We start from the raw sequence: 66,928 nt of genomic DNA on the forward strand, positions 1-66,928 counted from the left end.
TGGGAACATGACACTTCAGCTCCCAGAAAAGCCTTGTAGCAACAGTCAGGTCTGCAGGGAGCCAAAGGAGCAGGACTGGTGTGGGGAAAGCAGGGCCGAGACCTGCTCAGGCCTGGGTGGTGCGTGGGAAGTCACCCCAGCACAGGGTGTCTGTGAGCAGGGATGGACCTGGTGTCCCCTCGCTGCCCTCCCTGCCCTGCAGAGGAGGTGCCACGAGCGTGTCTGTGTGTCCCGGGCAGGTGTCCCCCGAAATGCAGCAACACATCCTCAGGAGGCTCTTCCAGACAGACCCCGACATCATCAAGTACCTGCTGCGCCGGAGGCTCCGTACTGCGCCGTGAGTCCCTGCCCAGCTGCAGGGGCACAAACCCTGCCCGTGCTGGCACCCACCGCTGAGACGCAACCACAGAACCACAGCCTGGCTTGGGCTGGAGGAGCTTTAGATCTCCTCCAGCTCCAACCCCTGCCATGGGCAGGGACCCCTTCCGCTAGAGCAGCTTGCTCCAAGCCCTTGTGTCCAACCTGACCTTGAACACTGCCAGGGATGGGGCAGCCACAGCTTCTCTGGGCACCCTGTGCCAGCGCCTCAGCACCTTCACATCCCAGCTTTTCCATCCCTTGGAGCTTCTTATTCTCCTTTCTTCCTGCCCAGTCTGTCCTATGCTCCCTCCTTCACCCAAACCTACTCTGCACCAGTGCTCCCCCACTGCACACATCTTCATGGGCCTCCACTGCTCCAGCCTCTCAGGACCACGCACTGATGCTCGCTCCATTATTGGCTCCATCAACAGCCTTCTCCAGGTTTTCCTCACCCTTGGTGCTGTCTGAACTCCTGTACACTTTCTGCCTGTCTTGTGAGCACGGATCTGTGTGTGACTGCCAGCTGGGTCTGTACCTCTGCTTTTTGGCTGTGAGGGAAGTCCCAGAGAGGCTCAGAGTTTGAGCTCATGCCCTTCCCTGTGAGTAAAGAAGGTGGAGTAAAAGGGTCTCATGTCCCATGATCTGAGCCCATGATCATGGCATGTAACAGAGGAGGTGTTTTGCTCCCCTATGGCGTGAAGCAGGGCAGCTTAGCAGTCTTGAGTCTCCTTGTAGAGCTGGTGACTCCTTCAGCTGACATGGACTGTCCTGTACAAAGTGGGTTCCCAGAGCACAGACCTTAAGAACTGTAAGGTTACCTTATGCTCCTGCTGCTTGTCTGTCCTCACATCCCTTTTGGGACTGTCCGAAGAGATGGCAAATCTTTGGAGTCACTGCTAGAGGCTGTGTGGGTGTGAAACTGGCAATGGAAGCAGTCTGCAAATAGCACATCTCTCTCTTTTCACTTTTAGGAGCACAGAGAGTGAGGATTCAAGAGAGGAGCACGCTCCATCCCTGCTGCCAGAGTGCACCCGCAGCCTGGAGAGCAGCTCTCTCTCAGCGGAGCTGTACAGCAGCATCTCATTCCTAAACCTGGATGTTGGCATCTAGCAGTGCTGGGCCAGCCCCTCTGCACTGCGGACAGGACTGGGGAGCTTGGCAACCCTTCTGCACGAGCCACGTCCTCTGTGCCATGTCAGAGCAGTGGAGCTGTGACAGGAGCATGAGCACCTGCTGGAGCCCCTTTGCCACCAGCGGACAATCCGATGGCATGCAGGCTGGAGAGCAGCAGGCTGGTGTCTGACAGACTGGGGGATGCGACCTGGAGGTCCAGAACTGATCCCATCTGGTGTAGTTCCAGGCACTGGTCAGGCTGGCGGCTTACAGAGATGGGGGAGCAATACCTTGGGGCCGAGCCCCGCTGTGCAGAGGAGGAGGATACTGTCCTGACGCCGAGTGGATGGGGAATGTTAGCAGGGCAGTGAGGATGGAAAATGCAGCTGGGGTTTGGGATATCACTTACCACGTGCTGTTGTGTGGAGAGAAAGCTCTCCTGGAGCTGGAGGAATGCCCATGGAGCTACAGGAACAGCAACCCCGGTGCAAAGACACCCCAGCCTGCTCCGTTCAGACTGAATCACAGGTTTCTTCTTTGTTTTAACCCTGTTTAAGATTGCTAATGTTACAGATAGTAAAACACTGTATCAACCCCAAAATACATGGCTGGTGTAGCAGGAGAGCACAGTATGCTCTGAGGACTATAAACTTCAATTTTGCTTAAATTCATATTCAGTAGGTTAGACCTTCTGATGTATTTTACACATTATGGTGTCATTTCATGATCTTTGGCTGTGAAATGGCTGGTTTGGTTTGTTCCTGCTTCTCAGGCACTGGAATTCTTGGCTGGTTATGTGCAAATGTACATTTGTAGCTGATCTGGCGGAATCACAGAGATGGAATGGTTTGGGTTAGAAAGTGTCATGTTCAGTTGAGATCTTGCCTCCAAAGAAATGCAGTTGAAGAGAGGGCAGGCAGGTAGGATGATGGTGAGGGAGGGTGGGAGGGTGAGAGGAGGATCAATGCCTGGAGGAGCCTTATGGCTTTGGCCACATTTGTAACATCAGGAAGGTTGGTGGTGGATGCGGGAGCATTCCTGTGCCACTCATGAGAGGAGGAGGATGAGTCCCACCACAGCCTCAGCAGCATCTGCGATGGGTGGTCCCTCTCTCAGGGTACAGCAGCAGCACTGCTCAGGGATGAGTTGTTTGAAAAGGTCCCTTCCCTGTGGATGGGTACAGTTGGGGCAGGTGGAGAAGCAGTCGCTGGAGAACAGCAGAGGAGCATGTGCTGAGAGATAACTGCTGAGAGCCCCACAAGCAGTGATAAGCTCTGGAGCTGAGTGGTGCCGTTGGGTCTGCAGGAGCGGATAAACTCAGGGTACCATGAGCCTGCTGAAGGTTTTGAGACCACCAACACACTTGAGCACCGTTTGTGTAACAGCACCATGTCCACACTGCTCTGCGCAGACATACTACAGGATTACACCACCTGCAAGAGCTGCACCTCTGGGGACCATCCACGTTCCTCCCAGGCAGCCTCTGGCGTGTCAGGGTGACTGCTCCTCGGCCCACTGCCAGCGGTGGTGGTGCTGTTCCCATGTGGTGCAGTGACACTTATCTCCTGGCAGTCCTGGCAGCCTGAGGCCGTTACCAGCCATGTGCTGAGGAGGATGAGGTGTTCCCTCGGTGGTGGAGCTCTCGGAGCTGTTTCCAAGGTCCACCAAGAATTTGGAACCCAAGAAAAAAGCAGGTGATGTGGGCAGCCTTCCCTGCGTGGGATGGAGAAAAGCAGGCTCAGAGTGCACCTTATCCCCATGTTCCAGTATTTAGAGGGTGGCAGAGACTCCCTTTTTCATGGAATCACATGGAGAAGATGAGGGGTGATGGGCAAAAGAGGGCTTGTGGGGAAGCCCGCGGTCATTCTTACTACAGGGAAGGCAACAATCCCTGTGGGGTCTTTGTACACATCACAAGGCTTAGAAACTGCTCTGGCTACCAACGGGGATATTGCTACGAACTCCACGGGAGGGCAGCCCAGCACTGAGAAGCAACAGCAGAACCCAGGAATGGCTTCCTGAGAAGGACACAGGCTTTTTCTCCCTCAAAAGCACCCTGTGCTGTCACTGCTGGGTGTGCGTCAGTATTTCATACAGTCCCAGCCTGGTTCGGGTTGAAGGGACCTTAAAGGTCATCCAGTTCCAGCCCCGTGCCACGGGCAGGGACACCTTCCACTAGAGCATCTTGCTCCAAGCCCCGTCCAACCTGGCCTTGAACACATGGTGTGTTCTGTGGAGCTTAGTTAAAGGAGAGCAAAGACATGTGGGAAACATCCTACAGGACTTCACATCCTGGTGGCTGGTGATGCAGGGAAGGAAAAGGGCACCTGGCAGGAATCGTAAAGGTCTCAAGAACATTTCCAGCTGAGGGAGAAGCCAGCCTGGCCCGGGATCCCACCATGCAGAGGACCAGCAGCGCTAAGGAGGGAGCTGGGGTGGGATGGAGGCAAGGAATGGGCGGAGGCAGGGCTGGGACGGAGAGATGCTGCCGGCAGCTGCCCGCCTAGGGTGGATCCCCGTGGCTGGGTTTAGGCCGCCCAGCTCCTCGGGACCAAGGTCCTCAGGCCCCTTGTCCCCACCTCCGAGGGTCCCGGGTGTCACGAGATGAGTTCGGGGGCGGGGAGGGAGGATGTCATCCCTGGTCCTGCCGTGGGGGGACAGGGGAGATACCGCCCCCGGACCCACGGTGGCAGGGGATAGGTGGGAGCACTGCGGTGCGCAGGGGAGGGGGCTCCGGGACGCTCCGCCCAGCGTCCGGGGCGGCCCCGGGGTTAAAACGGCCGCGATCGGCGGAGCTCGCGCTGCCGCCGCCCGGACCGGAGCGCGCCCGACAGTGAGTGCTGCGCCGTCGTCTCCTTCCACCCCCCCCGGTCCCTCCGCTCCCGGAGGGCTCCGCACCGGGACCCCCTGCTGGGACATTCCCGGGAGCGGAGGGAGCGCGGGGCTCCGGCGGCAGCTTCTGGCCGTGTCCTGCTCCCCGCCACGTGCGAGCGCGGCCCCCATCGGCTCTTCCCCGCCTCTTTCCCGCAGACCCGCGGGATTCCGCCGCTGCCGCCGAGCTCAGCATCCCCGGGCCGCCGTGTGCCGGTGCTGCCTCAGGCTGGCCTCGTCCCCAGCGATGGCCGACGAGCTCTGTGACCTGCTGCGGGAGTTTGATGAAGTGATGGAGGGCTTTGACAGGGGCCCCGCGCGTCAGTACGAGCAGCATCTGGAGGAGCTGAAGAGGAAAGCAGGGACCAGGGTGTACGACAGCGGCATCGATGAGCTGGAGAGTGAGTCAGGGCTGGGCAGCGAGGAGGAGTCCTGGAGGGGATGGTGTCCCTCGGGATGGAGCAGCTCTGGGAGCTCTGGGGCAAACCTCCGTGGCAAACTACCGAGCTTCCTGCTGGTCCTGCCTCCGAGTTGCTCACCTGGCCCATCGTGGGCATGGGTTGCTGACCCAGGGGCTGCCAACATCTGCTGCATTGGCTGCTGCAGAATGGCACAAGGGTTGAGATAACCCGAAGCTCAGAGGGAGCTGCTTCATTATAATAACCCTGGCTGTGCTCAGGCAACCTCTGGTGCTGTTGGACCTGGCAGAGCAGCTCAGTTTCCTTTTCCCAAGTAGTCCTCATAGCAGGGGCAGAGCAGATGGGCCAAGAGCGAGGGTGGACCAGGGCTGTGTGCCATGCGCATGATCAGTCCCTGCCCCTGCAGCTTTATTATAAGGTGCCTGTGGCTGTGGCTGGTGACTGATGCTTCACAACTGCAGGTACCAGCACGTCCCCAGGAAGCAGCCTCAACTGCAGCGAGGAGGACCTTAACACCCCAGCCAGTGCTTACCCCTCCAAAGGTGAGGCTGAGCAGGCTGGCTGAAGGGCTCTTTGCTGGGGATTCCCCCTCACGTTTGTCTCAGCTCCACAGCCATGGGCTGGCCCCAGGAGGGGTGCTGGTGGAGCCCTACTGGATATGCTTTGGGGCAGGAAATGCTATGTCTCCAGGCAGTTAGTCCTGCCCATGCTGCCTTCAATAGCATTCTCAGCTCTGAGGTGTGTGTGCAGACAGGAGCATCCTGCAGCAGAATGGGTGATGTGGAGCTACCTGGGGGTGTGTGGCTGGGATTAGTACTGAACTGTGCAGTTCAGGTCCCTGTTATGGATGCAGCTCCCAAACCCCCTCCCACTGCCTTCAGGCAGCTCTTGGCTGGCACAGGCACAGCAGGCAGCTGCAGCAGTGGTGCTTGGAAGCAAGGGGTAGGATCTTTTCTTTCTCATGTTGGGGAATGGAAGAGACCTGACTCTGTTTCTCTCCACCAGCAAAGCTTGGTGACACGCAGGAGCTGGATGAGTTCATTGCAGACCTGGATAAAGTGCTGGAAGGTACAAACACAGCTCGGATCCTGCTGTTCCCTGAGCCAGTGGGGCAGGACACTGGGATGTGACTTCTTCATCACCTCCAGTTTGGCAGAGCCTGGCCCAGCACTGCTGCCAGCGAGGCTCCGGCTGCAGGGTTAGAGCCTGGGTCTGGCTGCAGGTGGGATCCTTCTGTCCTTTCTTTTGTTGGGGGCTCACCTGGATGTCCCCCCCATCCCTCTCCAAGTGCTTTCAGCTGGGACAGGAATTCCACTGCAGAAAGGTGCCAAGCAGCACAATCTGCAGAGCTGTTGGCACCTTCGGAAGGTTTGCAGACCCTGTGGCTCTGCCCTGCCTGCAGCATCTCTGTGACTGCTGCACGGAGGGTTCTCTTTGCTATGGGGGACAGTGAGGAGATGGAAAAGTGTGTTTTCCCCTTGTGGCATTCCCCAGCCTGCAAAGTCAGCTCTGTGGAAATATCCCATCTGGAGGGAGGAAAAGGGAGGATTTGGACTCGATAAGCACCGCTTGACGTGTGCCTGTGGAAGTGAAACTTGTGCATGTGCAGAGCAGGAACTGCTCCCGAGGGTGTCTGTGGTGGCAGAGGGGGAATCCCAGCCCATGGCCAGGCCCTGCTGGGGCAGGTGGTGGTGCTGCGCTGGCATCTCCACCAGCCCTGCCCTGCCATGGGGGTCTGCTTCCTGCTAGCTTCCTTGCTGGGGAGGCTGAGGCAGAGGCTGTGCTCCCTCCCCAGAGGGGTCCCCGGGTGGCAGCCCAAGCAGGGAACTGGATTTAAACCAAATGAAGCATTTCCCTCTAGGCAGGCCCCACAAGTCGCAGTTCCCAGAATCCGTTCCCTTCCCCAGTGCCCAAGATAAGGTGGTGGCGAGTGAGAGGTGGTGCTGTTGCTGGCACTGAGCCCTCCTAAGAGAACAGGAGCCCCCCAGCAGGTCTCTGCTCTAATCCTGCTGCTGGTGCTGCCTGGAGGGGTGCGGAGCACCAGCAGCCTCCTGCCCCCAGTAGCCATCTCACCAGTGTTCTTCTCCCCCCTTCACTGTCCTGCAGAGATGTGAGATGTGGTTTCGGTGGTGACTTTGGAGACGAGAACCTGCAGCAGATGAGCCCCGTGTATTCCTGATACACCCTCTGCTTCTGCGCCCCTACTGCCCCACCGCCTGCAGGGTGATGCCCTGTGCCAGCCACCACAGACTGCCCCAGCTATGGGGACCCTGCTCCACTCCTGCAGGATTCTGCCAGTGCCGAGATGAGGAGAGCTCTTGGTGGAGGATCACAGAGGATTCCAGACTGTGTGTTGGGAGGGACCTTAAAGCTCATCCAGCTCCAACCCCTGCCACGGGCAGGGACCCCTTCCACTAGAGCAGCTTGCTCCAAGCCCCTGTGTCCAACCTGGCCTTGAACACTGCCAGGGATGGGGCAGCCACAGCTTCTCTGGGCACCCTGTGCCAGCGCCTCAGCACCCTCACAGGGAAGAGCTTCTGCCTAAGAGCTCAGCTCAGTCTCCCCTCGGGCAGGTTAAAGCCATTCCCCTTGGCCTGTCCCTACATCCCTTGTCCAAAGCCCCTCTCCAGGTTTCCTGCAGCCCCTTCAGGCACTGAAGCTGCTCTCAGGTCTCCCCTTCAGGAGCCTTCTCTTCTCCAGCTGACCCAGCCCAGCTCTCTCAGCCTGGCTCCAGAGCAGAGCTGCTCCAGCCCTTGCAGCATCTCCATGGCCTCCCTCTGGACTTGCTCAGCGGCTCCACATCCCTCTCTTACTGTTCCCCCAAAGCTGGATGCAGCACTGCAGGCTTTGCCCATCTCTTGTGACTTGGGGGGTCAATGGAATTTGTGCCACTGTTGAAGCCAGAGGAGAACCCTGGCTGGTTTTGAGGAAGATGAGCGTGCAATGTGTCAGCAAGAATTTGGTGTCCCCTCCTGGGTCAGGGAAGCCTTTTCCCGTGGCAGATGTGTCACAGGCAGTGACGACCACTGCTGGCCCTTTGCTTTGCACTAGTAGCCTCAAGCCCGACCCCTGCCTGTGCCCCGGCTGCTGCTGTAAATAGTGTAAAAAGGCTGAGCTGTACAGGGATGTGTTTGTATGAAGGCTTTGGAAGTGTCTGCTTGTCTCTGTATGTGTCCAGTCTTTTCCTGTGGGTAAACCTGAGCCTTTGCTTCTCTGGAGCAGCCCCAAGAGCTCTCAGGGAGCTTGGCTGCTCCAATGGGGATGGATCCAGCCAACCCGGACCCGGATGGAGGGCAGGAGAGGAGGGCTGGAGCCTTGTACTGGAGGCTCAGGAGCTGTAAGGTGGACAAGTAGCCTTGGTAGCTCCTCAGATGTCCCATCACATGGCTTTGGCTTCTGGAGTATGTGGAGGTGCAAGAGGAGGACGGAGTCCATTCCTTTTACCTCCATGTGCTAGGGCAGATGAGCCACTGCCTGCTCCTCTTGCTCTGCTGGCCCTGTGCTTGTGGTGCTGCGGGACCTGCTCTGCTCCTGTTGATGCTCAAAAGCCACCTACTTTGCCCTAAAGATGCATTACAGAGAGTATTTCTTGGTTCACCTACAGGAACAAGAGGCAAACAGGGCTCCCTTACGCAGAGCCGGGTTGTGTGTATGTTCCCAGAGTGCTGGGAAAGGCTGTGGTGGGTGATGCTGCTCCAAGGGTCCCAGTTCCTGATGGATGTGCCCTGGTGATGCTTCCTCTGGTTACCGCCCTTCGCAGCAGCCCCAGGAGCAAGTACCCAGAGGATGGGGCTTTGCAGCCCCTTGCCTGGCTGGGTCCTGGGTGCCCCTGCAGGTGAGTGGCTCTGGGGCAGGCAGGAGATGGACCCCGGGGCAGCTGAGGGGGATTTGGTTCTGAGGGATGCTCTGTCCAGGTTCCCCCCTTGAAAAGCTTCCCCGTGAGCACTGAGATGACTGGGAGGAGCTCAGGGAGAGGAGGAACGTGTGGCTCTGCTCATCCCTTCCTTCCCTGTGATGTCTGTGTGGAGCAGGGCCACGTATCGCTTTGTTGCAACTGTCTGAGCAGGAAATGAGACGGTTTTAGTGTCTTCCCTCACCCCTTGGCTACTGGCACGCTGATCAGGAGGATACTGGTCACTTCATCTGCCAGCCTGGGGCTGTGCTGCATCAGGGATCTGCTGAGCACGCACTGATCCTGCACAGTCAGGGGTGAGAGCGAAGGCAGGAGCCAGGTGCAGGGCAGGTCACACTTGAGGACACTTTCCACTGTCTCTCCCCACGCTGCATAATGCAGCCTCCGATCTGCCTCCCCGACAGAAACCCAGGTCCTATTGAGCAGCCAGAAGATGGGAGGAGAGCAGGATGATGGGACTAGGGGTGGTGGGGATGCTCCGAGATCTGCCCATGATGCTCAGATGTCCCGTGGGGGCTGGCACACCACACCCCGGGGAGACTCAGCCCACACCATGGGGGTGAGGGCAGCAGGAGGCGTGGGGACAGTCCCTGCCATGCACGTGGGTGGTGGCAGCCACCCCTGTGTCACTGGGACGTATTTCCCCTGTGAGTCACTGGTGCAGGCGTTTTGCCCTCATGCTCTGCTCTGACACGTGTTTATTCCGCCGTGGTCCCGTTCTGCCTCAGGGCATCACAAAAGCCTCACCAGCACTGTGGGAAGGGGGTTTTTAACAGGCCAGCCCCAGCCCATCCCTTGGTGCTGCCTCCACTGGGTCATGGTGATGCTCAGTGCTGGGCTGGGGGACCACACAGTCTCTTTCCATCGCCCCAGCGCAGGCTGAGCGCTGCAGTATCAACACGGCAGAGCCCCAGATCCTCTGTGGCTGACACACTCCTGCAGCAGAACAGCACCCGATGCCTCTCAGAGGGGTTGTTTGTTGTGAGGGTTGCCAAGAGAAGGGTTTGGGCTTCACCCTGGTTTCCTCACCACAGGCAGGCTGCGTGGGTGCTGCTGAGCTGACTGTGTTGTGCAGGATCCTCTCCAGCGCTCGTGGCACCGCCTGCACCCTGTGGTGGGGCTGCCAGCAGCTCCTTGGGTCAGTGGTGGGAGCACGGTTGGGCTGGCAACAGGCACCCCATAGTGCTGGTGCCATATGTGGGTGCCATGGGACCTGACACCAGCACTGTGGCACCGAGAGCAGCAGCAGTGGTGATGCTCAGCCTAGCCCCACCGGGATGGACTTTTGCACATGGCTGCACAGAGCGCTTTGGGCCCTCAGATGGGGGCTGCAGCATCCACCAGCCAGGGGGTACAGTTAATCCAAGGGCTGTTGTGCGGCCCAGGAGGACCACTGCATCCCAACCACAGTAACGGGGTGGCTGGAACCCCGTGAGCAGGGAGAGCTGAGGCTGCTGGAGGTGGTCAGTGGTGAGGGGCTGGGTGGCCGCTGGGGCACATGCAGTGGAGGGACTGCAAAACTAATCATGACAAGCAAGCATGTCTGCAGCATGTCAGTTCCTCCCCTGGGCCCCTCTTCCAGCAGCAGCTTGGAGGAGGCTGGGTCAGGGCCAAGGAGCAGCAGGGTCAGAACGGACTTTGTGTGGGGCTCTACAGAGAGTCTTGAGGGTGATTTGGACCTGCCAGGGTGGGAACCCACCCTCTGGAGGTACTGGGAGCTGGAGGACCTGGGAACAGTCACTGAGCTGTGCTTCCAGGGAATACTGGAGCATCAGGTGCGAGTGGCTGGGCCGGGCTGGCTGAGGAGCGGGCTGGGATTCAGCCCCAGTATTACCATGGTCAGTGGAGAAGGAACCCAGCCCTTGCTGGGCTGGAGCAGGGACACAGTGCCTGCACAGGGCCACCAGCAGAGCTGCCACCACCCCAAGCCATGCGTTCACCGAGCTGAGGTCTGCAGCCTGCCAGGACCTCTCCTCCCGAGCAGCAGAGCAGTGCTCGCTGGGCACGGAAGTGGCTTAACCAAAGCACAGCAACCTCTCGGGCCTCCTGCCTGCACCTTCCCTCCTAGCCCAGCTGCAGACCCAGCTGCCTGGGGTCGTGCTGGTGCTTTGCTTTGCAGAGTAGGAGCTGCTCCAGCAGCGGCTCCCATCACCCTTCTCACAGGGTCTCCAGGGAGCCCCTTCCTCCAGGCTAGGGACATTCAGCTCCAGCCGAAATGCCAGGGTGCCGAGGAGACCTTCTGCTGTCCTGGGACCCAAATGACCAGGCTGGGGCATGGAGGTGGCTTGTAACCACACAGGGGTGGCAACCAGGCACCTCCCTCCCTTACTGCATGGAGTGCAGCCAGAAACCTCTCTGATAGCCCCCCCACAGTGATCACCTCTGGGCAGATGTTGCCTCTGCCTCCCCGTGTTTGCAAGCCCTCCCACAAGCAGCTCCCAGTGCCTAAAGGGGCTACAAGAAACCTGCAGAGGGGCTTTGGACAAGGGCCTGTATGGACAGGCCAAAGGGAATGGCTTTAACCTGCCCGAGGGGAGACTGAGATGAGCTCTTAGGCAGAAGCTCTTCCCTGTGAGGGAAAAGCTCCTCCAGGCCCTTGCTGAGGCTCCACTCAGGTGGAGACTGAGCTGGATGCCTGTGATCAGGGGGCTTGTGTTTCCTTTCCCTGGCTGCTGCTCTCTGCTCTGGGTTCCTCCACAGTGAGCTGGGCTCTGACTTCATTCCTCAGGTATCCAAAAAGACAATGCTGGTGGTGGCAGCCAGTGCTGCATCCTGTCCCCTCACCCCAGTCACTTCCTGGGATTGTTCTGCTCTGTTCTGCTCCACAGGAGCTGGGACAGGAGCTGGGACAGGAGCCAGGACAGGAGCCTGCTGCTTGGCTGTCCCCTGGGACCAGGAATACTCAAGTCACATGCACCTCCCGTTTGGTGGTATTTCACTCAGCAGCAGAGCATGGCTGGGGCACGGGATGCTGTCAGGGAAAGGTGATCCTGGCTCTCCTGGCTTTCTCCTGCCATCTTGCCCTCTGTTTTTTTCAGGAGCTGCCCTCCTACAGCCTCCACCAGTGGTGGTACTGGGCAGGACTGGACTGGGCAGCAGGAGCCCCATCTCCATCCCAGCCTAAAGCCTTTGATGGCCCAGGCCAGAGGGAGCTTGGGGGAGAAGCGAGGAGCACAAAGGAGCAGGGCTGGTCTCCTGGCTGCCTGAGCTGGCATTAACCTCAATATGTAACTAATTCATCTAATACGAGGAGGGTCTAGGCCTGGGGCACCATTCCTCTGCAGGAATGCCAGGGGCTAAGCCTGCAAATAACCCTCCTCGATGTAATCAGCCCCGATTTGTGGCACCTAGAAGCTACCAGGGCATTCATGCAATAATCTCTGGACCTGAAATACCTTTCTGCTTTGGGCAGCGTGACACCCGCTGCCTGCTCCCTTCCTCCCTGCGTCCCATGAGTCCCAGACTCCTGCCTGTCCTATCACTGCCGGTCACGATTAGGTCTTAAAGAACTCTCTTCCCATTTTGTTGGGATATTTGTTCGTATGGAGCGTGTTCCTTGCTACGTGTGGCTCCCACTGTGTGCTGGCTGTCAGTGCTCGGAAGGACAATGCTGGGGAGATACCGCTGGTAGCCACTGGGTGCAAATATCAGGTGGATGAAGCATCAGCATCCTCCCTGCAGCCAATGTGGTCTGGAGCATCCCGTCCTTCCCGGTGACTCTCTGCATGATCAGCATGGATGAGGATCTGGGTCCCTCTCCTCCCTCTGGGAGGTCCCTCTGGGTCAGCACATGGGGTCAGCAGCTCCATCCCTGCTTGGTCATAGTGTGGAGCTGGAAAAGAGCAGTGGGCTCATCTCAAAACGATGCCAGTGGCAGACCAGGGACTGCAGAGGAGGAGGTGGGATGCTGGATGCTCTGCTCCCCCCAGCCACACATTTCCAGCTTTGGCTATTTCAGGGCTTCCTGTTTCCCTGAAGCAAGTGGCTTCCCAGCAGCTGGGGACACGCAGGCGGCCCTGGGACTGTCCTGCCCTCACGTGATGGCCCTGGCGCTCACATGCAGCCTTCATAGGTTTTTTTTTTCTTTGGATGAAGATCCTGGACAAGTGGTGCAGAAACAATGGGCAGGAAATCAGCGATGGGGGCTGGCTCCTGCTCACTGCAGCTGTGCCTGGGGAGCGTCTGCAAGAACCTCCAGGTACGGGTTTCTCCTCTTGAAGCTCCCCATGTAGCAGCCCAGCCCTGACAGCAGTGCCGCTGGCTGTTGGGGTGAGCAGCACAGTGGTGGAGCAGAGCAGAGCCCTCTCTTTGCAGCCCCACAGCCCTGCTCCTCCCTCCCATGTGGCACGGCTTTACAGAAAGTCCTGCTTCTGCTGAGGGTTCCAAGTCTGGACCTCCCCTTCCAGGCTGTTTCTGTTCTTCCAGGCCTTTTGCATGGGACGCCAGTGAGAAAATAAATGCTGATTTTCCAGGAGGAAATAAATCAGTTTATTCAGAGGAAAGATGGTGGGGCTCTTGCAGGAGCTGGATGTGGGAAGTGCTAAGGGCAAGGCAGGACCTCCTGTGTCTGGAGACCAGAGGAGCTGGTGCTCTGTTCTTAGCACACCCTGTGGAACCCCAGCCAAGCTGTGATCACAGACAAGGTCATGTGAAGCCGGGGTTCCCCTCATTAGGACTTGTGGCAGGGCCTTCCTCTTCTAAAGGATCTTCTCCTGCATGGTGTAATGCTGGAGCTGTCTTCTGGGGTCGTTGTTACGGTTAAATGAAGGTGCCTCTTTCCACATCCTGAAAGCGGGAGCCATCTGGTGGGAGCCAGAGGGGAAACTGAGGCATCATGGCTCTGCTTCCTCCCCAGCTTGCACAGCCAGCCCTGCTGTGGAAGGCACCGTCTGGTGGGACAAGGGAGAGTGCCAGGGCACTGGGTGCAGCCCTTTGCTAGAGTTGTAGGGCCACATTCCTGGGAACCCCAGCCCTGTTTGGGGTGGGAAGGACCTTAAAGTTCACCCAGCTCCAAGCCCTGCCACAGGCAGGGACCCCTTCCACTGGAGCACCTTGCTCCAAGCCCCTGTGTCCAACCTGGCCTTGAACACTGCCAGGGATGGGGCAGCCACAGCTTCTCTGGGCACCCTGTGCCAGCGCCTCAGCACCCTCACAGGGAAGAGCTTCTGCCTAAGAGCTCATCTCAGTCTCCCCTCTGGCAGGTTAAAGCCATTCCCCTTGGCCTGTCCCTCCATCCCTTGTCCCAAGCCTCTCTCCAGGTTTCCTGCAGCCCCTTCAGGCACTGGAGCTGCTCTCAGGTCTCCCCTTCAGGAGCCTTCTCTTGTCCAGGCTGACCCAGCCCAGCTCTCTCAGCCTGGCTCCAGAGCAGAGCTGCGGCTCACCGCAACAGCTCCACGCGCTTCTGGCGCTGTTCCCCAACGCGGGGCACATCTGCGCACATCTGCATTCCCCGGAGCTCTCACCGCCGCGCTGCTGCCCTCTAGTGCTGCCATAGGGTGGCTCAGTAATGAGCTTTCAGTGATGGGGAGACCAGAGATGGGGGTGTCAGAGGCTGGGGGCCGGCGGTACGGGAGCAGCAGCGGTGCGGTGGGGCGAGGGGAGGGGGGGCTCCCAGTGCCCCGCACCCTGCACAGCAGGCGCGTACCCCTTTAAGGCCCAGCGCCCACATTCAAGATGGCGCCGGCAGAACGTGCCCGTCCTTCCCCTGCAGCTCAGCTCGCCTGCGCACAAAGCCCTCTCGGATTGGATAAACGGGGCAGGGCGGGGCGGGGCTTCTCCTTTGCCCCGCCCTCCTCCGGGCGGGTAGATCCCGGCGCGCGCAGGTGCGTGGGGGCGGCGCTGGGCCCGGGCCGGGGCTCGGCCGCGGGGGCCGCGGGTCTGAGGTGAGGTGAGGCCGGGCCGGGGGCAGGGCCTGCCGGGAGCGGGCGGGCGCGGAGGGGGCTCGGGCCGTGGCCATGGACACGGGGCTCCGCGGGGGGCAGTGGGCCGGAGCCTGTCAAGCCGATTCCCACCCCCCCCCCCCCGTAACCTGGGTGTCCCCCTGATCCAGCCGTTCTTCCCCTTCCAGCAGCTCCCAGCAGCAGCGGAGCGAAGACAGGAGCTGCCGAGCCTCGGAGCAAGGTACTGGAGCCGCTTGCCCCCTGGTCGGGGAGGCCTCTGCGCCCGGGGGAACGCTCCCTGCCGGGGCTGGCGTCCGGGATCCGGGAGCTGCTGGCCCGCGGGACATGGAGGGTCCATGGGGGCTCAAGGGGATATGGGGGAGTACAAGGCGGTACGGGGAGCACAGGGACACAGTGCCTCCTTCTCCTTCCACCCAGCTCGGCTGGAGCACAGTTGGGCAGTGCTGGGCCTCATTCAGTTCCTTTCGGTGCTTGAGGCACGTTCCCATCTTAAGGAGCCGCTGGGAATAGATGAGGCAAGAAATAGGGCAGCCAGAGCTTGGGCATGCTTTCGCTCAATGTTCCCAGTGGCCGGTGTGTTCCCAGTGTCCAGTGTATTACCAACATCTTCCTGTTTTGAGCAGAGTTTGTCTAAGTTTTAAGGCCTTTGTTAAGGGTAATAACCCTTTTTTTTTTTTTCTTTGCAGCTGGAATGAAAGGAATGATTTAGGTTCTGACACTTGTGTAGGGCAGGTGTTTGTGACAGGCACCCTTCAGGATTGTCCATGTGGTGGTGGACCTGTCCTGGGTTCCTGGTGGCCATAGAGGGGCTGGTTGTGGGGCTGGAGAGCTGGTTGTGGGGCTTTGGGGGTGGCTGTGGGGCTGGGGCAGCCTTGGGGCAGGACTGGAAGCACTGGGACGTGTGCCTGGCAGACACTGCTGCGCCTCCGACCGCCTTTGTTCCCAGAAGAGCTGGAGAACAGGGTTGTTTTTGTTTGTCAATGCTGCTGGAATGACGGTTGTGCTAAATAGGGAATTGTTTGTGATTCTTTGGGGCACAGCGGCTGAAGCGTCACTGAGCTGGAGCCTCAGAGCCTGGCTGAGCTGCTCCTCTCTGGGACATCCCCCACCCTCTGCTTGGAGATGGGGAAGGCCTGTGGTGTATCCCTTGGCTGCACCAAAATGCCTGTTGAGATTGAATTTGGTTTTGGTTTGCCCAAGGATCTGTGGCATTGTCACTAGCAGGTGTTCTACAGAAGCTGGAGAACTCTGGGAGCAGCACCCAAACCAAAGTGGTTTATAACGGAACTGTATTCAACCTGCACCTACAAACCCCCCGTGTGCTGCATGTGCTTGAAACCACAACAGCAAATTCCCTTTACTCTCCCTGCGGACTCGTAGCTCCTGACTTCAGCTACTAGAGAGGTTAGAAAATCACTGTGGGCCTAAAATTCCAAAGCTCTGCCCCCTGAAATTCCTCACCTTGAGCAGGTTTGCAGGGGTAGAGTTCCTCCCCATGATGCCACAAGTCATTTGGGTGTTCTGGGGTAGCTGGTGTCGCACCAGCAGCTGGTGCCGCAGGCTGGGTGTGCAGCTGGGTTTGACGTTCCTGTCGTCTGATCTTGGACTCATCCGGCGGGTTTATCTGCGAGTTTGGATTCAGGTCTGAGTGCCCAAGTGTGGAGCTGCTGGTGTGGGTTGGGATAGTTATGTGCACCTTGCATCATGCTGTAATTATTCCCTCTGGAATAACAACCTCTTGGTTACGCAGCACAGTTTCATATGCAGTTGTGTCTGGAGGACTGGGAGCACCAGGTTTGGAAGATCTTGTTCCACATGAGTCCCTTGAGTGTGGAAGCCCACCCATCTCCTTGATGCAGCAGATGAGGGCTCCTGGGGAGCCTGATGTGTGAGACCCACCCGGCACCCTGCTTCGGCCCAGGTAACCCTGGGCACCTGCTTGGCAGGAGAAGCTCCTGCACTGGGTGCTTCGGACTCCTGCAGTGCTGTGCACCCATCAGTCAAACTGCCGGTGTTTGTGTAGTGCTTTTGGTTCAAGGCCAAGGCTTGGATGCTGTGAAGGGGTGTGAAAACACCGTAACTCGTATTTTGGGACTCATTGTGGTGACACTGGTGCTATTTCACAGAATCATGGAATGATTTGGGTTGAAGGGACCTTAAAGCTCATCCAGTTCCAACCCCTGCCATGGGCAGGGACACCTTCCACTAGAGGAGCTTGCTCCAAGCCCTGTGTCCAACCTGGCCTTGAACACTGCCAGGGATGGGGCAGCCGCAGCTTCTCTGGGCACCCTGTGCCAGTGTCCCACCACCCTCAAGCAACCAAGCCCTAAACCAGTCCAAGTCTCTGTGCTTGGCTCGTTTTGGTGGATTTCCCTGCCTAATGCAAACAGCTTGCCTTGTCTTTGCCTTTGCTGCAGTGGCCACCGAGGACAAGGTTCTGTGTGGAGCTGTGGGGTGAACATGAGATGGGGAAAGCTTCTCCAGGTCCCTGCTGCTGGGCTGGGGAGTCCCAGAGCCCCCCTCAGCCACCCCAGGGAGCTGTCATCTATGGGGAGAGAAGGGGAATGAGAGAAGTGGAAGGATGCTCTGGGGTGAAATGTCTGCTCTTCAGAAGAGAAAGGTTGGTGAACAGTGGAAGTGAATGTGTGTAAGACTCTAGGGAGACCTTAGAGCAGCTCCAGTGCCTAAAGGGGCTACAAGAAACCTGGAGAGGGGCTTTGGGCACGGGGACTGAAGGGAAGGGACAAGGGGGAATGGCTTTACCCTGCCAGAGGGCAGATTGGGATCATTTTGGCCATGTGATTGTGCACGAGGCTTCTCGTTCAGATCCTCCTGTGCAGCCCTGTGTAGCTGGTGGTGCAGCTGGTGGTTGTGATCATCTCTGTGGTCCCCCCTTTGCCTGCTGTTGGATCTGGGAACGGTGGGGAGGGAAGTGCCTGCCCCTGTGAAGACACGCCGGGGGGCTGGGGAGGTACAGGAGCCCTGAACTATCAAAGCTCAGCCTAGATTTGCTTATCTTGGAGGGTGTTGATGGGGGGGAGTCTTCTGATACGGGCTTTGGTTGCTTTGTGCAAATAGCCACTAGGTGGTAGCTTGCTCCTCCTGCATGGCTCAGGGAGGCGGCTGCTCCCAGCACCCTGCTAAGTCGTGTTTTGGTGCTGGTGGGTTGGAGCCAAGAATCCCATCCGACAGCTGGGAATCCCCTGCAGTGCTGCATCCAGATCTGGAGCAGCAACACCAGAGGGACATGGGGCTGCTGGAGCGAGCTTTAGGGTCCCTTCAGCCCAAACCAGTCTTAATTCTGCGATGTTGAAGCATGAAATGAGGAGAAGCCCCTGCAGTTTCTGGTGCTGTTTGAGGCGCACTCCAGGCTGGAGGTAGCACCCGCTAGGACTGGGTTTGCTCTGGAGGGTGGCACTGGGTGCTCCAACTTCCTGGGTGCCAGTGCTGTCCTCTGAGTCACTTCCAGGCGTTGAGGGGGTGACCCCGTGCTGGGTTCAGCTTCGCTGCTTCCCTTTGCTCGACTGCGATGGGAAGAGTCAGGACAGACTGAAGGAGCCAGAGGAGGTGAAGGGGAGCTGCTGGAGAAGGATGGCTTCTGGCTCACACCAGCACTGGGTGCGCTGGGAGCCTCCTGGTACGTACGCATGGTAGGAAGGGAGCAGTCACTGCCTGATGAAGTGTTGCAGTAAATGAACAATGTAGATAAGCTTGAGAGCAGTCTGGTTTTCTTGTTTGTGCACATGGCTCATCCTGGATAGGTGTTTCTCGCTCATAGAGGGAGTGTTCTTGTAAGAAAAAGGGATTTAAACCTGCATCTCCAGCTTTAGGACTCGGAGAGTAGTGAGCACTGAATGAGCACCTTGTGTCCCTGCTGTGCTGCACATGGGTGGTGCTGGGTGTTACTGGGCTGGAAGGTGGTGGTTGCTTGTTGGCTTGGGTTTGGTTATTAAAACTGAATGAGAACAAATGGGGGGATGGGTTGGGGGAGCAGCAGGTGACCTTGCTTCAGTCTCTGCCTCTGAGATGGGGATTCTGGCTGATGGTGCAGGCAGCATTGTGCTTTCTGTTGGCTGTGGGGCTTGTCTGTGGGGCTCAGCTGCAGGGCTATGGGTTCGTGCCTTATGTGATTACAGACATATTTTAAACCTTCCCTTCCACGGATACACATAAACACACACAGAGTTTTATTGGAAAATACCTACAAACCCATGCTGTGCTGCAGACAAGCCCTGTGACACACCAGCACTGAGGTTCGTTAGCTCTCTGCCTGCTGGGCTGGAAGCTCGTATCCCTGCAAGTAGCTTGGCACATTCCTCACTGGTGTATTCTGCACCAGTTTCATGAGTAAAGAGGGCTCAAAAGTGAAGTGCCAGCATGTTCCACAGACAGGGCTCACTGAGGAGACTGCTGCAGCTCTTTGGACAATGCCAGGGCTGGGTTTGTGTGGGGTGATGGCTTCTTTCCTTGTAATAGGAAGTGCTTTCTGCAGAGTGTGTTGTTCATGCTGTGCGTGGCTGCCTTCTTCCCTTCCTGAAATAAGGCTGAGCTGCACATTTGGTTCCTCTCTAATTCTCTTGAAATAATGTGTGCTTGTGAGAACAAACCATCTCATTGAGGTGAAAAGGTTCTCACTCCCAGGATGCAAGAGCTGGTTTGGAGGCCGAGACCTGATTCTTTCTCCAGTTTAGTTCACTGCTGTGTTGTCAGACCTTGTGCTGGTGTAATTACCCTCCCTCCTGGGTAAGGGAAGGAGAGATGATGGCTCTTATGGAATGGGCAGCTCCTGGCAATGGCTGGATCCAGGGACTTAATTAAAGTTGTTTGTGAAGCTAATGGCACATTTCCAGGTTCCTCTTGCAGCTTTGTGTTCGAGTGGTTAAGGACCATCCTTTGCTTGGGTTGTTCTCATGGGTTGCCTCCCTCTCGGGAGAAGGACATGCAGGGGAGTGTGGCACCTCAGGAGCGCGGCACATCTGCAGCTCTGCTGTGAGGGCCCTCCCTGGTGCTGGGCTCTGCACAGCTCCAGCAGCAGATACAGTTCTGTGCCATGGGAGTGGAAATGGTCAAAACCAGTGAACAAAGTGTCATTGAAACCTGTTGAGAGCAGTTGTGGAGATGATTTAAAAATACCTCGGCAGATGTCACTGGCCTTGTCTAACACAGAATCATAGAGCCACAGAATCCCAGCCTGGTTTGGGTTGAAGGAACCTTAAAGCTCATCCAGTTCCAGCCCCCTGCCGTGGCCATGGACACCTTCCACTAGAGCAGCTTGCTCCAAGCCCCATCCAGCCTGGACTTGAACACTGCCAGGGATGGGGCAGACACAAGGTTCTCTGGACACCCTCACAGGGAAGAACTTCTGCCTAAGAGCTCATCTCAGTCTCCCCTCTGGCAGTTTAAAGCCATTCCCCCTTGTCCTGTTCCTATGGGTCCTTGTCCAAAGCCCCTCTACAGGCACTGGACCTGCTCTAAAGTCTCCCCTTAAGGAGCCTTCTCTTCTCCAGACTGAACCAGCCCAGCTCTCTCAGCTTGGCTCCATAGGACCTAGGTCACTTTTTACTTGCTGTTAGAGATTCTGAATTGCTCTCTCTGGCAGCAATCAGAAGATAGAAATTGATTCACAGGCTTTGAAATTACGGAGGTATAAAGGACAAAAAGGAAATAGCTCCTTTAGATCAGGAACTTAGAAATGTAATTGGTTTTCTGTAGAGAAAAACATTACATGAGGCATTTGGGCTGCTCTTGTGTCAGATCACGATTGGATCATAGATCATATTTGGCTCACCAGAGCTCAGGCCATGGTGGTGGGTGGCACAGAGCAGTGCACTGGAGCCATGGGCAGCTCAGGCATGGGCTGGCTGTGGATTTTGGGATGGTTGCTCACAGTTTATGGGTCTCAGAGCATGAAGTAAGCCTGTCTCATGGCTGAGCAGTTACTGGTTCCAGCCTAACTTCAGGCAGTGTCACTACAGTTCTTGACAAAGCATCAAATGGGCATCAGCCCAGTTGGCTCAGAAAATGAGTCTTCATGCTTGTGCTCTAACAGACTTCCCTTTGCCCCAGGGTTGGAAGCTCTGGCCATGGATCAGAAGGGCTATCGACGGGAGAGTTTCCAGAGCAGCACTAGTGATGAAGATATGCTGGAAATAGCAGGAGCATCTCTGGACTTCTCCATGGCAGAGGACGACCCACCTCTAGACAGGGAGATGGAAGGTAACACGTGCACATCCCTCTTCTTTCTGCTTTTTGTAAGGGCTTTTGGTGGGGTTTGATGTTAGTATTGTCTGCATGCCCCCCCGGCTCTGTCTGGGCTGGGTCTTGGGTTTCACAGCACCAGTGTGAATGGTTCTCAGGATTTTGCTCTGTGTTGCATCCCCGAGCAGATTCGTGCAGAGCAGCTGAATGCATGCTCAGTGTCAGGTTTGGCTTCCAGCATCGCTTCGTGGTGGAGGCTCGTGGGAGGTGTCTGCTGTAAGCAAAGCAGAAAATCTCCTTAAGGTAAATGGCCATTGCAAGAAGCATGTGAGTGACTTTGTTGTGGTGGGGAGGCACTGCTTGTCTGTCTCCAGCAGCCGAGCTGTTGTCCTCAAAGGTTCTGAGAACTTTCCCCAGTAACGTCTCAGAAAGGAAAACTGCTCCCTTAGCCATTTGTGGGGTATATTTGCTACTCAGTACAGCATGTCCTGTCCCACTGCTTTGCTTTTAGGGCTTCTGGCTCACCCTTTCTGGAGCTTCCAAAGTAGCTGCTCTAGGGAAGAGCTGCCCCTGCCACAAGGGAGGTGTCACGAGTGTGGTGGGCAGGATGACAGCGCAGGGTGGTTCTTAGGGGTGTGTGGTACAAGTAGAGACTTCCCTCCTGCTTTACTGTAATCTTAAAGGTTGTCTGTTGTGGAGAGAATCTTGAGCTGTGTCAGCACTGGTACTGAGCTTGTGCACAGCCAGAGACACTCGCCTTCTCTGCCACCACACATCAGTTCAGTGAGGGTGTGTTGCATCTCCTCCAGCTTGAGCCTGAGGCTGTGAAATGAGCAGGGGAGAGATGAATCTGCTGAGTTTGCTGAGCTTTGGCGCTAGACAAGCACAACTGCCTGACTTTTGTCCTGTGAGTTGTTAGTTTAAAAGCAAAACCACAATTTGGGCAGCAGAGAGCAGTCCTCCATGACCTCCTGTACACCTTCTCATCCTCTCCTTCCCCAGCCTGTTTACTACAGGGCAAAAATGAAAAAGAAATCCTTCTGTTTGGCTTCTGAGCCATGTGGTCTACCCCTAGGTAGTGCAAGCGAAGGCAGACTGCCTTGAAAGGCACCTCTCAGTAGCTGAAACAACCAGCAATTCTGCTGCAGGGGGTGCTGGAAGGAGGGTGGGATTCTCTCTGCTTGGCTCAGTCCCTCTTGCTGCTGTCAGGCTAACATGGGGGAAGAATCACTGTGGCTTTCAGCAGCTGCAGGAACTGAATGGTAAGCATTGGTTTGTGGTTAAAGAGCCTTTGTGTGTGCACAGAGGGGACAAGTGCAAGGTGGACACACTGAGTGTGGTGCTCCCTGGACTCCCTCTAACGTGACAGAGGGTGGCTGGTGTGTGGGGTAAGCTGTGGTGCAGGGATTGGGCAGGGTGCTCGCTCCAGCTTGGCCTTGGGAATCCACCTGGTTTGTGTTGGGTGAGACCTCAAAGCTCACCCAGTTCCAACCCCCATTGGTTGAAAACCTTCCACTAGAGCAGGTTGCTCCAAGCCCTGGTCTAGAACAGGTCATATCTGGGGTCCACTTCAGAACCCCTCGCACCGAGCTTGGAATAATGACTTGTGACTGAACTGACTTCTGAGGATCTATGACGTATGAGTATGTGCAGAATTGCATACATGAAGTAATCATATTATGGTGTTGGTAACGGAATAGTAATTTCCTGTTGTCTGACCTGCTGGTGAGATCTGCTTTACTGTAGCCATTGGGGTCCCAGCTCTATGAAGCTGAACGTGTGCTCATGTTCAGTCTTTAGAGAGAAAGAGCTGAATTCTTTAACTTCTTGTAAGGAAATGGAACTTGGAGGCAGCACTGGGTAACTGGAGCTGAGTTTACTTTGCTGCTGCCTTGAAGGAGCACTTGGTGGTTTCCCTCTTTGTTTAAATGTTTTTTTTCTCATCTCCAGTGAGGGTATTTGAAGGCTTGTGGCTACTTCTATGGAAGAAGCAAAGGTTCCCCCGTGGGATGTGTGGTTTGGAGTGCTGGAGGTGGCAGCACTTTGGGGGCTGTCCTGAGCTTTGTGGCAGAGAGGAGCAGTTCTCCTGCGGGAGGCTCTGACTGTTGGCAAGATGCTCGAGTCCACAGTAGGGTTGACAGGAAATAAAAGGGGAAAACGAAAAGTGGAGAGCTGCTCACCCAGATACCAGTTTCAGTTCACTCTGCAAACTTCCCCTGTGACTTCAGGAACTGTTTGCTGGTAAGTGTTTGGGTGCCAGATGTGCAGCATGAAGATGTGGTGGCACAGGCCCAACTGGAGCTGGAGAGGAGGGAGCAGAAGTTCTCCCATGGTGGGGTTGAGTGTAGACCCCTGTCTGGGACCTGCTGGTGTGTCAGATGGATGTGAGTGAGGGACATGTTTTGGAATCAGAACTCAGAATCCCAGCCTGGTTTGGGTTGGAAGGGACCTTAAAACTCATCCAATTCCACCCCTCTGCCACAGGAAGGGACACCTTCCACTAGAGCAGCTTGCTCCAACCCTGTCCAGCCTGGCCTTACCACCTTCTCCAAGACTCACGCCCTCCTGCAAGAGTGATGGCATTCCAGGTTTCAAAAACAGCCACAACTGGAGCTTATGGATCTTGTCAAGCAACCAGAAGAGGAAGCATCTCCTACTGCTTGGTAGATTTGTAAATCCAGAGTCCATTTGGCAGCCAGTGCTCCTCCATGTTTCCTTATGAGCCCTTGACTGGTGAGTGACACCACTCTTGCACTGGGTCAGGTCCCCTATGGGAACCACCAGCCTTGCCTGCTGCCCACAGCATGGGATGCTTGTGCTGAAAAACATCTTCACATAGGATCTTTGTGCCTAGCTGGTATATGCTTCCCAAAGGCCAGAGCTGCTCAGCAGCTTCAGCTGAAATGCAGATACTCTGAGTAACTCAGGCTTGATTTAGACTGGGCTATGGTAGCTTTTAATACCTGTCACTGTGCTGCCTGGCTATGGAGAGCCCCTGTGAGTAGCACATGATCCCACTCTTACCTGCTCTGGTTTGGACTTCAGCATTCCGTCAACAGAAGGTAACAAATAAGGCTTTCCTGGATTATTTATTTCCACACTGTTAAGTTGTACCTGGGAATCAAACCTGGCTTTTTAAGGAGCAGCCCCTGCTGCTTTTCTGGTTTTCTTGTAGTCCAGATTGTGGCATTACACCAGGCAGTGAGTGCCATTACACGAGGCAGTAAGTGGTGTTTACACCAGGCTGTGGCATTACACCAGACCACAGATGGGTCTTGGCAGTGCTCTTAGAATTGCTGTCAAAGCACAGCTGTTAACCCTGGCCAAAGGGGTGAGGAGGTGGCATGCTTGGTGAGGATTCAGTACTTCCTCCCAGGCATTGTTTCATCTTACTGGCTGTGCCATGGTGATGGGACCACCACCAGGTGGTGCATTTCTCCAGCAGTAAATCTTTTCTGCTGGTTGATTGAAGGGGTTTAAAAAGAAAAAGCTCTTTCCTTGTGGCCTGTTCCAAGTATTGAGCAATGACTTGCAGAGCATGATCTGCTGACGCTTCAGTTTCCAGGTCAGACGTGCTGACTGAGCCCGACACTATGTACACTTGTCTCTACCCCTGCCCTGCAGGACTTGCTTCATGGACACTGAATTTCTTTGCTCTCTCGTAGTCCCATTGCAGTCCTCCAAAGGCAGCTGAGGAGATGCTGGCCACCAGCCCAAGCTCCCATCAGAGCAGGCACCACTTGTCCAGACCCCTCTGAACACACTGAATAGTCAGTACAAACAGAAGTGGAGTTCCAGTTGCCTTCCTCCTGCTTCAAACACAGGAATTTATGCCTTGAGCATCCTGTGTCTTTAGCCAGTTGCTTTTCTATGAGAAGACTTTCCCTGTTGCTTCCCAAAAGCTTCATTTGCTTAAGAGCTCTAAAGGAAATTGCGTCCACAGCTCCATGGGTACCCAAATACAGGGTCAGGTACATTCTGTCTGCAGCCCTGGGTTGTTTTTTTTTTTTTTGTTTTATTGTATTTTTTAAGAAAGTCAGGATTTACAAGTCCTGATTCCTTTAGCAAAGTCTGTTGGAGCTGAGGAGGTGTAGTACCTGGGCATTGTGGTGGCCTCTGCTGAGCTTTAGATCACAGAGAGCAGAGGGAGGATATTGTTCCCCCTTTTCAGAGGAAGGCTTAAATGTTTCATGGCTGGAAGGTCCACTTTTTGCTGTGGGATTTAAGGTTCTCTTTAAGCTCTAAGGGCAAGAACTGAGAATTTTAATAGCAAGAAATAACACCCCAAAGTGCAGCAGGGCTCACAAAGCTTGGGTTTCCCATGGAGCTTTGAGTTTATCCACCAGTTCTCTGGACACACTTGCTCTGTGCTGTGGGAAGTGGAGGCACGTGGTGGAGCTTGATGCGGTGTTCAAAGAATCACAGAATCCCAGCCTGGTTTGGGTTGGGAAGGACCTAAAAGATCCTTCAGCTCCAACCCTCTTCCACTAGAGCAGTTTGCTCCAAACCTTGTCCAGCCTGGCCTTGAACACTGCCAGGGATGGGGCAGCCACAGCTTCTCTGGGCACCCTGTGCCAGCACCTCAGCACCCTCACAGGGAAGAGCTTCTGCCTAAGAGCTCATCGCAGTCTCCCCTCTGGCAGGTTAAAGCCATTCCCCTTGGCCTGTCCCTACAGGCCCTTGTCCAAAGCCCTTCTCCACGTTTCCTGTAGCCCCATCAGGCACTGGAGCTGCTCTAAGTTCTCCCCTTCAGGAGCCTTCTCTTCTCCAGGCTAAACCAGCCCAGCTCTCTCAGCCTGGCTCCAGAGCAGAGCTGCATCACCTCTCTCCTCGATGCCATCTGGCTGCTGCTCTCCAAAGGTCTCCAAAGGCCAGGGTTTGCTGGCCAGGGGATTTCATTGCCGTGCTGCCCCTTGGGCAGGTGAGACTGATTCACCCACACATCAGAAGTGCTAGTGGACCACCTCTGATCCCTGTGCTGGGGGTATTTCCCCTGTTTTTTTTTCTTCTCCCTCCTTCCTCCTTGACCTCTGGCCAGAGACCCAGGGCTGGCAGCAGCCTCTGGCTGGGCATCTGGGCAGACCAGAGTCAAGGTTTGCAGGGTGTAGTGTTTCAGGTTCGCCAGACAATGGGCAAATGACAGCTATCACTAGTGAATTGCAGCCAGAAGAACTTAATCACCACCTCCTTTGAGCTCTTACCTCCTTGGAATAGCATGATAAGGAATGCTCCTGGGGCCCTGGGGAGCTTGGGAAAGCTATTGCCTGTGTGAGAGGGTGGAAGAAAGATTCAGTACCTGCCTACCCGCTGAGCAGAGAGCATGGCTGCCAGCTCATAGCAAGCGGAAGAGCAGCTCGATGGGCAAAGAAAGGGTTTTTCAGTGCCTCTGTGACTGTGTAGATTCCAGTGTCAGGAATCTACAGACGGTCAAGCTGAAGTTTGGCTTGCTCCAGACCTTTGCAGATGTGTGTGGAGCAGGGCATATCCGAGGCTGATGCAGCAGCAGCATCTGGTGCTGATGTGTGTACTGAGTGATGTTTCACTCTGCAGACAGGCTTTGGGTGAGGTGGTGAAGGGCCAGGTTGCAACGACTTAATCATAGAATCCCATGGCAGGAGATTGGAAGCTCATCCAGCTCCCAACCCCCTGCCATGGGCAGGGACCCCTTCCACTAGAGCAGCTTGCTCCAGGCCCCTGTGTCCAACCTGGCCTTGAACACTGCCAGGGATGGGGCAGCCACAGCTTCTCTGGGCACCCTGTGCCAGTGCCTCAGCACCCTCACAGGGAAGAGCTTCTGCCTAAGAGCTCAGCTCAGTCTCCTCTCTATGACAGGCTAAAGCCATTCCCCCTCATCCCAGTGCCCTGATGCAGTCAGCTTTGGGCTGTGTGCAGTCTGTACAGCACAGCAAACGGGCTGTGGTTTGTCCCAAGGATGTATTGCCCCAGGTGAAACGTCCCCAGGTCTGCGTGAGCAGCTCCGCGCACGGCTCCGAGGTGCAGCCTCCGCGCTGGGCTTACCAGGAATCGCCATCTGGGTGAAGGAGCGGCAAGGGGACGATGGGGCTGTGCCGCCTCGATCCTGCCCTTCGGCAAGGTGCAGGGCTGGCCCATGTGACGGCCGGTGTGACGCCAGGCCCGGCGTGTGGGGAGGGCCCCGCGCCGCTGCCGGCTGCTCTGTGCTGCCGGTGCTGCCGTGAGGCACCGGAGCTCCCGCGACCCTTGCCCCGTGGGAAGTGGCTGCGCTCCCAACGCCGCTCCCGCGGGAGCACGGTGAGGAGGCTGCAGGCGTGGAGGAGGAGGGACGTGAGCCAAGGGGGAGCGTGTCCATGTGCGGGCAGCTGGAGCCGCTGGTGCCTCCAGAGCTGCCCCGCCACTCGCTGGGTGAAGGGGTGGGTGCCGGGCGATGGAGGGCGAGCAGCTGGGGGGGCTCTGGGGTTTCTGCTGTCTAATGGGTAATGGTGGGTGGTTTGCTGCCCATCTCCCTTTTGCCTGCAGACCCTTTCCTTTCCCAGGTCTGCTTGAGCAGGTGTGCAGGCTCCTCACCGGACTGTCTTCTTACCGTGCAGGACAGCTCCTAAAGCCCATGGGCTTGCTGGGTTGAAGTGGCAGATGCTGTGACTTTAACAAGCACTGCCTGTTTTTTCCCTGAGCCAGACAGACTCTCTAAAGAGGAGCATTAACCCGTTTTAGGGAGAAGAGGTGATCAAAACACTGACAAATCTGTGCTGAAGGAATGAACTGTACTCCTCTAACAGCGCTGTGCCTAACTAGCTGTCTCTAGGCACTAAACGACTCGAGCTCTGTACCTTAGGAGCCGGGGGTAGCTGTACGTTCATCTTGATTGCATTTTGGCAAGGCTTTCTGAGGCTCGTTTTCTTCCCTTTTTCCAGGGAGGTTATCAGAGAATCCTTGATTTGCAACAAGCTGAGGCAGGAAATAAAATCTTGATAAATATTTATGGCTGTCAGCCATGTTAGTTGAGTGTTGCTCCTGGAAAAAGGATGTTTCCTCATTATGTGCTGTCAGAGGGGCACCTTATCCTCTGCTGTGAATGTGCTGTGTGTGGCTGGAGACCTCAGGGCTCTGGGGACCACAGCCTGGGCTGAATAGAGTCAGTACCAAACAGTGCCTGGTCCCCAGGCACAAACATCCTTTCTGCATGTGGCCTTGTCCCGAGAGCCCTCAGCTGTGGTTGTGTTGTGGATGGGATTGTGCAGACGGTACCTGTGGGACTCCCAGTGCTGTGGATTGGGGTGGTGGGTGACCTGCAGTGCTGTGCACAGAGTCTGTGCCCTCGGGCTCTGATCCGTGTTGCTCTGTGGCAGCTCTGAGCAGGGAGCACGTTCCCAGGACAGCTGAAAGTTGCTGGTCTGGGCAGTTATTCCACTAGACTGAGCAAGGAATGACCCTGATATCTTGCAGAAAATACTGCTCAAGGGAGTTAGGGAGGTTTAACAGTGCTTTATAGAGGCTGGTTTTTAGGACAGCTCTATCTTTTTATCTTTAGATAAACTCCTGGCTGGGCTGCTTGCCTTTGGGAGGTGAGGGCTGGGGAGGTGATCATTCATCTTGCCCTTCTCAAGGTAGACTCGGTGTTGTCTTCTGCATTGCTGGGCTTGGTAGAAACTCGTCACCCACACTGAGCAAAGACTCAAAGACACCCCCCCCCCCCACCAGAGGCACCTCATTGTTTGTAAGTGAATCATAGAATCCCTGTCTGGTTTGGGTTGGAGGGGACCTTAAATGCGAGTTTTCCCCTAAGTCAGTGTTTTGGTGATGTTTTCCTTAAAAGGGGAAAACTAAGAAATGCTCAGTTTTCCCTCTTCTTCCCCACCAGGGTTTTCCTCATATAATGGAGGAGGGATGAACGGTACAAGCACAATGATGGATTTCCTGGAGGAACCTCTTCCCGGTGTGGGCACATATGAAGATTTTAACACTATAGACTGGGTGCGAGAGAAGTCCAGGGATCGGGACAGGCACAGAGAGGTAAAATCTCTTCCTACTCTTTGTGGCACTGATGGCAGGGTAATGAACCTGCTGGAGCTGATCTGGGTTCTGACTGTGGCCTAGGGAGGCACTTAGGAGAGAGGCCTGGGATTGCCCTTTGGATGGGCATGGAGAGCCTCTCCACAGGAGCTTTAATCTGGGGACCAGGGACGTGGCATGTTGCAGTTTATCAGTTGCTACTTCTGGAGGCTTGGATTTATGGAAAAGCTGTGGTGGATTTCTAATACACATCTTAAATGCCTTAATGGCACGTTTCCTTAGGCCACAGTGGGCTTGTTTGAGACTGGACCATAGCAAAGCCTGCAGAGCTTTGCTCTCAGGGGGTGTCACTCCCTGAGAGAGACGCTCAGGGAAGCTGCATGGTTATTTGCAGTATTCTGGAAGAATCACATTGCTCTTCCCTGGTTTACAGTGGAAGGATCTAAGCACCATGATTCTGTTTACTGATGAAGAAACAGGTCACTCTTCTGCTCACACCATTGCACTGTGAATGATGCTCTTCCTGTTGGGTTTGTTTGTGCTGCATGTTTGAGAAGATGAAGTGCATTCTTTGAGACTTTCAGTCTTTCAAGCTAAGTGCAGTTCTTCCCAGGACTTCACCACTCTCTGCAATTCAAGGGATCCACTTAGAAAGCAAGGAATGCTTGACATAAAGCACCGGTGTCCCCACCGTGCTCCTGATCCCCCATGCCCTTGCTGGCAGACCTCGTGGGGGGTGATGACTGAGCTTAACTGGTCTAGTTGCTTTCCAAAATATTCTTTCATGATTCTTCTTTTCCCCTGAGCCTCACAAACCAACCTGGGTCCTAGTGACAGTGCACAAACTGTGCACCGTCCCTGCTCACTGGGACACACAATACACACAATACAGTGTAATGCCCGAACTTGGGTGAGTGCAGGTCCAATTTAGAGACTCCAATGCTCCGACTGCCTACTGCCCAAAATCCTATTCCCACCTATGAATGAAGAGTACAAAGCCAAAGGACCTCTCACACACATGCATGTATGCACTCATGCATGTGTGATGCCCATGATAGAACAGGATGACCTATGTCCTATCTGCAGAGGTGCCTGAACGACAAGACTGCTTCTGTCTTCCTCAAAAGAAGTTGAAATCAGGTCAAGGCAGAAGTTTCTGCTGGTCAAGTGTAGTGTTGGCTCAATGAAATATAAAGGAAATAGCTTTGGCACCCACCCCACCAAGCCTCCATTCAGTAGCAGTTCCACTCACCAGCAGCATGGCATTTGAAAGAGGAAAAATCCAGAGAATTCAGGCAGAAAGGATTCTTACTTTCTTTATTCCCCACTTAGTGAGTGGTAGTTGGCTGCATCAATGTGCCTTTTTATCTGGGAATATAGTGGTGTCCTGGAATGCTTCCCCTGGGAGAGGCAGAGGGCTGATGGGTGCACAGTAGCAGTTCTGTCACCCTTTTGTCCACCTGTCAAGAGCAGTGAGACTGACGGGCTTCTGCCGGCCCTGCTGGGCGCAGGCAGACCGGGGAGCTCACCCTCCCAGGGCACCTTGGACGGGTCGGAGTCCCACTTCCCAGTGCCACCATTCCTCTGTGTTGGTATTAAGCCTACCACTTGCCTTGTGCCCGGCTGAGCAGCACTTCACAGAGCCTCCTCTGCTCAGGGCGACTCTTGTTTGTGTTATAGATACCAGGGCTGTAGCTGGAGACTCTGAAGTGCTGATGGCAGCTTCTGTGTGCTCTCATGGTACCAGTATCAATTTCAGCGGGTATCAGTATCCATGAGGCACAAAGTTTGTTCAGTGTCCAGATTGGCCTGTGGCATAGAATGACAGGCTGTGGTCTGTGAATCACCATGTAGCTTTAGAGCATTTACACCAAAGTGTGTCCGTGTCTTAGTGGATTGTTGTTTCTTTTTGGAACCTTTCCTAGATCACCAGTAGAAGTAAAGAGTCCACATGGGCACTGATACACAGCGTGAGTGATGCTTTCTCTGGCTGGCTGTTGATGCTCCTCATTGGGCTGTTGGCAGGTAAGAGCAAACCTTGGTTTAAAGTCCTGGTTCTGAACTGCAGCATCGATTCCTCCCACAAACCCCAGCAGGTCATTGGAGCAGGAGACCTCATCCCTGGAGCATGGGCTGTGCGAGGGGCTAACTGATACTGATGCCTCTGCCACAGCTTTGCTATTTATGGAGAATTACTTTTAAATGCTTTGATTTATGGAGAATTAGAATCATAGAACCACAGAATGGTTTAGGTTGGAAGGGACTTTAAAGTCCATTCAGTTCCAACCCCTGCCACGGGCAGGGACACCTCCCACTAGAGCAGCTTGCTCCAAGCCCCTGTGTCCAACCTGGCCTTGAACACTGCCAGGGATGGGGCAGCCACAGCTTCTCTGGGCACCCTGTGCCAGTGCCTCAGCACCCTCCCAGGGACGAGCTTCTGCCTAAGAGCTCATCTCAGTCTCCCCTCTGGCAGGTTCAAGCCATTCCCCTTGGCCTGTCCCTATAGGCTCTTGTCCAAAGCCCCTCTGCAGGTTCCTTGTAGTCCCTTTAGGCAATGGGGGCTGCTCTAAGGTCTTGCCTTAAGGAGCCTTCTCCAGGCTGAACAAGCCCAACTGTCTCCATAGCAGAGGTGCTGCAGCTGTCTGATCGTGCTCTGGACTCCCTTGAGAAGGTCCACATCCCTCTTGTGTAATCCATCAAGGCGGAGCTTATAAAAATGCTGGGTGTCACACTGCGGGGGGGTCTTTGAAGGCTCTTCATTGGACCTGGGGAGGGTAATGCCAAGGATGCTAGGAAGATTTTCTTTCCTCCTCCCCTCCCACTCTACTTGGATATAAAGTGAGAGGAGTATTTGCAGTCGGGCTTCTTTCAGAGCTTGACTGGCTCAGACCTTCCGAGCAGCTTCAGCATAACCTTTGCTCCCTGTGCTGCAGGAGCACCTCAGCCTTCCTGAGAGGGAGCAGCCCGGCTCCCGGCCCCAGGAGTAGATGAAAGCTGCTGTTAATGTTTAGAGCAAAAGCCGGTGTCCCATTAACTAGAATATCTGCTGAATGTTTATTGCCACCTCTGGAGCTTGTGCCAGGACTTGTTCACGTGGAGCAGAGGTCTCTGCTTCTGGCCTCAGTGCTGAGCTGATGTTATAGCTGAGAGCAGAGCCGATGGCAGCACTTACTTGTGGGGATTGTAGGAGTTGTTCTTAACATGAGAACAAGAAATTGCTTGAAGATTCCTCTTTTCAAATCTGAGTTACCGGCTCTCTGCGCCTGGCTTTCACTTGGCACACTTACAGCTTTCCCCTGGTTTTAATTTTATTTAAATTGGCTAGAAATGTTTTCTCCCAGTTCAAAGCTATTCCTGTCACAGCTTTAGTATTGTTAAGTATTTTGGAGGCTGATAACATGTACTCCAGAAGTGCCCCATGTCCCCCTCAGTCCACTCATTGTGCTGTATTTATCAAGTGCTTTTTCAGTGCCATTGGGCAGAAGTAATTCCTGGTGATCACTGAATCCCAACCTGGTTTGGATTGAAGGGGCCCAAACTCACCCAGTTCCAACTCTCTGCCATGGGCAGGGGCACCTTCCACTAGAACAGGTTGCTCCAAGCCCCTGTGTCGAACCTGGCCTTGAACACTGCCAGGGATGGGGCAGCCACAGCTTCTGTGGATGCAGTTTGTGGTGTTTCAGCCTTTGAAATATTATTGGCCATGTTTTGCTTCCTGACCTGCTCATTTCAGTGTCTATAGATCCTTTAGCAAATCTCCCCATTTAGCTCTCTATAGAATACAAAGTGATTGGAGGCAGAAATACCAGTGCTGCTCTACGTGCTGGTGTGTGAGTCAGAATGTAGCAGGGCAGACTGAAACCTTCAGATGTGCAAGTCTCAGCAAGGGGATTATTACACTTTTTTCCTTTCTTCCTTCAAACCAGGTTCCTTGGCGGGTCTGATTGACATCTCTGCCCATTGGATGACAGATCTGAAGGAAGGAGTGTGTTTAGCAGGCTTCTGGTTTAACCATGAGCACTGCTGCTGGAAATCCAACACAACCTTTACAGACAGAGACAAGTGTCCTGAGTGGAAGAGCTGGTCCCAGCTCATCCTGGGCCATGGAGAGGTGATGTGTACTTACAGCTGGTTTTATAGAGTCCCAGACTGGGTTGGGTTGGAAGGGACCTTACAGCTCATCCAGTTCCAACCCCCTGCCACAGGCAGGGACACCTTCCACTAGAGCAGCTTGCTCCAAGCCTCATCCAGCCTGGCTTTGAACTTTAAATGTCCCTTCAACCTAAATTATTCATGATTCTATGACTGGATTCATTTGTTTCCCTCAGAGGAATGCAAGGTGACCTCAGGTCTTGCATTTCTGGCAGCTCTATCCAGGGAGCCACCTGCCTGACTGGGACAGACCTTACGCCAGTGCCAAGCTACCTGTGCACCCTGTTTGCTGTTTTAAATAATGGTCTTTGGGTATAGGATTGGTTCATATCCCGATAACCCAGGAGCATAACTTGTCCTTGGAACCTCACACTTGCTGTAGTTCTTTCTGTTTTGGGCTGATAACTTTATGTGGCATTACCTGCTATTTCTGTGCTTGCTTCAGTGAAGAGGCTGGATGTGATCTCAGCTGAAATGATCTCATTTGGGTTCCTTTCTCTGCATTCCAGGGGGCTTTTGCATATATTCTCAACTACTTCATGTACGTTGTCTGGGCCTTGCTGTTCTCCCTCCTTGCTGTGCTACTTGTGAAGGGCTTTGCTCCTTATGCCTGTGGCTCGGGGATCCCAGAGGTGAGTGAGAACGAGGAGGGAGTTTTTAAGTGGGCTGGGGAACCACCACCAAAAGATTCAACATCGCTGCTGTGGAATAATAATTTCCTGCACTTTAGAAATGATAATGTTTTTTTTCCCCAAACTATCATGAAACATGCCTAGTACTTAGGTCTTCATGCAGTTCCTTTAAAAACTCGAATGTGTCAGCATTTGCTGTGGGAGACACAAACAAAAGCACACTGTGTAAAGGCTACAAAAAAGATTTTTCTTTAGCAGGGTCAGTAGCCCTGAAGGAAGGACTCGAGAGGCTGTTTCAGCACTTGCATGGTGGGGTATTTTTGCTATGTTGTTTTTGATAGCTGGGGGGAGTGGGAAAGCTGTGAGCAGGATTGGGAGCACCCAGTAAAACAGGAGCTCTGCCTAGGGCTTGACTGAAAGCCTGTAGAGCTTTGTGTGCTTGACTTCCAGATCAAAACTATCTTAAGTGGTTTCATCATTAGAGGCTACCTGGGCAAGTGGACGCTGATCATCAAAACAATCACCTTAGTGCTGGCTGTGTCCTCTGGGCTGAGCCTGGGCAAGGAGGGGCCCCTGGTGCACGTCGCCTGCTGCTGTGGGAACATCTTGTGTCATCTCTTCACCAAGTACAGGAAGAACGAAGCCAAGCGCAGAGAGGTACAGGGGGATGCCTCTGGTGTGGGGAGACTGCTGGGGCTGGAGCTTTGCCTCAGGTGTAAGTTGTTCTCTTTTGGCAAGTTTTGCCTCAGTGCGATACCCTTGGAGCAAAAGCCATCGTGGTTAGGAAGGGACAGCACAGCAGTGCAGGTTGTCATCTCGTTTGTGATGGAAGCATTCACTGCACTAACCTCCACGTCTGCAATACTTGTTGGTTGGCCATGCAGCTCCAGAAACTTTTGGAACTGTTTCAGAGACCTGGACTTGGCTGTAGGAATAAAATGAAGGGCTTTGCTTTCAGGGACACAGTGATGGGCACGGTGGAAGAACTATGCTAACATCTAATGAGAAGCTTAGGAGTGTTTCCTTACAGTGCTCCACATGAGTCAGTGGAGAACAGTTCATGTGGGATGTGCAGTATCACATTGGCCAGTTTACCTTCTGCTAGCCAAACAATGGAATGCACCCAGTGGACTGGTTTTGGGTGGCCACCAGCTCCTCTAGTTACACTGCATGAGAAATGCTCTGAATGTGAGACAGCAAACATGGAGAAGTCAGTGTTCTGAGGTGAAATTGCTGCCATGCTGTTTACTGGGGCTTTATCTAAGGTAAAAGCATGAAACCAGCTGAAGCAGGAAAAGGTACTTGCCATGATGCCACTTCTACTGATTTGGGTGGGAGTCTTGAAATGCCAACACCGGTGGATGTGTAGCTCTCTGCAGCTCTTCTCCCTGAGGAGCTGGCTCACTCCACCGTTGTCCTGCTCTTTGTAAAACAGGCCAGACCTGGCTGACTGAGCACTCGCTGGAGATGAAAACTGAGACATGAAGGTTGGGGGTATGTGAAAATGCCTCTTTGGTTTCTCCCGTAGGTTTTATCAGCAGCTGCAGCTGCTGGAGTGTCGGTAGCGTTTGGTGCCCCGATCGGAGGAGTGCTCTTCAGCCTGGAAGAGGTAACAGCAGCATTTTCTGGTGGCCCTTGGCGAGCCGTTTGATTGCAAGGACTGACCCTGCTGGGTTAAAAATCCCGCCCATTACTGCTGGTGTGTAGGAGAGCCTCCCGAGTACTGGTCGGTGGTGTGCTTACAAGGCCAAACAATCTAAAAGCTTATTGGGGTTTCAGGTAATTCTTGGGAATACGGGAGAACTTTTTGGATAGTCTATCCAAAGCTTTGCTTTAAACGTGTTGGTTTCCCATGGTCTGTCTGTGCCCAGCACCACTGACTGCTCACAGCCACAGCCTCCCTCTTGTTTGCCATGTGCCCACCCTCTCCTGACAGCTCTGTCCCAGGGTACCCTGGGAACAAACTTACGTGGCTCATTGGACCCTTTTTCTTCCCAAGAAGCTTCCAGTCCTTGTCCTTCAGATCCAGATGTGAAATGTATCACTGCTGCTTGCTTCAGGGCTTAGAGGAGGAGTGGGATGGTTTTGCTCAGCTGAGCACAGTTGTGATGGCAGCTATGGCAAGCACTGTTGTTTAGCACATCTGGACCTTGCAGAGCATGCAGGACAGAAAGTTCTCTGATTCAGCTCACAGCTGATCTGTAACAGCCTTTATTATCTGAGTAAAGTATCTCCAGCGACAGAAGGGTTGGAAGGGACCTTAAAGCTCCTCCAGTTCCAAACCCCTGCCATGGGCAGGGACACCTTCCACTAGAGCAGGTTGCTTGGAGCAACCTGGCTTGAACACTGCCAGGGATGGGGCAGCCACAGCTTCTCTGGGCACCCTGTGCCAGCGCCTCAGCACCCTCACAGGGAAGAACTTCTTCCCAAGAGCTCATCCCAGCCTTCCGTCTGGCAGATTAAAGCCATTCCCCTTGTCCTGTCCCTACAGACCCTTGTCAGAAGTTGTAGAGGGCAGTTGTTGCACTGGAACTGAGCAGGCCACAGTCAAGCCCGGGGTGCTTGGCTGGAGAGGAGGGGGCTGTACCCAGCACGCATTGATCTTGTCCTTGCCTGATATCACTAGGCAGTGGTCGGTGGAGCGGCAAGTGTTGAAGTGACTGACTCTGCCTTGTTTCTCCTCTTAGGTCAGTTACTACTTTCCTCTCAAGACACTGTGGCGCTCCTTCTTCGCTGCTCTGGTCGCGGCATTCACCCTGCGCTCCATCAACCCCTTTGGGAACAGCCGCCTGGTTCTCTTCTACGTGGAGTTTCACATGCCATGGCATCTTCTGGAGCTTGTGCCCTTCATCCTTCTGGGCATATTTGGGGGGCTTTGGGGGGCTTTCTTCATTCGCAGCAACATTGCCTGGTGCAGGCGGCGCAAGACGACCAAGCTTGGCAAATACCCGGTGCTGGAGGTGTTTGTAGTGACAGCCATCACGGCCGTGCTGGCCTTCCCTAATGAGTACACCAGGATGAGCACCAGTGAGCTGATCTCTGAGCTCTTTAATGACTGTGGGATTCTGGACTCGTCCAAGCTCTGCGAGTACGTGAATGATTTCAACAGCACCAAAGGGGATGACCTGCCAGACCGAGCTGCTGGCCCAGGAGTCTACACTGCCATGTGGCAGCTGGCTTTGGCCCTTATAATGAAGGTCTTCATCACCATCTTCACCTTTGGCATGAAGGTAAGAATTGCCTGTAAGTGAGCTCACATTCTGCTGCAGAAACCCCAGGTCTTAGTTTTATTTGCTCAATAAACACGTTTTCCTCCCCAGGCCCTGTTAAGAAGGGGGCAAAGTGATAGACTGTAATTATTTGTTCTGTTGCTTGTAACTGAAGGCAGTAGAAACCCTTTAGCTTGAGTGGGTGTGAGGTGCAGATGTTGTTGTCACGGAACTGGTGTCTCAGGGCTTCATGTCCCCTTTTCCAGCCGCAGAATGCTGCTACATTGTCCAACCTTAAGCCTTTCTAGTATATATGCAATAGATAATGGCAGTGCAGTTGTCTTTATTTGTAAATGCTTGCTTATAGCTGTTCCTTGCTCAGATGGTTTTGATCTGGCTTGGTGGCAGCCTCCTGAGCTATGGGTGTAGGGCCAAGGTCTGAGCTTTCCTGCAGTGGGGTTCAGCAGGTGGAGCAACTTCAGTGTAACCTCTAACTGAGCCCTGTTTTGAGCTGTCACTGGAACAACTGTTTTTGAGCATTCCTTTGCAACGTGTGGGGAGCAAGGCCTTGACCGATGGTGTTTCTGCAGGTGCCCTCGGGTCTCTTCATCCCCAGCATGGCGGTGGGTGCCATTGCAGGCAGGCTGCTTGGTGTGGCCATGGAGCAGCTGGCCTACTACCACCATGACTGGGCCATCTTCAGTGGCTGGTGCAGCCAAGGAGCTGACTGCATCACTCCGGGCCTCTACGCAATGGTTGGGGCTGCAGCGTGTCTGGGTGAGCAAGGAGTCCATGAAGTCCAAGCTGTGCTTTGGGCTTGGTTGACCATGTGGAGACATGTAGGAGTGAAATGCTGCTGTTCTCACAGTCCGTAGAAGCTGGCTTCATCTCCAGAACAGGAACCCTTGTTGTAAAATGCATGATGTTGTAGAGGCACTGGAGCAGGCTGCCCAAGGAAGTTGTGAATGCCCCATCCCTGGCAGTGTTCAAGGCCTTCTCTTGCCAGCACCAACGTGTCATTGGATGTGGCAGGTTTCAGTGGGGAGCTCCTGACCATGCAGCAGAACAAGGGAGGCTGCCTACTGACCTCAGGTTTTCCTGTGGGCTTTTACTTCCTGTTCTGGCCTTAACTCTCGTGGAGCAACTCTTCTTTCAAGCACTCTGGGTTTTGGTAACGCTTCTTCCTCTTGGCTGGATGTGAGAAGTTGAGCGCATGTGGCTGAACTTCACTTTCACTGTATTTCCCAATCCTTTCCTCCACAGAAAAATGTGCTTAACTCTAAAGGAATTTAAGGACTCAAGAGTATCAGAAGAAACTCTCATGTCAGAAATAGTAAAAGCATGCCACCAAACCTCATCTTTGGCCTTTTTAAAGGGGAAACACCTTGTTTACATGTAATTGATGAAAATAGTTCCTTTTCATTAACTCTTCTTACCACTGCACGGCACTAAAGGGTCTGTGTCCCTTGAGGTGATGGTATTGGAGCAAAACTGCATGGCCAGGCTGTTTTTCAGCTAGCTAAGTCACCTGAGAGAAGGTTAGTTAGTCATCTTTTAAGGTTCGGTCTGAATTGAAGGGAAACCCATCAAAACCAGGTAGCAAACCCTTGTGAGCCAGCCCATGGCACCATGCTCTGGATGGGATGGGTGGTTTCAGTACTGTGTTCTGCTCGTGTTTGGTGTCCCCTGCAATGCTGAATGTGGTGCAGGAGTCCAGCAGTACAAGACCTTCTCTAGAAGTGTTGGCAGATGCAGCTCTGCTGCCTGGAACCCCCCAGAACTGCCTGCTCATGTCCTCTGTCATCTCCTGTTGTGCTTGCAGGTGGTGTGACCCGAATGACGGTGTCCCTGGTGGTCATTATGTTTGAGCTCACTGGTGGACTGGAATACATCGTTCCACTGATGGCAGCAGCCATGACCAGCAAGTGGGTGGCTGATGCCATTGGGCGGGAAGGCATTTACGATGCCCACATCCGCCTCAATGGGTACCCTTTCCTGGAGGCCAAGGAGGAGTTCTCACACAAGACCCTCGCGATGGATGTAATGAGGCCACGGAGGAATGATCCTCCTCTGACTGTCATCACGCAGGACAGCATGACCGTGGAGGATGTGGAGAGCATCATCAATGAAACCACGTATAGTGGCTATCCGGTGGTGGTGTCCCGCGAGTCCCAGAGGCTTGTTGGGTTTGTCCTCAGAAGAGACCTCATCATTTCAATTGGTAAGAGGAAAGATACTGCGCAGATGAATGATGCCATCAGAGTCCTTAAATGGCACCAGCTGTAATTTACTTGAGGAGTTTAGGCACCCAGTAGCGGTGGTGTTTGCATCCCCAAGCAGCATGGGGTCTGCATGCAGTGAGTGTGAGGGACAGGATGACTTCTTGGTGCAATCAGTGTGGCTGTCTTGAATTCATGAACCTTACGGCATGAAGCAGGGGACTTCTTGCCAGCAGGAACTAAGTCTTCCTGACTGTGGATGACTGGACTGTGGAATGCTTTCTTAGCTGTTAATTCATTTCATTAAGAAAAAGTCTGGTTGGTCCAGGCACTGAATATTGGGGCACTTCTGAGGTGGTGCTGTCCAACCTGTAAATACCTCTCTTCACCACTAGCCAGCCTGGTCTTCCACTTGTTTCACTCGGTGGTTGAGATGAGTAGTGCGTGGTGTTGGCAGGGCTTGGTAAACACTGTCCCGGCATCTCTCAGATGTGTGTTGAGCTCCTTTGGAAACAACTTTGCCATGGTACAGTTTAGGGCATGTTTAGGCTCCTCTTGATCTCAAGTTTCTTAAAAAACTTCAAGTGCTGTTTCTCAGCATGAGACCTGAGTGGAAATTCTGGTCATGTTGTCTCTCATTGGCCTGGGTGAGGCCACGTGGCTTCTGGTGGTGCAGCAGGAGAAATCTGTGTGTTAGGGTTGAGTGCTATACAGGCATCTAGCACTCCTGCACTGGAGTGGAGGTTGGGCATCGGGGTGCCAAGCCCCGTACTGTCGTGCCAGTTGAATTCCTGTGGTGTATGTGCAGCTCCGAGCAGCTATGCTGAGCCTGGGTGAGCTCCTCACCTCCTGCACCAGCACCTAGCAGTGTTCATGTGAGTGCCGTGGTGAGCTGGAGGGAAGGATGGATCCAGCCAAAGCCACGTATCCCTCTCTGCTCGGGATGCCGGAGCAAGGAGCAGGATGGTGCTTACCTTGAAGCTCCTCCAGTTCCAACCCCTGCCACAGGCAGGGACCCCTTCCACTAGAGCAGCTTGCTCCAAGTCCTGTGTCCAGCCTGGCCTTGAACACTGCCAGGGATGGGGCAGCCACAGCTTCTCTGGGCACCCTGTGCCAGCGCCTCAGCACCCTCACAGGGAAGAGCTTCTGCCTAAGAGCTCATTTCAGTCTCCCCTCGTTTATCATGCACATTGCCTTCCTTCTGCTCTGTGGGATGGCCATGAATTCTTGCAGTTATGTTATTCTGAATCTTCAGGGACTTAAGAGTAATCCTCCCCCCAGAGATAAGCACTGTTGTGTGCCACAGGAGGGGATTTCACCCAGCTCTGGTGCTGGGGCTGCCAGGCCAGCCCCTTCCCAGGGAACCTTGAATGTAAATACCAAATTGAAGCCTGGACTGCCCATGCAGCCTGAGAGTAATGCACTATGTAAATACCTGAGTGAGGGCAAGTACTGAACCTGGTTTTATTCCTGACACCATCATGGGCACGGAGCCTGTGCCAGTATGTTTAAGTGCTTAAAAATACTTGTGAAGTTGCTCTGCATAGGACCCAAATCAGTGAGTGATAAAGTACAAAGCATTTTATCTACCCCCTCTTAAAATTGGGAAGTTAAAGATCTCCAGAACTTGCCTTTACATGGCCAGAGCAAAACACAAGAAACGTGTTGCACCCTCCTTGAGTCCCTGGTTGCCTGGAGAAGCAGCTCAGGTGAAGGGAAGGAATAGACTTTTAAGGCAGAGATGAAAGGGTATGCGCTCTTTTGTTTGGAAAAGAAAGGGAGGGATAATACTTAATCAAATGTTCCTTCTTCCAGAAAATGCCCGGAAAAAGCAGGATGGGATTGTGAGCACTTCAGTTGTTTATTTCACTGACCACTCTCCCCCGCTGCCTCCAAGCTCCCCCTCCATGCTGAAACTTAGGAGCATCCTGGACCTCAGTCCCTTCACAGTGACAGACCAAACGCCCATGGAAATCGTAGTGGATATATTCCGCAAGCTAGGATTGCGCCAGTGCCTGGTGACTCATAACGGGTAAGCACGCTGCAGGCAGGGCCCTGGGCTCGGGGACTGCCTCCTCTCCTTCAGTGAGCAGAGGGCTCTGAGTATCAGGGGGAGCAGCTCTGGAACAAAGCACTTGTGAGAACACCGAACCTTCAGCTGAAGCAGTAACATAAAGCCTGTAAGGTGAGGACCCAGCTCCATGCAGTGATGCATCTGTCAAACTGATGGAGAGGGCTCACAGCCTCCTCTCAGATCTGCCCATAGGTATCATGCAACTACTGGAATTCACTTTGATGCTGCTCAGAAACAGTGTTTTCTGAGGGGGAAGGAGTGAAGGGACACCTTCTTCTAGACCAGGCTGCTCCAAGCCCCTGTGTCCAACCTGGCCTTGAACACTGCCAGGGATGGGGCAGCCACAGCTTCTGTGGATGCAGTTTGTGGTGTTTCAGCCTTTGAAATATTATTGGCCATGTTTTACTTCCTGACCTGCTCATTTCAATGTCTCTAGATCCTTTAGCAAATCTCCCCATTTAGCTCTCTCCTGGGGCAGGACCGACCCATCCCTCCTGTCCCTTTATCCCGATGCACCCACCCATGCCCACAGAATCCCAGACTCTGGGGTTTGGTTGGGTTGAAGGGACCTTGAATCTCATCCAGTCCCAACCCCTGCCACGGGCAGGGACACCTTCCACTAGAGCAGCTTGCTCCAAGCCCCTGTGTCCAACCTGGCCTTGAACACTGCCAGGGATGGGGCAGCCACAGCTTCTCTGGGCACCCTGTGCCAGCGCCTCAGCACCCTCACAGGGAAGAGCTTCTGCCTAAGAGCTCATCTCAGTCTCCCCTCTGGCAGGTTAAAGCCATTTCCCTTGGCCTGTCCCTGCAGGCCCTTGTTCAAAGTCCCTCCCCAGGTTTCTTGCAGCACTAAACATTCAGGTTGATCTTTTCAGCAGAGGTGGGTGTTAGCAGTGATTAGTATTTGTCTTTTGGTCATAACCTCCTAAATGTAAATCACTGACGGTTTCTGCTGGGGCTTGTGAGCACCCTACATTGTGCAGAATGTCCCACAAAGGTACTTCAGCTCCTGCAAGGCATTAAAGTGTGAAGCCTGTGAGAGGCAGGATACTTTCTGTGCATGCTAGTGCCCTGAAACTGTGGTTCCCTTTTTCAGGAAGCTCCTTGGGATCATCACTAAGAAGGACGTTCTGAAGCACATTGCACAACTGGCCAACCAGGACCCAGATTCGATACTCTTCAACTAAAGGCAGACCAGGAGGTATTGTGTGTTCAACACAAAAGGACCTTTAGAGACCATCCTGGATACACTTCCCTATTTTTATTGAAAACATGGAACTGTTTTCCAAGTTTTCTTCAAAGGAGCTGAAGAAGATACTTTTTTTTCTACCAGATACCGATTGCACTACATAATCTGTGGAACAGAATCTTCTTTTTAGAAGAAAAAAGAGACTTTAATTACGTTGCTTTTGTGAAGTTGCATTAGAAAGATTCCATGAAGGAGTAAAAGCAAAATGCTATAGAATTGGATCTCTTACTTTATTTGGACTCGGCACTAACGCAGGGAGGAAAAGACAAGCTCTGTTCTTCAGAAGCTTTGTAGGAGGAGGATTTTGCACACAGCACTCAGGTGGTGGCAGAAGGATGTGGTTGTAACTCAGGGGTGGTGGATTCCCAAGTAGCCGCTTGGGAACAATAGGAACAGTCAAAACTGGTGGGGGGAGGGAACCGTTGGCTGGCTGAGGGTGTTCTGCTCAGCAAGGGTAAGAGCCCCACAAGCCCAAACCCCCGAGAGCAGATCTCCTGGGCCTAGGTCTGGTTGGGATGAAGCTTCTTTCGATGAATCTGTGAATGTATTCAGTGCCTCTGCTGCTACCTTGCCAGGAGAGTCCTGAGGAGGAGGCAGGAGGTAACAGTTGTGTTCTCACCATGATCCTGTGCTTAGATACATGCCTGAGGATTCCTTCTCCTTTACTTTCCTTTTACTTTTAGAATGGGAAAGGCCAAGTCCTATGTTATTGCCCTTTGCACTTCCGTGTTCCGATCATGTTTGATACCACACAGTGACCTCTCCCATAGTCAGCAGGGGCTTGGGGCTGGAGACTTTCTCCTGGGCCCCCTGTGCCTGGGATGTTTACATGGACACTTTTGCTGTTCCCTGCTCCTCCAGGTCCCAGCTCCAGGATTGGGAGTGCTGCCACTTCACATACGTGCACCGCTCGGGGTCTCTCCTTTTGCCAACAGCTATGCAATAAACCCTTCCTGAGCAATAAACCCCTCAGCCTCGTTCCACCTGTGTCCTTCAAGTCCCTGTCCCAAATCCCACCAAATTTTCCTGTTAATAAAATTGTGACCATTTACTGGAATTCTGAAGGTATGTGAATGGTTTTGGAGGTGGATGATGTTCATCATGGCTTCAGTCTCTAGCAGGTGGTGGTCTATGGTCTATGCCTGAGGCTCTGCAGAGCTTCCTCTCACCCTGGTTCACCACTGTGGCTGCAGAGAGGAGCCAGCTGGTGAGTGATGGCCCACAGTTAGGGACTGGGGGCTCTGACTCTGCTTCCTGATGGACAAATCTCTGATGGGTGGTCCATGTGAGGCTGCTGCTGCCCATGGTAAACCTATTCCATGTGGGAGCGGGGCTCCTGGATAGAGTTGTTTGGAGGTTTGTTCTTAAACTCTCTGAAATAGAAGCAAGTTCTTTATCTCTATCTACATGGAACTGAAGCCAGATCATTTTCCAGCAGTGAGTACCTGCTGCCACTGCTTTTCCTGGCTCTGAGGTCCTGAATTCTTGTCTACCTTAAAGCTGAATCAAAACAAGAAGTTACCAATGGATCAGGTCCCTTCTGCCTAGAAAATAAACGCCTCAACTTTGTCTACGGTGTTCTGTACAGCAGGAGCTGGTGCTGAGTTGAAACCAAGACTGGTGTGTTGGTAAGTAACAACTTGAAATGCTCCTGCCTCTAGCAGGAGAAACTTTGCCTTTAAATGCCTTTCTTTGTCCTGTTTGGAGAGGGTTGTTCACCCTCTCCCAGTTCCTGGGGGTTTCCTCCAGGAAATTCCTGTCCTGTGCATGCAGGGGTGCATGCAGGCTCCTCATGCAGGCTTCTCTTCCCTGTGGCGCTTGGAATACCAGACAAATAGAGCTTTGCTTTTCTGCCTCTTACACTTGAAAACATGGTCCCTGCTTCAGTTAGATCCACACCACATCTGAGCCCATCCCTCTCCTTGCAGGAAGGTTGCTGCAGCCTGGGGTAAGGGTAAGGACAAGAGGTGCAAAAAAGGAAAGCTGTGAGTGGGCCGGAGCCTCCCGGCTGCCTGGTGTCTTATCCCAAATGCTCCAGGGAAGCGGGAGGGCAGGGAGCAGGCTGTTGGAAGGGGATCACAGCGGCTCTGCCATCTGGGAATGGGAGCTCGGGGCAGGAAGCAGTTGCCAGCAGGCAAACTCCCAGCTCCACCATGCCAGAGCCTTTTCTTTGCCTCTGGCTTGCACAGATCTCTTCACTCCTGCTTCTCTTTCACGTGGTAATTTCCCTGTGGATGGACAGCTGGAGGTCTGGTGCGCAGTGGCAACGTGGAAATAGGAGCTTGGAGCTGCTTGTCTGTATATGAAAGCCTGCTGACCCCAGTGACGTAAACTGTGTTTGTGTGAAGGGAGAGGCTCAGTTCAGCTCCAGACCTGGTTGGGTCTAAGCTGTAGTTCTCTGTGCAGGGACACTTGGAGCAAAATCATCCTCATCATGACCGTGTTACCCACGGCAGTGCTGCCAGTGCCTGGAACGTGGGGCTCCTGCAGGGCTGTGCACTGGGACTGGTGCTCCCCCAGGGAGCCGGGGGGTACAGATCCTCCTGGCTGGTTGAGCTCTGCTTTGCGGGATTCCTTTAATTCCTATGAAAACAAGTTCATCTCTTTCCTGCAAAATTCTGTGCAGGGAGAGCACATACTCACGGCTCTAACTAATGGAGAAATGGTTGGGAAGGGTTTTCCCCATCCGCCTCTTGCTTTCCCATTGCATTATCTTCTGAGCGACTCCAGGAGGAGCCCTGGGGTTTCCCTTCGGCAAAGGGCTGGTTATACAACCCGGCGCTGGAGCCCGTGCGTGTGTTTGATAAATGCCACCAAGCATGTGGTGGTCTGAGCTAAGCAAGAACTGCTGCTTGCAGCGCTGTGCTGAGCACCAGAGAGAAGGCTGAGGCTGAGGCTCTTCCAAATCCCTTTTCAGCTGCCTTCAGGGTCTTAGACCCCACTCCAGGTGATGTTCCATGCGAGGAAGTGGCTGTGGGGCACTCTGCTCCTCACCCAGAAAAGGGAGGGACCTGCCAGAAAGGTCTTAAACCATGATATCGATGATTGTTGTATTGTTTATGTGATTATAGCTCATTCATACGTGACTGGGACCCTCGTGGGAGGGCTCTGGCTGTCCCACGTCCGAAGGGCAGGATGTGAGCTGGGGTGGTTGACTTGGTGCTTTCCCAGCCTGGTGCTGGGGTGTGAGGAGCAGGATGAATATGCACTGGGTGGGTCACTATGAAGCTATGGGGCCAGTGGGCTCTGGCCTCCTCTGCCTGCCCCTGGAGGAGCCCTCGGCCACTGAGTCTTAATGAAACACAGTGTTTAAAGGAGCCTGATGCTGTCCCTTTCCACTCTGCTGTACTAAGGCAGCAGATGCATAGAGCCACAGAGTGGTTTGGGTTGAAGGGACCTTAAAGCTCATCCAGCCCCAACCCCTGCCACGGGCAGGGACCCCTCCCACTAGAGCAGCTTGCTCCAAGCCCCTGTGTCCAACCTGGCCTTGAGCACTGTCAGGGATGGGGCAGCCACAGCTTCTCTGGGCACCCTGTGCCAGCGCCTCAGCACCCTCCCAGGGAAGAGCTTCTGCCTAAGAGCTCATCTCAGTCTCCCTTCTGGCAGGTTAAAGCCATTCCCTTCACATATGGGGGTGTCCATGAGCGGTGCGTTCCTGTGTGGATCAGGACCAGGTTCCACAGAGCTGTTGGGATGCCCCAGGCAGTAGGTAAGTGGAATTACTTTTTCCTGGGATCTCCAGTCTGTTGCACGGTGGGAAATCAAGGGGAAAACTGCATATGCTTCATAAGCCTGGGTGGAGCTCGCTCAGTTCTTCCTTTGTGTCCAGCTTGCTGGTCCCAAGGGCAGAGCCCAGGAGCTGTCGGTGCTGGCTGGGGATCCAGGGACCGTGCCAGTGAGAGCTGGGGACATGTCTGTGGAGGGAATGGAGGATGGGCCAAGCTGCTGACATCAGCTTCCTGTTCCAGCAGCCCTGAGGGCTCTGAGCAGCAAAAGGTAATCCACTGGAGGAGAAAGAAACCACCTTCAAGGCAGTGTTTTTCCTGAGGGGCCTCAGTGGGACCTTGGCACCAGTCCCTCTGGGGCTGCAGCCTGTGGGAAGGCTCTGTGAGCAGTACGGGTCCAGGGAATGGCATGGGTGGAATGGGATGGCTGAGCTGGCCTCCTCCTGCCTGTGGCTGCACTGAGGCTCCTGCTCACTCCTGCTGTGGGAGCACCGATGTTATCCTCTTGGTTTAAGGAGCATCCTGCCTCCCACAGCTGCTTGAATCTCTCCTGCTGAAGGAAAGGGGTTTCTGCTTTGTTTTCCTCCTTCTCGGGTTCAGTTCACTTGGGGGATGCCCCAAGGTGCCCCAGGGCAGGCAGAGGGGCAGAGCCCTGGGCTGGGTTTCTTTGTGCTCTGTATTTACAATGTCCCAGTAAGTGATTTCCTGGGGTGTTGACATGTTTTCCATGTGGACTTCCTCCCTCCCACTGTGCATGTGTTCTGGGCTTGGGACTTGAAAGTGAAATAAGATGTTTGGAGGGGAACGGAAGGCTTGGATGCAGTGATGAACTGGTTAACAGCAACAGGAGGGGGGAGACATGAGCCGCAGACTTTGCTGGGAGACAAAGGGCAATGCAGTCACTGCTGGGAACGCCCTTGGCATTGGTCTGTGCCGAACTGAAAGCACAACCTCGGGGCAGCGAAGATAAGACAGTTCTTTGGCAGCGACTCCAGGGAAGCTGCATGTGTCTGGATCGAATTAACGTGATGAAGCCATAAGGAATAAGGTCAATGTGAAAATATTGCTGCAGCATTCCCCTCACCCCTTGGTGTTTTAAAGCAGGAGGAAAGGGCAGGGAGGTTTCTGTGCTGTCACCAGGCACGGAGATGAGCAGCTTTTGCTTCCAGGTGACTCCTCTTTTGCTTCCATGTGGTTTTAAGCTTGGTACAGGAAAAGCAAACTGCTTTTGTGCTATGAGAGTAGCTGTGTAAGCAGACACCCCCATATGTGAAGGGAATGGCTTCACACGCAGGCTTTTTGGTGTAAATCCCACACCAGTGAGCAGTTCGAGGTCCTGGCCTGTGTGTGTGTGGTGTCTGTGTGGTTTGGGAAGCCCTGCTTGCTCATGCCATGGTGGGCAGGCGTGTTCTGTGTTGAGTGCTGCTACCACAGCCTCCTACAGTGAGGCCTGGCCAGTGGGTCCTGGGCCATTGACTATGACCAACATCTACGGGCATCTTGTACAAGTGGTGAAACTGAGGCACATATTTCATGAGGAACCGGTGAGTAGCTTGAGTAGAGCCTGCCTGTCCCTGAAAGAAAACCCTTGTGTGACACTGCATCAGCAAGCTCTTGGCACGAGCCAGGTTGTTCTCCTGGTTACTGCTCACTTCTAAGGATGCTGCACACGTGGCCACTGGCTTGGTGATGTCCAGTCTTCAAGGCTTTGCATTAAGGTCAGCTTAGAGAAGCCAGGACCTGCTGTGGTACAAGTGAGGGCTGAGGCAGCCTCACCAGGCGCTGGAGCAGTGGGAATGAAGCAAGAGGAGCTGGGTGGGATGTGCCTGTCTGCACAGGCTGTGGCTCCAACAGCTCTTGCTGCTGCTTGTTAAGCTTCAAACCGGTTTGTGAAACTGAAACTCGTCTTCCAGTTCAGCACACGTTAAATGTGCGCTAAATTCCTGGGCTTGTTCTGCTCTTCCCAGCTTCTTGTTTGGTTTCCTCCTTGTTAAGCTTGGGAAGTGTGTGTGTGGGGGGGCTCTGCCAGCAAGGTGAGGAACCCAGGGCCCTGCGACTCTCCTGGAGCAGGCTGTGCCTCTAGAACCTCCCTTTGCCTGGGCTGTGCAGCTGGAGAGCCCCTGGCCACGTGCTGGGTTTGCCCTGGTGCGCTTGTGCCTTTCCCTTGTGTTCATGTCCTCGGGGCTCCGCAGGAGCCTCCTCAAGGTGCCCACAGGCCAGGTCCAGCCCACGGCGCTGGGGCTGGGGGGGGAAGAGCTGGGAAGAGCCTAGAACAGCAGAGCCAGAAAAGTTGCGGAGCTGGGACCTCGGGAGCACCCTCGAGGCTGGGGCCAGGCTGCATCCCCCAGCAGCGCTCCCCCCCGTCCACCCCATCTGCCCCTGCCGGTGCCACACAGGGCTCACTGCACTTGGCCCAGCTGCTGCTGGGCCTGGTGCTCCTGGAGCTCCATCCTCCCCCAGAGCATCTGCCCATGGCGTCCTCTCCCTTTCCGGGAAAGCGGGGCTGGCACCGAGCCTGGCAGCCCCGGCTCCAGCAGCGCTGCTGCAGCTGCACCTGCACCACCGCCAGCTCCACCGGGACAGGGCTGCTGCAGCTCCACGCCAAAGAACGACTCGGAGCCTCCTGCTCTGTTCCCTGCAGCCCCACGTGTGGCAGCTCAGGGTTGGGCTGATCCCAAAGGGATCGGGATGCGGGAGCTGGGCTGAGCTCAGCGCTCCCCACGGAGAGGTTTCAGGCTGGGAAGCCAGATTCCTGTTGTTGGTCACCAAGGTGGTTGAGAAAGAAGGCGGAGAAATAAGAGGTGGAAGGGGAAGGGAGCATTTCAGAGGTGGTTTTGGAAGGGTTGGCAGGCCTGCCTGGAGCGGGGAGCAGTCCTGCCCCCCCTTTTGCAAAGGGCAGGCTGGTGCTCCTGGCGTTCTCTGACTGGGAGGCTTGGGATGAGCTGGGAAAGCTGCCCATGGGCTTGGGGCTGGTCCAGCAGCTTGTGTGCAGGGTCACAGGGCCAAGTCAATCGGGGAGCTCTCTGTACTGGCCTCACTGGAGCAGGAGGCTGAGCCCAGTGAGCAGCAATGGGCAGGGTTTGCGGATGGGGGGGGGATGTGAGAGCTGGCACTGGTTGCCAGCCCCAGCCAAGGATGCAAAGAGCTGGGACTCAAGCCTGGAAAGCTGTGGGATGGATAGTGGGAGCGAGGAGCAGTCCCTGCCAGGCAAGGGTGAGCTGGGGAACAGCCCACCTTGGAAGCCCTGGGTTTGGCCGTGCCTTGGGCTGGGCTTGGCAACCCAAAAGCGTTGAGAGGAGCAGCACCAGGATACCCAGGATGAGGTGTAGTCCTGGAGAGTTGATGGGAGGAGGGGAGGAGGAGGAGGAGTGGGGCCAGGCTCAGCTCCCGGGAGAAAGGCTGGTGGAGCTGCCCCTGGTCCCAGGTGAGATAAAGGTACCAGGCTCAGAAGTTGGAAGTGGGAGCGTGTCTCGCTGGGAATGCCCCAGGCATCCACCAGGAAAGTCAAAAGTGGAGCCCTTGGAATTGCTCCATATGCAAGATGAGGCAGGACCCTGTTATCGCCTGGAGCCCTCAGCTGGGCTCCATCTGCAGTGCCTGGACCAGAGCTCCTGAGAACCACACGCTGCCATTCCTTGGGGCTACCATGAGTCTAAGCAGCTCTGGCTTCACCCAGGCTGCTCTGCTGCCACTGGCACAGGTGGGAAGCAGTGGGAGGCTGCGGGATGCTACAGGAGCCTGGGGAAGCTGCCCCTCTACCTCTTGCAGCCTACGGCTGGGCTGGGGCATGAGTCAGGAAAGAGGGAGCAGGTAAAGGTGGGCTGCAGCCAGGGGCTGTCCAGGTCCCAGGGGGCTGCCCAGGACCCGGGGGGGGGGCTGCTGGGTGCTGGCTGAGTGTGGCAACCAGCCCAGGCCTCCCATGAGATGCTTTGCATCACGGCAGCTCAGAGCCCAGGGCTGGTACCTGCGGTGCCCCTGCTAAGAGGTGAGAACCAGCACTGGAGTAGAGGCTTTATTGAAGCAGCACCGGGAGTCCCCGCAGCTGTGCTGCCATGCGGGGTGTTTGCACCCTGCGTGGAGCCCGTGCTGCCACCCTGTCCATCCGCTCCACCAGTCCCCACATGATAGAGTATACAGGGAGTTACAGAAAGGGTTACATTCACCCCGGCGTCTGTGGGAGCTTGACGACGCTCTGCCCTGCTTGAGCCCACCTCCAGTATCTGACACAGACTTCAGAACCAAGGCCCTGCCCTCATTCCTCCCTGGTCCTGTGCTGCTATGGCCGGGCTCACCCATGAGTTCAAACCCTGCGGGTTAACCACTGCCAGAGAGGACCAGGAACCCCGAGGAAGAGGGAGCTGCTTGGTCAGGAGAGAAGGGGAGGTGTGATGGCAGGGTCTTGGGCTGGAGGGGGCCATACAGCCACGTGTGGTTGTTCGGGCTGGTGACTGCTCCAGCTTCGTGGTCCTGCCCTTTGACCTCCCCTGACACTGGCTGCTGGCATCGCTTCATGTTTCCGATGATCCCAAACTAAACTCCTTCACACCTCTCCAGAAGCTGATGCTGGACCTGCCCTGTCCCTGCTGCTGTGCCTGGGTTCCAGCCCTGCACTCACAAAGGGCTCCTGTCCCTGAGCACCTGCAGCCTGGCAGCACATCTGGGGCTGCCCCTGCCAGATGTGCAGACTCACAGAGGCTCATCCTGCCACGGGGACACTTTGTCTTGTGGTTGCAGACCTGCCCCTGGTGCCTCTCCTGCAGCAGGTTTGGTGCTACCTGGCTGTTTGCTCAGATGGAAGCCAGGGAGATGTCCCACCTTGTCCATGTCTCCTGGCTCATGGTCTTCCTCCCAGCTGGATGGTACCAAGCACAGCAGGTCCCTGTGGGCAGCCTCCCTGTGCCCTCTGCTAGCTCCTCCCTTGGGACAAGCACTTAGGGAAGGGTGCTGCACCAGGCCCCTCCTCCCTGGCTGGTCAGCTCCTGCTTCCTGGGGCCCTGCAGGACCCCGGCTGGGCAGGAGCAGTGGGAAGGAGCGAGAAGGCGGCTGTCACAGGTCGAGCCGGAAAGCCCCGAAGTAACTGGCTGCTGCGTCGTTGTAGTCGATGGCCAAGGAGGAGACGGAGACAAAGAGCTCATCCCCGGCCTTCAGCTCAAAAAGCCCCCCCTGGTAGAGCGCGTGGAGCCCGTAGTCCGCCTCGGGTGCCCAGCACTTAGTGCCCACCCCTTTGAGCAGGAGGATGGGCTGGCTGTAGGATGTCTTCCAGTTGATGCACTGCACCAGCTGCGGGACGGAGCCCCGCGTGCCAGCCATGTCGCTGGGGTAGCGGAAGTAGATCTGGGAGTACACGTAGTACTTGCCAGCCTGGTTGACCTGCAGGCGGCCGTCCTGGTACGTGATGTTCTGCAGGTGGGAGTGGATGGTGCTGTCCTCCCAGCGTGCAATGGCGTGGCGGCATGACTGAGAGAGGTTCCCGAAGCGCCGGGTGTTCCCTGGGGAGAAGGAAGAGTCACCAAGGGCAGCGAGATGCTCTGGGGAGCGCCCACTGAGGTCAGTAGGAAGGGAGGGCATGGCTCTAACTCTCTCCCACAGTCATCCAGCTTGGAGGGGTGGAGAAGGGGGTCTTGGACCTGACAGGAGACACCTCCCACATCCTCCCGTCCTGGTCCCCTGCCCCTTGGGCGAGATCTTTCCCCCCGTTCCCATCTCAGAACCCGCCGGTGCCCAGTGGGGTTCTCCAGCTCACCGTCCTGGGCCAGGCTCTGCGGGCGCAGGGTGAGATGTGCCGAGGGTTTGCCGCTGGTTTTGGGAGGAACCCGCCCCTCCGAGGTGTTGAAGTAGCTCCTCTGGGCCTCTGCGAGTAAAGGGACACAGGCCGTAGAGGACAGGGAGCGTGGGGACACTGAGCCCCATGCCAGCAGAGTAGGTCCTTCCTGAACAAGCAGGGAAATGGCCCACTGATCCGTCAAGGAGGAAGGTTCTTTTGGGGTGGAAATGCCTAGTCAATCATTACCCAACATGTCTGTGTTGCCCCAGGTTCCCTGGGCTCTGGACAGAGGTATGTGGCTGTCCTTCTACCCCATTCCCCACGACGTGTGTCCTTCATCCTCCCAGTGGGACTGTCCCTGCTCTCCCAGCACCGTGGCCGGCAACCCAGTCCCAGCAAGGAGGCTGTCAATGCTTTGCCCCCTGGTGCTGGGCCAGGAGGGACTCACCCTTCACCACGCTCCTGCGGATCACGTTCTCCGTCACCTGGACCCACAGAGAAGAGACACAGACCCATGGTTAAAGCTGAGACGGGTGCTTTCCATGTTCCAGAACCCCTTCGCACTTTCCAAGCCTCCACGACTTTGTCTTTCCTGCTGTCTCTGGGCTCCACCAGCTCCTCACTGGTGTCCATCTCAACTCCACCACCTCCCTCTGCAACCATCCTTGCCAGCGCCTTCTGCCACCCCTCTGGTGAGGAAACTGAGGCATTGGCTCCCACCCTTCCCTCGTCCCCAAAGCCGGCAGGCCCAGACTCACAGTGGCCACATAGGCCTTGATGGTGTTGGCCAGCTTGAGGCAGGACTGGTTGCTGATGAGCTCCTCCAGGCTGGAGCCCTCCTGCTGCTGGTTGATGACCTGCAGGCACCGCAGCTCCTCCACGTTGCCTGGCGCCTGGGCTTTGAGCTGGAACAGAAACACCCCGACACCCCCACGTCAGCCTGAGCCACACCACGGGTGGGGAACAGCCCAGAGCTGCCCTGATCCTGGAGCTGGTGTTCTGCCAGGCTGCAGCTGCTGCCTGTGTCTCCTGTGCTGGGGGGCAGGTAGGTGGCAGGAGGCTGGGTAGTTCTGTCTGGAGTTTGTGACATGCATGGCTTAAACCTTATCTTGTCCTCCCATGCTCCCTGGCAGAAGCGGGTCTTGCTCATCCCAGCTCTCTGGGAAACGCAACAGCCCATTTCACTGAGTTCCAGGCCCATGAGCAGGGAGAAGGTAAGCACCAGGTAAAGAAAAGGACCCCAAATTCCCTGGTCTCCACCTCCTTCACCTCTTCCTCTCCTGGATTGAGGGAATGAGGCTTCTGAAACAGTAAAGCCCAGCCTGAGGTGCTTGCAGCTCTGGGGAAAGTACCCAGCCTCGTCTGTGCTCCTCATGCTTCCTGCTGTGGAGCTACACCAGGGTTGCAAAACAAGCTCCAGGCAGCTCCATCCGTCCAGCTGCAGCTGGAGATGGGTCCCCACGCACTCGGTGCTGCGTCAGCACATGTCAGACCCTTCCTAGCCTCTGCTGGCCTCTGGCTTGGGCTGGGAACTTTCCCTCCACGTGATGGGGGCCCTTTCTGAGCCTGTCCCGGGCCTGCCCCAGCTCTTCTCCAGCCCTGGCATCACACTGGGGACAGGCACGGTGGCTGCTGTGGGTGCTGCTGTTTAGGGTGTGGGGAAACAGGCACAGATAGGAGAGGGCTGCTCTGAAATCAGGAACTGGGGATGAACACTGGCACATTGAACATCCTACCTCTGCTCCCTGGGTAATTCCCAGATCCTAGGACAGAACCCAGGAGTCCTCAGGATTGGCCACATCATCACCTGGGGCTCAGCCACCTCCAGCACCCTGCGCTTCCCCATGTCTCTGAGGGCTCCGAGTCCCCACCAGACCTTTTGGGTACCCACTTTGCCTTGTACCAGGATGTGCTCCTCTGGGATCAACAGACTTTACTGCCGGCAGAAAGACTGCGTGAGGTCAGATGAAAAGGGGTGGGTTTTTAGAAGGAATTTTGGACCAACCATCCCTCCTAGCACCAGATGGACCCACCAGGAGCACAGAGGCTGCGGTGCTGGGCTCAGGGGACCAATGTGGCTCATGTTGGGGAGAGCGTGGCCCTGCCTTTATCCCAGGCTTTATCCCTGGCAAAGCCTTGCCTGCCCCAAGGGCAGGACACACAGTGCCTACCAAGGTGGTAAATCCCCAAGTGACAGAGATGCTCCCATGGCACTCCACAGCAGGAGAGCATGCTTGGGCAGTGCCAGCGCCCACAGCTCCTCCACTACCAGGAGCACCGATTATGGTGTGTGCCTACACAGCTAGGGAGAGCCCTTCTCCTTGTCCTCTTCCTCTTCCTCCTCCTCCTCCTCCCAGGCCCGGTAAGGCAGGTCCCCGGGTAAGATGGTGGCACATCCCCAGTGTGGGGATGGCAGCCACATGCCTTGTCCCTCCTGACAAAGGCCTGGAACTGACTGATGACACTAAGTGCTTGACTAAAGCTTGCTGTGACAGGTTGCCCATCTCACCAGCATCTCTGTCTTTGCAGGGTCTCTACCACCTGGGACCCTTGCACTGAATGGGGTGTTTAAATTACAGGAAAAGTGGGAATGGTTTGTAAAACTGGGAGCACAGGAGGTACCTGGGTGAGGGGGAGAGGGCAAGGTGGTTGTGCTGAGGTTCAGTGAACCTGGAGATGCTGAGCTCTGACCCCAGCACTGATCCCATGTGGGGATGCAGTGGCCAGCCTCTGAGATTAGCTCAAAGAGGTCAATTTAAGTGTCTCTTCTGTCCACCGCTTCCCATGGCTCCATCTGCCCACAGTCCCCTATTCTCCCCAGCCCCTTTCATGCAAATCCCTCACAGCAGGATCCAGGGATGGAAACAAAGCCTCAAGAGGGGCTGAAGCTGCTCCAGAGGATGCTCCACCGGGCACCAGACAGCAGTCAGGGGCTGGACTTTTCCCTTGTTTTCCCTGCTCCTGCTGTGGTTTTAAGCAAACCTGAGCACAGCAGGACACCTCTCTTGCCGGGCAGTCCATCTGAAGGGATGGAGTATCCTGGCATCCCTGGGATTCCCTCTCCCTGGTGCAAAGGTCTCTTCCCTTTGGCATTTTCCTCTCCTGGGTGCTCCTGATGGCTGGGAGCCTGGTTCAGACTGTGAACAGATCAGGTCCCTCACATCCGACTTTGGCACAAGTGACGCTGGGAATGCCTGCGTCCCAGCACAGTTATTTGGGGTGACTGAGCTGCCGCAAGCACCCGAAGGCTGCTGGTATGGGGGGGTGGGGGCGCAGCCAGGACCCTTCCACCACCTCCCAAAGGGGGTGAGGAGGATTTGGAGCTCCAGAGCGGGGTGGGATGCAAATGGAGGGAGCCCAGAGCAGCCCCCGTCCCCCCCGGGGCTGCGTGCTCTGATGGGACCCCAGGACAGGGCCCCGGGCCCGGGCGGACCCTCAGCTTCGGCCGCAGCCAGGACAAAGGATCCTTCTCTCCACATCTGGCTCCAGAGGGAGCTCAGGGCAGAGCTGCCCCCCCCCCCCTTCGGCTCCGCATCTGGCGGAGCAGCGGCGCAGGGCGGGGAGCGGGCAGAGCCCTTCCCACACCCCCCGGGGTGCAGCTCCTCGCCGGTCCCGGGACCCTGCGCACCAGAACGGCTCGCAGAGGTGTGGGGGAGGCAGGAGAAAGCCCCCGCCGACGGGCTCACCTTGGAGATGGCCATGGTGAAGTAGACGAAGAGGCCGGTGGTGCAGGCGATCTGCAGGGCGAGGATGGCCATGACGGCCACGCTGCCCCAGAGCGGCCCGCACCGCCGCCGCCGCCGCGGCGCACCGGGACCGGGACCGGAGCCGGAGCCGTCCGCCAGCATCGGGGCCTCCGAGCCGCCGCTGTCGGAGCGCAGGTACTGCCCGGCGCTGGGCTGGAGCGGGGTCATCGGCCGGCCCTGGCCTCTCAGCTCCAACGGGGCCGCGGGGACGGCGGGGACGGCGGGGACGGCGGCGGCGGCGGCGGCGGGACGGACCGTGGAGGGGCGGGACAGGGGTGGTCATGGGGCGGGGCCTCACGCAGACACCTCCCGGGGCATCGGGACCTGCGGGGGCGGTCGTTGGCGTGCGGACACACGGCTCCGGGCAGCGGGACCCCTCCGGGGCTGGGCGGACGCGAGCCGAGCCGAGCCGAGCCGAGCCGGTGATGGGCGGCGCGTCCCTGCGGGGCAGCAGGTCTGGCCGAGGCTCGGCTGGGCGCCCCTGGGAGCGCCGATAGGTAAAGGATTGCAGGAAGCGGGCAACTGCTGCTGGGCATCATCCCAGGCCTTGCCTAGGGGGGATACAGAATCAGAGAATGATGGATTGGTTTGGGTTGGAAAGAACTCTAAAGATCATCCAGCTCCAGCCTCTGCGACGGGCAGGGACCCCTTCCACTTAGAGCAGCTTGCTCCAAGCCCCTGTGTCCAACCTGGCCTTGAGCACTGCCAGGGATGGGGCAGCCACAGCTTCTCTGGGCACCCTGTGCCAGCGCCTCAGCACCCTCACAGGGAAGAGCTTCTGCCTAAGAGCTCAGCTCAGTCTCCCCTCGGGCAGGTTAAAGCCATTCCCCTTGTCCTGTCCCTACATCCCTTGTCCCAAGCCCCTCTCCAGCTTTCCTGCAGCCCCTTCAGGCACTGGAGCTGCTCTCAGGTCTCCCCTTCAGGAGCCTTCTCTTCTCCAGGCTGACCCAGCCCAGCTCTCTCAGCCTGGCTCCAGAGCAGAGCTGCTCCAGTCCTTGCAGCATCTCCGTGGCCTTCTCTGCACTCGCTCCAACAGCTCCACGTCCCTCTGGTGTTGCTCCTCCCAGAGCTGGATCAGGACTGCAGTAGGGGGACTCCCCAGAGCACAGCAGAGGGGCAGAATCCCCTTCCTCAACCTGCTGCTCATGCTCTGGGGATGCGGCCCAGCATACGGAGGGGTTCTGGGCTGAAGAACCCACCCCTGCTGGGAGCAGGGCAACTGTCCTGTCTGCCAGCTGACCCCACAACGCTCTGTCCTGCAGAGCACCCAGTCACTCCGGAACAGAAACACTGAGCTGTTTGGAAAGCAAACAGAAAGGCTGGAGAGATACCTGCTCTGCAGTCAGGTGAGTCTGTGGCTTTTAGTGCTTTTGCCTCTGCAAGGAAACGAGCTGTTGATAAAACCCACAAGACTCCGTCCCCTCCAGAACTGCTCCCTCCTCTCCTGGGATGGGGTGTGGGAAATGCGGCTGTCCCAGCCCGCAGCAGGGAGCTGCGTTCCCTCAGCCAGGCTGTGAACCAAACCCCTGCTAGGCCCCGCTTTGGTCCTTAAAACCCTCTGGGGTATTACAGTCATAACACTGGGGCAGGATTAAACTGCTCTTTCTGTGCTGGGTCTTGCAGAGTGTCTGTTATCCAGGGACCCCTGACCTGGGGAACAGGGAGAGCTGGTTGGAATATGCAGCTACATCAGTGCCTTACTTTATCAGTGCTCTTACTCAATGCAGGGGTTTTAAATTCTCTTTTCAAAGAGGAACTCATCCCACTCCACATCCTGCATGCCAGGGCCGGCACTGCCTCTTTCACGGAATCCTGGTGCCTCCCCTGGCTTTGTGCAGACCCGTTTCCCGTATGGAGCCCCAGGATGCAGGAGGAGGCAACTATTCCAGGCAAAAATTAAAAGGGAAAAGCAGCTCTAGGTCCAGATTATCTTCTTCCTGATGTCTTTGTGAGGCTGGGAGGAAGCAGCAAGTCCCCCTCAGGTCCCTAATTGCCTTGGACATGGGTAGGGGGACAGAATTGTCCTTTTCCTCAGTTGCCAGGTCAGGAGCACTAAAGCAAACCACTCCTTCCAGTCCTGCTTTTGTGCTTACACATTCCTGCCCGTCCTTGCAGGTGGTGCCCTTGTCCCTGCAGCACTGCCAAGCTCCTCACCACAGTCAGAGCACAAGGCAGATGAAGAGGAGGAGGAGGATGAAGCTGTTTGGGGGTCCTTCCCCAGGAGGTGGCACTTGGAGAACTATGGGGGCTGAGAGCTGGTCCCCTACACATCCCTATATGTGAGGGCCCCATTCTCCAAGCTGCCTGTGTGCAGAGAACAGCATACCAAAGGCTCAAGCAGGTCCTGCTTCCTCTTCTGTCTGATTTGGAGCAATACAAGGGCAGGTAGTGACAGGACAAAGGGGAATGGCTTCAAACTGCCAGAGGGGAGACTGAGCTGAGCTCTTAGGCAGAAGCTCTTCCCTGTGAGGGTGCTGAGGCGCTGGCACAGGGTGCCCAGAGAAGCTGTGGCTGCCCCATCCCTGGCAGTGTTCAAGTGTCAAGTTGGACACAGGGGCTTGGAGCAAGCTGCTCTAGTGGAAGGGGTCCCTGCCCATGGCAGGGGTTGAAACTGGATGAGCTTTAAGGTCCTTCCCAACGCAAACCAGTCTGCGGATACTACTGTGGATGTGCTGCTGCATGGGATGGGCAGGACACGAATGGGCTGTGCTGGGGAGCAGAGGGGAGCTGCAAGAACCTGGTATGCTGGAGCTGCTATTGGTGCCTGCTGGGAGGTTCGCCCAGCAGGCGGGCTGTGAGTCAGGGCAGCACTGGAGCCAAGCTGTGAGCAGATACCTGGGAGGGAGCCAGCTGGGAGAACCAAGCCCTCCTGCTCCGGCCCAGGAGCTGCTTTCACTTCCAGTGTTTCCAGGTCTGTGCCCTGGCAGCGCCAGCTCACCCAGCCTGCGCCCGGGTTTCCTGAGCACTGTGGTGCGGAGCAAGTTTAGAGGAAGGTGTTTGCGGGCTCTGGCCGTGCTGCCAGCAAGGGGCTGGGCTGGGGGGTGTGAATTGTGTGTCTGAGAGTTTGCAGCCCGTCCCTTGGATCCGCTTCAGCTTTGCCTCAGGAAAGGAGGCTGTGATTTGACCGTGTTTATAGTCCCGTGGTTCACAGCAGTGACAGGACGGGCTGGGTTTGGGCCAGGCTGGACCCTCTGGAGCCAGGCCCTTCTCCACCTCCGGGACAGAGCTCTAGTGCCAGATCTCAGCTTCCCGGAGCTGTGCCTTTAAGGCAGCCCGCAGCCTGGCCTGGTTTACTGAGCGGCTGATGCTTCCCAACACGTGGTGGCTGCGTGATCAGCCCCCCGGGATGTGGAGTCATTGCAGCTCAAGAAGCCCTCGCTGCCTCTCCCCGCCCTCTTCCCCCCCCGCGCTGTGCTCTGTGTGGGTTCCAACTGCTTCGGGTCACTGGCAGGAAGACGTTGAGCTCAGAGTGTCCTGGTGCTTGTTCATTCAGGATAGTAACAGAATGCCAGCCTGGTTTGTACTGGAAAGGACCTTAAAGCTCATCCTGTCCCAAACTCCTGCTTCTCCTCACACAGCATGGATCAGCCACAGGACCCACCACTGCATCCCAAAGATGTGTCTGTCCCAGGGCTGCTCCCTGAGCTGGGCAGTGGGACACGATGCCGGGTTACATCGTGTCCCCAGGGTCCGGTGGGGAGGAATGGCCAGATTCTTCCGGTGAGCCCCTTCTCTGGGCTGGGATCCCTCATTTAGATGATGTCCCTGCTCATTGCAGGTGGTTGGACTAGATGAGCTCTGAAGGTACATTCCAACCCAAACTGTTCTGTGATTCTATGATTCTATATCCCAACCCTTCTGCTCTCCCACGACAACAACTGATCTCACTCCCTGTATTGGGACCATTCCCTGGTCTCCCTGCCTGTGCATACACACTGGCCAAGCTGCTCCACTTGAGACTTGATGCCTTCTTGGAGACTGTGATCTCTTCCTGTAGATGATGATGCCTTCTTGGAGATTGTTATGTCTTCTTGGAAATCATGATGGTTTTGGAGGGGATCTTGGTGTCTTCCTGGAGATCGTGATGTCTTCTTGGGGATCTTCCTCTGCCCACGCTGGGTCAGGCCACCCCTCTCCTCCCTGCATCACTCCAGGCCAGCACTTAAGCTTGAGCCAAGAGGATGAGTTGGGACATGACAGTGATGAAGAGCTCTTGGAAGAGGAAAACACGGCCATGTACAACATCGGGAGTACCCCAGGATCCTGGGCCTCTCTCAGGGCCCCTGTGCTCTGCAGCAGGTTTTTTCAGTGCTGTGCTCTGCCAAGCCTGTGCTTTAGCTGGTGCTCGTTCTGTGTGGTCAGCTTGTGCACGTCTGGCGTGTGCAGCAGCTTTGTGCATCTCCAGTGAGAGCAACATACCCAGTTCCAGGAGTACCTGGGGGGACACTGGAAGTTTCCCCCAACACCAGCACCACCCAAAGGCATCAGGCAGGGCCCGAGGGGACCCAGTCATGGCAGGTTTTGAGCTTGTTGCATTCCTGAAGTTGTCTGGGGCTAGGAATAGAAGCTGAAGTGGTGTCTGAACCTGCCTTCATCAGGAAGCTCCTCTGCATGGGGGTGCTCAAACCAGTGTGGCTTGGCTTCGGTTTTATTTATATCTGTCTTATCCATCTATTTCTTTCTTTCTATCTATCTATCTATCATCTATCTATCTATCTATATCTATCTATCTATCTATCTATCTATCTATCTATCTATCTATCTATCTATCTATCTATCTATCTATCTATCTATCATCTACCTACCTAATCTATCTATTCTCCAGGGTTGGTTTCCCGACATGAGACCATACAAAGCACCATGCAGGGTTTTGCTGTGGCAGAACAGCTTGTGCTGGTGCAGACACCCTTCAGTGCCCTCCAAAGCTGCTACAGGGATGGAAATAATGTGGGAAGGGCAAGAAAATCCCTGCTCCCCTGTGCTTTATGGGACAACTCTTGTGCAGGAACAGGAGGTTTCTCCTGCACCGCCTGCCTCCAGCTGCTCCAGCAAATTATCAACCCCCCATTCATTGCCATTGTCATCTTTCACCTGCCTTCTCCTTCTCCTCTTCCCAGTGCTGCTGAGGGCCCGTGGGGAAGGGGAATGTGGTGATGCTGCTCCTCCAGTCCCTGTTGGACCTCACACGGGGGGATCTGCACCGTGGCAAACAGAGCTGGGACAGATGGAGGGGTTGCCTTTGGGTTTTGTTGTTCTGAGGAGGTAGAGGAGAGGGGAGGGGAGGAGAGGGGGAGAAAGAGGAGAGGACAGGGAGGAGGAAGAAAAGGAAGAGGACGAGAGGACAAAAAGGTAGAGAAGAAGAAGAGAGAATGTGATAACATAGTTTGCTTCAGCAAAAGCTTGCTTTGTCTTTGTTTTTGCATTGTATCCTGCTTAAGCACAATTGCATAGGTGGATGAGAAGAATAAGTTCCTGAAACTGTGAAACAGGAACAAGGGAATTTTAAGGCCAGATGTAGGATATATGGCAGTCATGCTTGATCAAGCCAACATCTAATCTCGAAGTAACAGAACAAGTTATAAGGGCTTTAGGTACATGCGTGGGGTTAAGTAGATCAACACTTCGTATCAAATAAGACTACAGGCCCTTATCAACTAGCTCTTAAAGGACCCTCCTGGATACGCACAGAAGAAAGAATGAAGATTGCATCAGCCATCGGGAGGTGGGATTTGTCTTCCTGAAATTCCTATGAATATGTAGAAGGCTTGACTATATGAAACTTTGCCTCTGCTCGCAGGTGGGCATGCAGGATATGAAGGCACGCACCCAGTGTTGTGAAAAAGCCTTTGCTCCACTGACTTTGTCCCCGGTTAAATTTTTCTAAAGGTGATCTCCTTTCTCACAGAGAGGAAGAGGAGGAAAGGAAGAGGAGAGGAGGAGGGGGAGAGAGGGAGGAGGACAGTAAAGAGAAGAGAAAAGAACAGGAAAGAAGAGCAGGGACTGGAAGGAGAAGAGGAGAGGAGGAGAGGCCGGGAGGCAGAAGCCAGACCCGCGGCTTCCCCTCCTCTCGCTGCCGTTGGGAGGAGCCGCCGCTCCCGGGCCAGGCGGCTCCCGGTACCGCGGGGCGGGCCGGCCACGGGAGCGGCGGGGGGAGCTCCGGGACTCCGGGTGCCCCGCTCCGACCCCGCTGATGCTGCCCCTGCCCGGCCCCGTCCTCCTCCTCCTCCTCCTTCTCCTGCCCCTCGGCTGCCCCTGCAGCGCGGCCGCCGGCCATGCCATCACAGGCAAGTCTCTGCCGCGGGGGCCTCCGGACCTCACGCCCGAGGAGCGAGCACCGCTGCGGGGCGTAGCGGAGAGGGGGGCAGCGGGTCCCGGCAGCTTCTCCGGCTCCCGCTGTGAGAAGCGAATGCGATTCCAGGGACAGGGCGCTCATTAACGCTGCTTGTCTCCGGACAGAAGCGCTTAAAGGAACGTCGGGAGGGCCCGGGGCCTTCCCCGGCTCCGGGCATGTGTTCTTGTCAGCGGCGCCAAGGGAAGGGGTGTATGGGCTCCTCCGGCGCCGTCACACCCGGGGTTGTGCGCGTTGGGTGGTTGGAGCAAGGAAAACGGCTCCTGAGTGGGAGCTGGGAGCCGGTGGCCCACTGGGGCCTCCTGCTTTGCCATGGCACTCCTTAAAGCAAGAAGTAACTTTAACAGAGGGGATTGTCCCCTCTGTTGTGCTCTGGGGGAGACCCCCCTGCAGACCTGCATCCAGCTCTGGGGCAGCAACAGCAGAGGGACGTGAAGCTGCTGGAGTGAGCCCAGAAGAGGCCACAGAGATGCTGCAAGGGCTGGAGCAGCTCTGCTCTGGAGCCAGGCTGAGAGAGCTGGGCTGGGTCAGCCTGGACAAGAGAAGGCTCCTGAAGGGGAGACCTTAGAGCAGCTCCAGTGCCTGAAGGGGCTGCAGGAAAGCTGGAGAGGGGCTTGGGACAAGGGATGTAGGGACAGGCCAAGGGGAATGGCTTTAACCTGCCAGAGGGGAGACTGAGATGAGCTCTTAGGCAGAAGCTGTTCCCTGTGAGGGTGCTGAGGCGCTGGCACAGGGTGCCCAGAGAAGCTGTGGCTGCCCCATCCCTGGCAGTGTTCAAGGCCAGGTTGGACACAGGGGCTTGGAGCAAGCTGCTCCAGTGGAAGGGGTCCCTGCCCGTGGCAGGGGTTGGAACTGGAGGAGCTTTAAGGTCTCTCCGAACCCAAACCATTCCATGCTTTTGTGACATCCTCAAGTCCTCAGCGCTGCAGGGAGGCAGGAGCTGCCCCTCAGGAGCTGTGCACTAACGTCTCCTTTCTTCTTCAGGCCGTACGCTTGCTCCCTGCTACTCCGCTGACCTTAGGCCAGCATCAGGGAGACTCGTCTCGGCCATGGGCTGCACCGTGCATCTGACGGTTCCACCGCTGCAGGGCGGCAGAGCTGTCATCTGGGAATACAGAACTGCCCAGCAGGAAGGAGCCATCCTCAGTTATGCTTTCGATGGAGCCAGCACCACCTCTCACCCTTACGAGAACCATGTGAGGTTCAACAGAACAGACTTCTCGCTGCAGATGGTGCTGCAGCGGGGGGATGACCGGCTGTACCGCTTCAGGTCCGAGCTGGAGGCCACGGGCTGGTTCCAGCTGCACGTTGTGGGTGAGTGATGAGATAGAAACCTCCCTCCTCTGCAGCCAGAGAGCTGGAAGGTGCTCTGGGTCTGGGACCTGGGGAACTGTGGATTTGAACATCGACAGTCACTCCATCTCTCCTAGAACCACTTTCCAAGCCAGAAATTGTGGGCAACTCATCAGTGAAGGCAGGAGACAACACCAAACTGGTTTGCAACGTCCTGGAAGGGAAGGCAGACGCTTACTGGTGGAAGAAAAACGGAGTGTTGTTGCTGGGGAGCGACCATATCCAGCTTGAGAACACTACCCTGTGCATCCTGAGAGCCTCGATGAATGACAGTGGCTACTACACTTGTGTAGTCCGCAACAGAGTCAGCCAAAATGAAACCTCCTTCCTGCTCCACGTCCAGAGTGAGTGTGGGTTTCCTCTCTGTGCCCAGGAAAAGAAACAGGGGTAATGGCTCCAAACCACCAAGTTTTGGTGGCAGATTTTTGCTTGGAGGGAGTGTGTGTGTGTTAAATTCAGTCTGGGTGCAGACACTGTGGATTCTCTTCTCTGCAGATGCAGCGAATGTGGTGCTGCCCATGATGCTGGCGTGCGTTGTTGTGGGCTCGCTAGCGGGTGAGTGCTGGGCCTGGCTCTTGCCCTGCCATTTTGGCCGCTGCAGTGGGTGCTTGCATGCGAGGAGGGATGCGGGATGAGGCTCTGTGCTGGCTGAGGTGGCATGGTCATACTGGGACCAGGAAGCCTGTCACTGCTGTCATTGCAAGCAGGGCATCCCCTATCCAAGGAGGTTGTGGTGTTCTCTGCTCCCTTCGCTTGCATCCCTGCTCTCAGGGAAGCTTGTCAGGAAAATGCCTGCTTGTACTTCCCTTTCCTTACCTGGCTCAGTCCCCTAAGGACCAACCTTCCCCCTGGGTGCTGGGTGACGTCACACAGCCCTGTACGGTGAGAGCACCGAGCCCTCCTGCGGTCGGTGTTGGTTTCCTGCCCACAGAAGGGCAGCGTGCTTCCTCTTTGCTTGTTTTGCTTTTCCTCCTTTTTTTCGGAGCTGGAGAGCCAAGTTTTCCAGCCCATCCCCAGGCCCTGGCAAAGTGAGGGTTTTAATTCTCAGCTTGCCGACCTGGAGAGGAAAACAGAAAGAGGAATAAAAGCCCAAGACTGGGATCTGTCAGTTCAAAACAGCAGTAGGAGTTCTCCTGGGTGACTTAGGCTTGTGTTTTGCTACTGCACAAAGTTGCCAGGTTCTTCCTGGGAAAATCCTCCAGGCACTGGACAGGTGCTGGGATCTCCCTTCTGTGCTTCTGTTCCCATCATCCCTGTGATGCTCCTGCCCTACCTGCTCACCCAGAGTGGGGATGGGCAGGGCGGTTTCCTCCAGAGCCCAATGTTTGCCCTGCACTGGAGCACCTGGCTCCAGGTTTCCCAGCTGAACTTTGCCACACTTTGTCCCAGCAGCATCTCTTTGGTGTTTGATGGTGACTGGTTTTTCCGCAGGTCTCTTTGTGTGGTGCAGGTCAAGGAACCACTAGTGTCACAGCGGCTGTAGGTAAGATGCCTCCAGCCCTCTTTGGGGCTGGTCCTGCTCCTCCAGCTGTAGCTAAAAGCCTGAATTTATCGTGAGCTGGACACGTGGGATTGCTCGGGGTTCTTTGCCAGCTGCTCCTCACAGGACCAAGAGGCAGCTGAGGGCTTGCTCTCCACTCTCCAGAGGCTCTAAGGATTTGCTGTCTTCCCTGTTTAGTCCCCACTGGGATTCGCTCTGGAAATATCCTTGATTGCCCCACCCAAAGCCTCATACCACACGTTACTTCTGGCAAAGCAGGCACTGAGCACCCCTGCATGGAGGAGACTTTGAGCTGCTCTAAGCCCATCACCCCTTTGCTCCATCACCTGCTCTCCATCAGTGCTGGCTTTTTAACTCTTGTTGTGCATTTTCTGCAGCGGGATGTGCTGGGGGAAGTGATGGTCCTGTCCCAGGTCCTCCAATTGCAAAAGTAGTCATCAGCTCGTGCTGTGGTTTTTGGGAGAGTGGAACCTTGCCCGGAGGGGAAGCACTGCACTTCCCAAAGAGGCCACACTCTGGTTTCCACTAAGACTTTCCAGAGTGGCAGGAAGCAAGCTGCCTCCAGGGTGCAGCAGATGCAGAGCATGAGCAGACCCACTCTGAAAAATGCTCCTTATTGGGTGGATTGGTTGGAACTCTCCAAAGGGCTCTAAAGTTTCTGGGAAGTGAGTCTCGAAACCTTCTTGGGTTGTGCTCGCTCTCTGTGACCACAACAAACTCGGGCTGAGAGTGAGGACAAGGGTGTGATCCCCTAAGGATGGAAAACCACACTGTGGCTAGTTGAAAATCAGAGCTCTCATTTGTCTCGTGCAGCCAGGTCATAGGTAACTTCTCCTGGAGATAAGCTGGCCAAGGTAGCTCCTGGAATTTGGAGTAGAGCACAAGCCCAGACCTTCCCAGCACTGCCAGGGCCAGCACTGCAGTGCTGGGAAGTCACCAATGGGGTCTGAGTGAATGGGTCCGCACCCAGGAGATGCCTTGGATGGAGATGTCTCTTCTCCTTGCAGGTAGAGAGCTTGAAGAGCTGTGCCCTTGCTGCCTTCTGCTGATGGTAGGTGCTGCCTGCAGGGCGCTGGACGACCGATGCTGTCCAGCCTCTTCTGGGCTCACCTCTGAATTGCTGAAGGGCTGAACCCCACGAATATTTTTGTGTAAAACCCCAAATTGAGCTGTTCCTGTGCTGTCCTGCTCCTCCCCTGGCACCGTGCACATCCCTGGCAGGGCTGGATGTGGCTGTTGTACTCCAGAGCTCCAGACCTCGCCTGGCTTCCTCCAGAAGCCATGTGGGCTGAGTGCTTGTGGGTGGGCTGATGGTTCTGGAAGGAGGCACCATCCCCACTGGACAGACACCTGGTCCCGGGAACGCTGGTGTGTGCTGCAGTGCCAGTCCTGCCTCCCCAGAGCTCAGGCCACTCACCTTGGCCTCCCGGGGTGCAGCTGTATGCTGTGCCTGGGACTTGCCAGGGTGGATCAGGAGCTGGGACCACGGGCATTCTACTCAGCTTGGTCCTTGGAAGGAGGGAGAAGGGCAGGATTTTGATATCATGTGACTGGGGAGTCCAGGAGATGTGTGAAGGTGGCAGGGGATGGAGCAACAAAGTTGTTTCAGAAAGCAAAACTCCCCATGCGGGTGTGTTAGAACCACGGTGTGCCTGGAGGGGAGATGCCCCAGCCCAGCTCCTCTGTCTTCCAGCCTCGGGTTCTGGCCATGCCTGGGACATCCTCTCCTCTTCCAAGCAACTGCCACCTGTGTTGTACCTGTGCTGATGTGAGCTTGTCCTTCCCTCCTGCGCTTCTGTGGGTGACGGGAGGTGATGAGAGACTTGGTCTTGTTTGGTTTGGCCAGGGCAGCACTGGTCCATCCCTCTCCTGTCGCTTCCCTTCACCATGCCGCTTCTGTGAGGAGGGTGTTATTTGTTCTTACAGTGGAAATTGCTGGAGAAAACTGGACGCTCCCCTAGGAGCACTGAACCTCACAAAATGCCTGGACCGATCGTGGGGCCTGGGTGCTCACACCCATCGTTCATTCCAATAGGTCAGCTCCAGGTCCAGCACCTCACTGAGCCAGCCCCCAGCCCCACTGCGGGGTGCAGGCATTTTGGGTGCCTTGGATTAGCTACTGGATGGTCACATCTCTCCCAGGACAGCTGGTGGCCTGGCGACATCTTGCTCCAAGGCACTGCCAGCAAACG

At 55.5% G+C, this 66,928-nt stretch overlaps 5 protein-coding genes across 10 annotated transcripts in view; 4 read left to right on the forward strand and 1 right to left on the reverse strand.

The window, feature by feature from the left end:
* Positions 1-1,492, forward strand: part of ARHGAP36 (Rho GTPase activating protein 36) — a 12,879-nt gene extending 11,387 nt beyond the window's left edge. For 2 of the 3 annotated variants that reach the window (XM_057397991.1, XM_057397989.1), the window contains 2 exons: positions 240-337; positions 1,332-1,492. In XM_057397991.1, the coding sequence (XP_057253974.1) occupies positions 240-337; positions 1,332-1,470 (237 nt within the window). In that variant the 3' untranslated portion in view covers positions 1,471-1,492. Of the gene's footprint in view, positions 1-239; positions 338-652; positions 802-1,331 lie in introns of all 3 variants that reach the window. The other variant, XM_057397990.1, reaches the window with a different exon arrangement.
* A 2,726-nt stretch (positions 1,493-4,218) lies between these two features.
* LOC130593093 (regulator of cell cycle RGCC-like) lies at positions 4,219-7,870 on the forward strand. Its single transcript, XM_057397975.1, has 5 exons — positions 4,219-4,306; positions 4,590-4,745; positions 5,225-5,305; positions 5,769-5,831; positions 6,870-7,870. The coding sequence occupies exons 2-5, from the start codon at positions 4,592-4,594 to the stop codon at positions 6,875-6,877; spliced, it is 306 nt and encodes a 101-aa protein (XP_057253958.1). The 5' UTR covers positions 4,219-4,306; positions 4,590-4,591; the 3' UTR covers positions 6,878-7,870.
* Positions 7,871-14,703: 6,833 nt separating this feature from the next.
* On the forward strand, positions 14,704-42,514 carry LOC130593105 (H(+)/Cl(-) exchange transporter 5). Of its 2 annotated transcripts, none has more exons than XM_057397995.1 (13): positions 14,704-14,796; positions 20,643-20,792; positions 28,612-28,763; positions 30,689-30,788; positions 32,690-32,874; positions 33,425-33,547; positions 33,998-34,204; positions 35,076-35,156; positions 36,235-36,777; positions 37,347-37,533; positions 38,579-38,977; positions 40,791-41,007; positions 42,146-42,514. In XM_057397995.1, the coding sequence occupies exons 2-13, from the start codon at positions 20,660-20,662 to the stop codon at positions 42,234-42,236; spliced, it is 2,418 nt and encodes an 805-aa protein (XP_057253978.1). In that variant the 5' UTR covers positions 14,704-14,796; positions 20,643-20,659; the 3' UTR covers positions 42,237-42,514. The 2 variants fall into 2 exon arrangements, with proteins under 2 accessions (XP_057253978.1, XP_057253979.1); XM_057397996.1 differs by lacking the exon at positions 14,704-14,796 and adding an exon at positions 20,963-21,077 and having other exon boundaries at positions 20,690-20,792.
* A 7,508-nt stretch (positions 42,515-50,022) lies between these two features.
* LOC130593106 (tumor necrosis factor ligand superfamily member 10-like) lies at positions 50,023-55,760 on the reverse strand. 3 transcript variants are annotated; one of them, XM_057397997.1, is made up of 5 exons: positions 55,474-55,760; positions 52,546-52,692; positions 52,236-52,272; positions 51,767-51,874; positions 50,023-51,512 (listed from the first exon to the last, which is right to left on the reverse strand). In XM_057397997.1, exons 1-5 carry the CDS (start codon positions 55,699-55,701, stop codon positions 51,070-51,072), a joined length of 963 nt encoding a protein of 320 aa, XP_057253980.1. In that variant the 5' UTR covers positions 55,702-55,760; the 3' UTR covers positions 50,023-51,069. The 3 variants fall into 3 exon arrangements, with proteins under 3 accessions (XP_057253980.1, XP_057253982.1, XP_057253981.1); XM_057397999.1 differs by lacking the exon at positions 52,546-52,692; XM_057397998.1 differs by lacking the exon at positions 51,767-51,874.
* Positions 55,761-62,369: 6,609 nt separating this feature from the next.
* On the forward strand, positions 62,370-63,657 carry LOC130593094 (HEPACAM family member 2-like). The gene is made up of 2 exons (XM_057397976.1): positions 62,370-63,196; positions 63,313-63,657. Exons 1-2 carry the CDS (start codon positions 62,932-62,934, stop codon positions 63,624-63,626), a joined length of 579 nt encoding a protein of 192 aa, XP_057253959.1. The 5' UTR covers positions 62,370-62,931; the 3' UTR covers positions 63,627-63,657.
* Positions 63,658-66,928: the final 3,271 nt, after the last annotated feature.

Source organism: Pezoporus wallicus, unplaced genomic scaffold (assembly GCF_028554395.1).
Source record: "Pezoporus wallicus isolate ANWC-B61680 ecotype Strahan unplaced genomic scaffold, APGP_CSIRO_Pwel_v1 contig_11994, whole genome shotgun sequence".
NCBI classification, from domain to species: Eukaryota; Metazoa; Chordata; class Aves; order Psittaciformes; family Psittacidae; genus Pezoporus; species Pezoporus wallicus.

Bases quoted from the DNA above. Each gene is read 5' to 3' on its own strand.
- LOC130593093 (XM_057397975.1), top strand. From the start codon at position 4,592: ATGGCCGACGAGCTCTGTGACCTGCTGCGGGAGTTTGATGAAGTGATG. The intron at 4,746-5,224 runs GTGAGTCAGGGC...TCACAACTGCAG, and splicing joins CGGCATCGATGAGCTGGAGA to GTACCAGCACGTCCCCAGGA. The intron at 5,306-5,768 runs GTGAGGCTGAGC...TCTCTCCACCAG, and splicing joins CAGTGCTTACCCCTCCAAAG to CAAAGCTTGGTGACACGCAG.
- LOC130593105 (XM_057397995.1), top strand. From the start codon at position 20,660: ATGGATCAGAAGGGCTATCGACGGGAGAGTTTCCAGAGCAGCACTAGT. The intron at 34,205-35,075 runs GTACAGGGGGAT...TTTCTCCCGTAG, and splicing joins ACGAAGCCAAGCGCAGAGAG to GTTTTATCAGCAGCTGCAGC. The intron at 41,008-42,145 runs GTAAGCACGCTG...TCCCTTTTTCAG, and splicing joins TGCCTGGTGACTCATAACGG to GAAGCTCCTTGGGATCATCA.
- LOC130593106 (XM_057397997.1), bottom strand. From the start codon at position 55,701: ATGACCCCGCTCCAGCCCAGCGCCGGGCAGTACCTGCGCTCCGACAGC. The intron at 52,273-52,545 runs GTGAGTCTGGGC...CTGTGGGTCCAG, and splicing joins TCAAGGCCTATGTGGCCACT to GTGACGGAGAACGTGATCCG. The intron at 51,513-51,766 runs GTGAGCTGGAGA...CCTTCTCCCCAG, and splicing joins GCAGAGCCTGGCCCAGGACG to GGAACACCCGGCGCTTCGGG.
- LOC130593094 (XM_057397976.1), top strand. From the start codon at position 62,932: ATGGGCTGCACCGTGCATCTGACGGTTCCACCGCTGCAGGGCGGCAGA. The intron at 63,197-63,312 runs GTGAGTGATGAG...CATCTCTCCTAG, and splicing joins GTTCCAGCTGCACGTTGTGG to AACCACTTTCCAAGCCAGAA.